The sequence below is a fragment of the Camelus dromedarius genome, chromosome 14 (assembly GCF_036321535.1).
Source record: "Camelus dromedarius isolate mCamDro1 chromosome 14, mCamDro1.pat, whole genome shotgun sequence".
NCBI lineage: Eukaryota > Metazoa > Chordata > Mammalia > Artiodactyla > Camelidae > Camelus > Camelus dromedarius.
The window spans coordinates 54,451,556-54,512,694 of NC_087449.1; the positions used below are offsets into that span (position 1 = coordinate 54,451,556).

The window sequence follows — 61,139 nt, forward strand, 5'->3', positions numbered from 1 at the left end:
TCCTTCTGGGACCCCTATTATGCGAAGATTGGGACGCTTTATATTATCCCATAGGTCCCTTATGCTATTTTCATTATTTTTTATTTGCTTCTCTTGTAGTTCTTCTGAATGGGTGCTTTCTATTGCCCTGTCTTCTAGATCACTAATTCGTTCCTCTGCATTATCTAGTCAGCTTTGCACAGCTATTAGATCATTCCTCATCTCTGTCAATGAGTTTACCCATTCTACTTGGCTCTTCTTTATAGTTTCAATTTCATTTTTGACATATTTTATATCTCTAAACACTATCTCTTTTAATTCTTTCAGCAATTCGATCACTCCTTTTTTGAAATCTTGATCTAGTAGGCTATCGATGTCTATTTCGTTGATCTTTCTTTCAGGGGATTTCTCTTGTTCTTTTAATTGGGAAAGGTTTTTCTGCTTCTTCATCTTGCTCATACCTCTTTGGCACTGTGGTTTATGGAGTATCAGTTGTTTATTTTGGTCCTTAAGGATTTTATCTATCTGATGTCTATTTAGGAATAGAACTTAGGAAAAAAAGAAAAAAAAATAAGAGAGAGAGAGAAAGAATTTTAAAAGAAGGGAGAAAGAGGGTTTGAAAACAGTGTATAATGAATAATAGAAGAGTGAGTTGAAGCAGAGTATTAATCGGGTTGAGACGTCCTTTTGAAACCTTTACAAAAAAGAGGGGGGGGGGAGATGAACAGATGTATTTGAAACCTGTGTCTAATCAATAGCAGGACATCAAAACCCAAGAGAAATAGAAATGAATTAAGAAGTAAAGATTAAGAGAGTAATAGAAAATAGAACAGGTAAAAACAGATTTTAAAAAAAAGGGGGGGGGGGTGTCGGTGTTCTCCTGGAGTCTGTGTGCTTTTAATGTGAAGTCTTTCTGTCTTCGTCCTGTTTTGGAAGCTCAGCTTGCTGTTTTCAGAGGCCCTCCGTTGGCGCCCTCTTCTGTGCTGCTCCCAGCACCTGTCGGCAAGCAGATCGCGCCTCCTCCTAACACTGGGTCAGGTGCAGCTCTCTGCTGTGGGCGGGCGGGTCGCTGCCCCTCCGGATGCCGCAGTCAGATGTTGCAGACTGGCCGGGTAGGAGGGCGGGTCGTGCCCCCACCCAGCACCTCGGTCAGGGGCTGTGTTCCTGCCCGAAAGGCGGGGGCCGCTCTCGCTCTACCTGCGCCGCCGCCGGTAGTTCCGCTCTCTGTGCGGCTGCGCACTCCGCCCTGGTCGGCGCTCTGCAGGTGGGCTCGGGGAAGACCGAGGAACAGCCCTGTCCCTGCTCCGAGCCAAAACCCAGCTCCTTGTTTGTCTTTGTGGAGCAAGTTCTCTGAGGGACCAGGATGGAAGGATCCTATCTGCCCCGGGCTGCAGGCCAGTCTCCGTCTGGCCTTTGAGGCTGCTAAGCCCTTCGGTGCGGATGCAGGTTTTGCCCCCGCCCCCGCCTGAGTGCTAAGCGCGGAGGATATGGCGGCTGTGCCTGAGCCCCGCCTCTCTTCCTCCGAAAACTTTCCGCGGGTTTTCAGGGATGGGGGTGTGCACCCTTCCCCCGAGAGCACATCAACCTTGCTGTTTTATGGAGGGCCCAGGTTGTTCTGCCCTGTGCACCCACAGCCACGGCGCGCAGCCCCTTGCGTTCTCCCGGGGCTGCCTCCGTGCAGCCACTTACGTCCTCCGCCCGGCTTGTGCAGCCTGGCCGTGCCCGCCGCTGCCGGCCCGCGTCTCAGGCTGGGTGTCGGGGGGACGCTCTGTGTCCGTTTAACTTAGTTCTGTTAGTCAAGGGCTGCTCTGTACAGATCCGAGCCTCGGAGGCTCCCCCTCCGTCCCGCTGGCCTCTCAGTTGGAGAGGGGAGACCCAGCGAGCGAGCGAGCGCCAGTCCTCCTTTGCCGCTCCCTCCCCGCGGGACCCGTCCCTCGCTGCTTTGCCTTTTGTTCTTTCTTTTTTCCTTTTCTCCTACCAGATTTTTGGCGTCTTTATCTTTTGAAGAGGGCGATGTTCTGTCGGAGTTCCACAGGTGCTCTGGTTGGCTGAGTGGGTCTGTAGTTGTGGGTCTTGGTGTATCTGTGGGAGAGGGTGACCTGCGAGCATCCTTCTACTCCGCCATCTTCCAGAAATCCTCCAGAATGTTTTCTATAGCAGCTGTACCTTCTTACATCCCCATTAGCTCAGTTCCTTAACCTCTCTGAACCTCAGTTTCCCATCGGCAAAGCATCAGTATTGATACTTACCTTATAGATTGGCTGTAAAAATTAGATGAGAAAAAGTAGAGAAAGTAGTTAGCACATAGTAGGTGCTCAACAAGTGGAATCATTATCATTAGAAAACCTGTAAGATTCTGAGCCTGTTCCTTCTGGTTCCCTTCAAGCTGACTGGGCTTCTATGCCAAGTTACCTCCATTTGTTTACCTACTTCTTGAATTTCCCTTAAATTAACTTTACTGTGGAGCAAAATTCCCGCTGCCTGTTCTCTCTCTGTCTCTCTGTGTCACACACACACACCCACCCACACACACACACACACACACCCCCACACCCACACACACACACCCACCCACACCCACACACACCCACACACACACACCCCTTATTTAATAAAGGACTAAGCCCAAGCTAAATGGAAAGGTAAAATTGCTCCCACCCTGCAACATGTACGTTAGAGCTGGAATCAATTACTACGGTGGTTCACAAAGTGTGGAACCCAAACTGGCAGCACTTGGGAACTTATTAAAATACAAATCCTCAGGCCCCACCCTCCAGAAGTCTGTGGTTTAACAAATCCTCCAGGTGATTCTAATGCACCGGAAGATTCCCAAATTGTGGATGAGAAAACAGACCCAGAGAAAGGATGTAACTTGCTTATGGCCATAGAATGATGAAGACTGGAAGCTTTGGAATAACGTGGTTCTGGATGCAATTCCAGCTTCCCTGTTTCCAACTGTGTGACCTTGGGCATGTCCCTTAGCCTACCTTTACTTCAGTATCTGTCTTAGTCAATTCAGGCTGCTATAACAGAATACCATGGACTGGATGGTTTAAAACACATTCATTTCTCAGAGTTCTGGAGGCTGGAAAGTCCAAGATCAGCCAATTCTGTTCCTGCTGAGAGCTCTCTTCCTAGCTTGAAAACGGCAGGCATCTCCTTGTATCCTCACATGGCCGAGGGAAAAATGAACACTCTTGTGTCTCTTCTTTTAAGGGTACTAATCCCATTCATGAAGGCTCAACCCTCAGGAACATATTTCCTCCCAAAGAGCCCATCTCAAAAGGCCATCACTTTAGGGGTTAGGATTTCCACATATGAGTTTTGAGTATACTCGTCTATAAAATGGGAACAGTGTGCACCTGCTACCAGGTTCGTTAAAGGCAGAACAAGGGCTGGAGCTCAGGCCGCCTGATTTCCAGGCTGGTGCTGTTGCCCCCAGGAAACTGGCTGTCAACATTACACCATCCGACAGGAAGGACCCAGGGACCTTAACATTTGAAAGGTGCACATGGAGAGGAGGGCTTTGTTTTATTCTTTGAAGCTCCCAAAAGAAATGCTAGATGATTGGGGAAAGTTACAAGGAGGTAGATCAATTTAAGGGAGAGTCCCTAACTGGAACAGTTCAGAAACAGAACTGGCCACCCCAAAGGGCAGTGAGAGTTCATCACTGGATGAGTCCAAGCAGCATATGGATGCCTATCTTTGCAGGGTAGGAAGTTGGCACGGATGTTCTCTGAGGTCTCCTCATATGTAACCCTTTGTAGTGGATATGTGGTGTTTGTCTCCTGGGCATTTATTCTTAGGGGAGCTGCCCTTCCTCCACTCCACATGGTTGGAGGGGCTGTCAATTAGGGTGCTCCATTCACCCCTCCCACCCCAGGGGAGGGCATACTACCCAGACTAGCCAATTAAGACTATCCCATCCTCCCTGACCACATCCATTGGTGCAGGGAATGGCATGTGACCCAAGCCAAGACAATCAGAATCTTTTTCTGCCAGGGCCCTCCCAAAGTCACACCCATTCTTGAATTTCCCAGTCTCTAGTGAGCCTGCAGAATTACTTTTTGACTTAAGCCAGTTTGGGGTTTCTGTCCCTATCATTAATAAAAATTTGAGTAATATTACCATATAAAAAGGGGCTTTCCTATTCTTGTACTGGGCCTGTCTCCCCCCAAGCATGGCATTAAAACAACAGCAAGAAAAACAACAATCAAAACAACAATAGTTTCAAACCATTTAATATCTTTAGCCTCTTGAAAAAAAAATTGCCAAAAGAGATTCTACAGAACGAAAAGTTTTAAAATCCATTTTCTCCACCTCTCTCTTCAGCTTACAGTCACAACACTGGCTCCTAAACTTGCTTCTTTCTTCTCTCCAAGCTCCAGCTGGCTCTTAGCTGTTTCTTCCTCACCTGCTTTTTCCAGTGTTATCCATCCAAACTTGTGGGCCCTTTGTAGACACAAGAGAGAGATGGGGAGGCTGTGACTCCTCATACAGTGATGTGGTTTTATACACATTATTCTCAGGGTTGATGGAGGAGGCATGATTGTAAAATCTCGTCTCTGGAGGGAGGCATGACTATGAAGTCATACTTTCAGAAGAGATACTGAGGTCTTTAAAGTATGAGTCATAGGCCAAGTTCAGCTCAGTAAAATTTAGTGAGTGGCTACCGTGTGCCAGCTAAGAGTCAGGAGTGGGGCTGAGTTGTCTCGGGCATCTGGAATTGGGTTGGTTGAGCCCCAGACATCAAGATTCTGTTACTCACTCTTCATTGATTTCTTCCTGTGTGCCACTCCCTGAGGATATATCCAGGAGGAAAAATATTAAAGGCACAAAAATGATTTCTATGAAATGGTGATTAAGAACTGCTGAAGGAGACATTTGTGGGGACTGGGAGCTGTCAATGAAAATCAACAAACAATAATGAGAATAGAAAAGAGTTTTATTTATATGTTCAAGAATGTCATAGCAGCATTTTAGGTAATAAAAACTAAAAATGTTAAAAAAAAAAAAAAAAAAAAAAAGAAAGAAAGAAAGAAAAACGTTTTATTTGAGTGAAATGGAAGACTAGCCCGGAAGCCCATTTCCCAGGTTACGCTGAGGAACTGCTCTGGAGAAGCATGTTTTCCAGCACAGTTTTTTATCTTGTCAGAACAAAGAACATTAAACAGGTCAGGGATACAAGATTAAAAAAAAAAAAAGACCAGCACATACACGTACAACTGGTAGAGTCCAGCCTTGGCACCTGGGATGGGAATCTTACCATCAAAGCAGTACCAGTACTGGTGTTCCAGGAAGAGAGTCATTTAATCTTTATTTTTAATGTGAGCATTGTTTACTTCTGATCAATGTGCCCTTTTCTTTAATATAGCCACAAACAGGCTATATTAGTTAGCATAAAATTCAAGTTAACTCATGTGTAAGCCAGAATGACTTCCCTAGAACTCAATCTGTGAAAATTTCCTTTACCAGAACAAATCAAGGTCAGAGGTTAAGGAGGTTTCCCTGAGAAAGTGACTCATGAGCTGAGATGGGAAGCAAGAGTAGGGGTTGGCTGGAAGACTAAAAGACTAGGGGGGAAAGAAGCCTGGGAAGGGATTCCTGGGCACACTGTGTGAAAAGATATGAGAGAGAAAGAGAGAGAGACCAGGAGGACTCCCTGTGTGCCTGGAGCATCGGGAACTGGAGGGAGCTTCATAAGGTAGGTGGAGGCCTGTTGTCAAAGCCTTTGAGAGATCATGAGCCTCATGCTGTGGACCAGAGATTTCAACACAAGCCTCACCTACCATTGAGAGCTTGGGATGTGGTTTGTCCTAAATATGGAAAAGCTCAATTTTGGTTCTTCTACCCTGTGTTGTCTGAAGCAGGCTCATGCAAGTTCAGGAGAGCTGACTGTGTGCATTTCTTCCCAACTCTTGTGTTCAGTGACCTCAACTTGAAACTGACTATGGTGGAAGTATTTATACCACAGAAATTGGCAAATGCTACCAAGCAGGGCCTTCCCCTGACCTAAGAGACCCTGTTGTTAAACATTTACCAGCACCACTGCTTCCACTTAATAATCTGATCCAAAGAGGAGGCTGACATTCCAGCACTGGTGAGAATTTAGTGCTATGATCTTTGCAAACCAGGAAGTGATCTAGACTTGGGTATTTTGCTTTTGTCTGCCTTTAACCATCTGGAGGCTGAATAGCAGAAGTTTTGAACCCACAGGCGTGGAGGACAGCCAGACTGAGGTCCAAGTCCCAAACCTGTCACTAATTACCTGTGTGACCTTCGGCAAGCAATGCTACCTCTCAGAGTTTCATCTCTTAAGAGATAATACTCAATTCAATGGGTTGTTGTATGTCTCAGATACTATAATATATAAACTGTAATGCCTGTTGCATAACAAAGACTCAAATAAATATTAACAGTACTGAATGCTGTTTTAGATAAAGAGGTCTCAATAGAGATAAACCCATTTTATTCCAGAAGGACTTATCAGTATTTGACACACCGGAAATAAACTGAAGCAGCACACTGAGGAGCCACATAGAGGCTAGGTCATGGTAACTGGCTGAGATTTTTCTGACCTACATCCATGATGACATCTTTTAAGGTTTTAAGGGATGCAACTTGCTTGACTTTTGTGGTGACAAAATATCCTTTTGTATTGATGCAACAAGGTGTTGAGACACACAGTTTCCTAACTTGAAATTATGGGGTGGAGGGAAAGGGAACAAGAGAAAGCAAGCATGTGGCAGATTTTGTCAGAAAGAACATGTGCCAGTGGACATAGAAAACAAACTGTGGTTACCAGGGGGGAAAGTGGAGGAGGGATAGATTAGGAGTTTGGGATTAACAGATACACATCACTATATATAAAAGATAAACAACAAGGACCTACTGTATAGCACAGAAAACTATGTAATGAGCCAAAATGGAAAAGAATCTGAATATATATGTGTATCTAAATGTGTAACGTATGGATAACTGAATCACTCTGCTGTACACACGAAACTAACATTGTAAATCAACTACACTTCAATAAAAATAACAATTAAAAAAAAAAAAACAGGTGCCAGATTCAGACGAGCCAAACGTGTGGAACAGGAGGCAAATGAATACACTTTTGTCCATGTCCTCCCTCCCCGCCACCCTCCTCCCCCAGCCAAACTGCTCCCAGTTCAGTGGGCTTCTGGGTCTGAAAGAGCTGCAGTTCATCAGATAAAGTCACAGTTTCAGAGATTTCAGAGATACTTAGTGTGCCTCCCACGTGAGACCTCTTTCATCTTCCTTGCCTTTGAGGTTTGCAGATGGCCTCTGTGAGCCCCTGTTAAGAAGTAGTGACTGAGCTAAAAGCATGATGCATATCCTAGAAACATCCTGAAATTTCTGAACATCTGTGCCCAGGGCCAAACACAGGGCAACCAAGTCCTTATGAAAATGCATTCTTTCTCCCAAGAACTGCTGGGATCCAAGCTGGAAGCCAGTATCTACCATGGAAGTGAGCCCCAGGACTCTCTCTGCGACGGGCCTGGTCCTAGTTCACAGGCTCCATCACAAGGGAATAACGATCACCCAACCCATCCCTGAGGCCAGAGAGTGAACAAAGCAGTTACCCAGAGGCGATGTGACCATGGAGTCAGACAGGTCTGGGAGTGAATCCAGAATCTAGCACTTGCATAAGCTCTCTGGAGTCTCAGAATGGCAGTTTCTTCATCTGAAAAGAGGAAGCAATACCTCCTTTGAGAGTTGTGGAAGGACAGAAAATAACATATTTAATAAAGGAGAGCTATGATTATATTTAGAATAAAAGTGACTTCTTGTTGGAAAAGCAATACATATTAATTTGGCATTAACTCAACTGAATTTACGATGAATTTAATTACTTAAATTTAGAAATTAAACATGAACAGAAAGAACAAAACCTAAAAAAAAAAAAAAAAACCCTCACCACCCAGGGACAACCACTAATATACTGGTGTATATCCCTCCCTTCAGGCACATGGTTTTAATGGGCCCATCTTTTGGTACTTGATTTTCTGCTTACTGAGTGTATTGGAAACATCCCTGAAGTCATTACATATGCTTCGGCAACATCTTTTTTAATGACCGTAGACTAGTCTGTGGTGAGATTGGATCTGATATTTGGGAACTATTACTGTTCAGGTGACCGGTAACACATCACAGGTTTTGGGGTCGGGGGACCGGTTTTCCCTGGAACAAGCCCATGAAGCTCTGGAGGCTGCCACTCTCCGCGTGAAGGATGCAGAGAAAAACAGCACAGACCCACCGGATTCTCGCGGGGATTAAAGTAGATGATGAGCAGAAAGTGCTTGGCTTAGAACTCGGCTGGAATCCAGCCACTGGTGTCTGAGGCTATGTTGAAACTGGCCCTGAACTTGACTCTTAGACCTGTTAAAAGTCCCTGTGTCGGCATTTCTAACTGTGGTTATTAATAATAAAGTTTTCCTCCCCTCCTCTCCCTCCACACACGGATTTACTGAGATTTCCTCCAGGACTGGGAAGAACGAAACGAAGTAGAGGCACTGAGGAGCTACGGTGGGCGTTTGAGCGGAGGCAAAGCCGGTGCAGGGCGCCGGGCGCCGGCTGCCCCAGGGGAAGCCCCGGAGGAGTCCTGGCCAGGGAGCGGCTGGTCCGCGGCTCGGCCTCCGATTGGCTGTCGGCCGAGTCACCTGTCCTGGGGGCGCCAGGAGGCAGGAGGCTGGAGGCAGGTGGCGGGACCTGGCCCCGCCTGAGGGCCGCGGGAGGGCCGGCATGAAGGGGGCCTGGCGGTGGGCCCCGCTGCTCCTGGGCCTGCTGCAGTCCACTTCAGGTAAGGGCGCGGCGCGGGCCGCGGGGTGGGCGCGGGGCCGCGGGGCGCTCCAGCCAGGATGCACCCACCTTCGGACCCAGAACTCCGGGGAGGGAGGGCCGCGGGGCCGCAGTCTGTGCGCAGTGACTGGTGTTGGGTGCTGCGAATCGGCCGGTGCCCATCCACCACCAGGTTTCTTCTTCCAAGAACTGAACAGACCTGGGTCTTTGAAATTCCTTTCCGGGAATAAACTGATTCAGTTTCCTAATGCCAGTTCAGCTTCAGGTGAACAGGAAAAGAGACGGTGGCAGTTCAAAAGTCAGCTGCATTTATATAAAGTGCTTCTTAAAGTTTCCTAAAAGCGCTGTCCCCTGCGTTAATACCATACTTGACCCTCCCCAGTTAGGAGAAGTCAGGCAGAAGTGCCCTTCCTCCCCTTCCCTCGGCTGGGGGTTTCAGAAGTTCCCTGGGTCCCGAGGATTAGGCGCTCCAGCTCAGCCTGTGCCCTGCTGTTCTAACAAGCCTCATTTCTGCTGAGCCTCACTGGTAAATAAGTTGACAGGGTACAGAATACCTTGGGAAAGGACCCAACCTCCAAGCCCCAACCAATCCAGGGGGAAAGTCGGCCCCAGAATGCTCCAGGATCTCTCCCTAGTCTTAGACTAGTAATTTAAGAGCTAGAAGGCCCCTGGGAAATAATCTAATACTAATGTTAAAAGCCAACTTTTCTTTGAGCGTCTTTGCCCTGGGCACCCCATTATTCTAGTTATGTATCACAACCCAGCCTTCCTATGAGGTAGATATTATATTCTCCCTGTTCAGTTGGGGAAACTGAGGCTCAGAGTAGTTAAGGGAATTTCCCAGGAGAGAAGGCATTGGTGAGACACGCAGAACACAGAAGCCAGGCTGAAGCCAGCATGGCCAGCTTTGGCTGTGGAGCGGGCAGCTGACTCAGGGCGGCCCGTTCACCCAGGCCAGCTCAGGGATGCCCAGCCCCTGGTGCCTTCACAGCAGCAAGTGTTACTGCAGCTGATGAGGGACAGTGTACCTGTGCGGGGGGAGGGGAGGCAGGGGTTCTCTGTCCCCCTTTCTCGCTGCCAACCTCAATGGTTTTCCTGTCTGGACCTAGCTGTACTTACAACAGAGGGATATTTAATGTACTCGACACAAACTGTGGGGTGAAGGTTTAGGGTGAAGCACAGCTGGGTTCAGTTTTACATCCTGGCTCCCACACACACTGGTTGTGAAGCCTCAGCAAATTATTTACCGTCTGTCTCTGAGCCTGGTGCCCTCCATGGAAGGGGAATGATGCTTATCCCATACGATGGTTTGTCCTGGGGATTGAATGAGATTTTGTGTGTAAAGTGTCACCCTGGTGCTTGGCACCGTTCGAAGGCTCAAGAGACAGTAACTACTCTAGTTGCTGTTTCTCCACGGTGGCCAAGCTCAGATTTGAGGCCTGTCCTTCCCAAAGGATGGTTTATAAGCCACTTGTAGACAGATTTTGGCCTCCTGCCTGCCACCTGCTAGACAGTCTAGAAGCTGGGAGCACTGTCAGCATTAACATCCTGGTGATCCATTTCCAGCTGGAGCACACAGCTGGGTGGGGAGGAAGCAGGCACCATAATTGAGTCTTAAAGGTCAGGGGTGGGGAGCCAAACTGAGAGCCATCAGCAAACCAGCCCCTCCCTCCCTGATACTGTCTGTCACCTGTATGGATTTCCATCATAGCCCATGTGACACTTCGAGACACTGAATTCTCTGTAGGCCCATGAGTTTCTAAAGGACAGGAATGGAGTTGTAGTCCACTTTGTGACCTCTGGCAAGACAGTGACCAATAGATGTCCTTGACCAATAGTGATCCATAGATGTTGGAAGAATCGGGCTGAACAGGCCCCATGAGAACCTGGGGGAGGAAGTGTGATTTCAGTTCTGATCTACGCCTTATTAGCTGAGAGGACCTCAGTTTCCTCATCTGTAATGTGATGTTCATAGATAGTACCTGCCTCCTAGGGAGGTGGGGAGAATTGAGAGAGAAAATGCAGGTAACGTGCTTCGCAGAGTGCCTGGCACGTAGCTTGGACACAGTGCACATTAGCAGCTGTTATTATCAGCATCAGCATCACCACTACGTCTGAAAGATGTCAGGGAACATTCCCTGGAGGAAGTGACGTTTGAATCAAGTCTGTACAAGATGAGATAGTGAATACCAGGCAGGCAAAGACACCTGGGTTCAAAGGCACACAAAAGAATGCAGTGGTTTGAGAAGGGCAACAAGCAAGATTGGCTGCAGCCTGGTGAGTCAGTGGGGGAGGTGTCAGGAAGAGGTTGACAAGGTGGCCCAGCCAGGCCAAGCTGGGCAGGGCCTTACGTACCTTGACAAGGAACATGGACTTTATTCTGAGGACACGGGGAAGGCAGAAACTGGGCAGTTGTGTAATCAGATGCATATTTCCAAAGATGAGGGTTAGCGGTGAGAAGGAGGAGGTGCCAAAGAAGGAAATAGGGGCCAGTTAGAGGTGGTGAGGGAAAGAGTCACTGAGACAGTGACATCTAAGCAGAGATGTGAAGGAGTGAGCTAGATGGATATCCAGGGAGAGAGCAGTCTAGGCAGAGGAAACAGTCCAGAAATGGGAGCGAGCCCAGCAAGCTCTGGGAACAGGAACCGGCCAGCGTGGCTGGAGCAGACGGAGCAAGGGGAGTCGTGGGTGGGATTGGGTAGGGTCTTGTGGGTGATTGGAAAGCCTTTGGATTTTATGTTGAGTGAAATAGAACCATTAGAAGTTTAAAGCAGAAGAGTGACATTATCTGACTTTCATTTTAACCCTTGCTGCTATGTGGAGAATGGATTGTGGGGACAAGGTTGGAATCAGGGAGACCAGTTAGGAGGCCTTTGAAATAGTCCAGGTTATCACAATATCCATGCATTCACTCAACGGATTTTTGCTGTGCACCTACTACGTGCTAGGGACCATTGCAGGCAGGCTCTGGGGACACAGCTGAAAACAAGACAGAGCCTCTGCTCCTTGAGACCCTCAGGGATGTTCCCTCCTGGAGTCCAGGGATCTATTAGATGGTTCCTGTTCTGCGGCATTCTGCCGGAACACTCAGGGACCAGAGTGGGCCGGTCCTCTCATGACTCAGATGGGCCACTGAGGAAGGGGAAGGGGCTGCAGTACAGCCGGTCAGTGGCACAGCCGTGACTGGAATCCTGACCCTCTGGTTTCCAGCCTACATCATGTCCCCTATGCTTCAGCCACACCAGGAAACTCCTGGTCCTTAAACTCAGCAAGCACCTGACTGTCTGCCATGCGGCTCCTCAGCTTGGAATGGCCCATGTCAAGACCAGTCAGGAGCTGCAGGCTTCGTGACCTCTTTCTCCCCCGCAGGGAAGCCTGTTCTGGCCCCTCCGCAGAACGTGACGCTGCTCTCCCGGAACTTCAGTGTCTACCTGACGTGGCTCCCTGGGCCTGGCAACCCCCAGGACGTGACCTATTTTGTGGCCTATCAAAGGTGGAGAGGTGCCTCTGGGTTGGTGGGTGGGGAGACTGAGGAGGTGGGCAGGGGCTGGAGGGACTTCTCTGGAATAGCTGCATCCAGTGTGAGCAGCTCTCACTGGTTCCCTGTGTCCTACGGGAGCCAGCACAGGACACGTAGTGGGAGAGGGAGTTTGATAAAGGTCTGGAGATGGGGATGATGTTGAATGGAAAATAGTGAATGCACAGGTGATGGGCCTGCCAAGGATGGGGTGGATCTTTGAGAAAAGTCAGAGCAGGACTTGGATGGAGCTGCGAGGGCCCAATGGTGGAATTCTCTAAGGCCCGGATGGGGTGCTCAGCATTCCAGGGGATATGGGAGGCAAGTGTATCTCTTGCAGAGCTGTGGTAGGCGTCGCTCGCTGATCACCCTTTTTCCTACGGAGCCTGCACAGAGCCCTGGGTCCTTCTCAGCTTGGCAGCCCAGGCAGCCATTGCTGATCCAGAAGAATCTGAAAATGAAAGCAGATTGGCCATCTTTGCCCACAGTGGGAAGTCATCTAAAGAGCTTTCGTAAGAGAGTAAGCTGAGAAAAGCAAATAGGAGGATTAATCTAGACTTGGTAAGAAGGAGGAAGCAGGAGGGAAAAGGGACTGCCTGGTACTCGAGACCAACCCTGTGCCAGCCTCAGTACTGCGAGCCTTGCATGAATATTTCCCCTCTTCCTCCCAGTATCACCAGGCAGGCACTGCATTTCCCCCACTTTAGAGGTGAGGAAACTGAGCTCAGAGGTGCCATGACTTGCCCAAGGAAGCCAGTGATGGAATCAGAAGAAAAACCTAAGTCTGTTCTGACCCCAAAGCTTGTGCTCTTCCTGTTAATATACGGACTCTCCAAATGTAGCATCCAGATGTGAGTGTTGGGGGCCTGACTGGGCAGCGGACAGACTGTGAGAGAGCTGTCAAAAGAAAGTACAGTATAGAACTGTATCAGGAGGCAGAAAACATCTAACATGTCCAGTGTGTTTGCTGTTTGCACTGTGTCCATAACATGAAACGTATTTAATCTCACACCGCCCCGTGAGAAAGGGTTCGGTAACCCCACTCTGCAGTTGAGGGGATTGAAGCACCAAGAGTGTGTTTTGCTCATTCACAGCTGAGAATAGTGGAGATGGGATAAACTGACTAAAGAGTCGAAAGCCCAACCTCTGGATCTTTATGATAGTTTCCTTCCCCTTTATACTTTTTCAACACCAGTGAGGATTCCAAAGCAGTGATATTCTAATTGTATTATTTTTCCATTTATCGGTTGGAATTATTTTATAAAGAGATGCTTCCTCTCATGTAGTATTTGATATTCAACGGTACTATTCAAATAAGCAAGATAGAATAAACACTTGGTTTTTTTTTTTTCCTTTAATATACCAGTTTTCAAAAAAGTGAGTTGGTTCCCTCTTGTGTCCCAAAATTGATTGACTTCTTTTTTTCTCTTGTATTTCTCTCTTTTTTTTTTTTTAATGGACGTACTGAGGATTTAACCCAGGACCTCGTGCATACTAAGCATGCTCCCTATCACGGAGCTACACCCAGCCCCTGACTTGTCGTTTTATTATCATTATGATCTCAAGTACTTATACCCGATGGTTTCAATTCACTGCAATGTATTCTACTCATTGAACCTTGAATTGTCTCATCTTTGGTCAGTGAAAGTCTCTTCATGTTGGCTCCTGGGTCCTTTTAACTTGACCCTAGTAAGTCTTGCTATCTTTATTGCTATCTGTTATGAAGACATGTTCCAGATTCATTTGCATGATTCCTGACCTAAAACCCGAAACCAGCCGTTCTTCCATTTGGTGGGAAGTGGTTTTAAAGAACATAGTCTGTGTGCTACCTGTGCTGATCACTACTTAGCCATTGCTTTTACATCTTTTCAGGGAACAGAGTTGGGGTGATGTATATAATAATCCCATCTCTGTTCTTGGCTTCTACCGAGATGACTGATTAAATCTGGGAGCTTCACCCATGATCTCTTTATAAAATCATTTTCCAGCCACAACCTTGGTATTCTCTCCAAAACATGCTCTCTCATGTTTTGTAATAGGTATAGGCTGAGAATTTTCCAGATCTTCAAGTTCTTTTTCCTTTTTATTTAAGAATTCCTTCTATTTGTCTCTCCTCTCTCGTTTTATTGTAAGCAGTAGAGAGAAACCAGGTCACATCTTTAACACACTACTCAGAAATCTCCTCAGCTAAGTATCCAAGTTCATCGCTTTTCACTTCTAATTTTCCATGACACTCTAAAGTATAATCAGCGAAGTTCTTTGTACTTTATAACAAGGATCATTCTTCCAGTTTCCAGTAAGATGCTCCTCCTTTCCATATGAGATCGCCCTGGAATCACCTTTAACATGTATATTCCTACCAACAGTCATTTCAAGGTAATTCTAGCTTTTTATAACATAAACCTCAAAAGTCTTTCAGCCTCTACCCATTAGCCAGCTGCAAAGCCACTAACTTATTTTTAGATATTTGTTACAGTAGCACCCCACTATGGTACTAAAATCTGTATTCGTTTGCTAGGGCTGCCGTAACGAAATACCACACATTGGGGTCTTAAACAACAGAAATGTATTTCTCACCATTCCAGAGGCTGGAAGTCCAAGATCAAGGTGTCAGCAGGTTTGCTGTCTCCTGAGGCCTCTCATAGGAGATGGTCGTCTTCCCTCTGTGTTCTCTCCCGGTCTTTTGTTTGTGTGAGAGCATCCCTGGTGCCCTTTCCTCTTCTTATAACACCAGTGCTATTGGCTGAGGGCTCCCCACTGTTGTGACCGCATTTAATCTTAATTACTTCTTTGAAGGCCCTATCTCCAAATACAGTCACATTGAGGGGTTAGGGGCTCAGCATACGAATTAAAGGGGTGCACAACTTAGTAATACTGATAAACTGGATTTCGCCAAATTTAAAACTTTTATTCTCAAAAAAAGAGCCTGAAGAAAATGAAAAAGCCAGCCACTGAGAAAAAAATATATTCACAGTATTTACACTTGTATATAAGACTTGTATCCAAAATAGATTAAGAACCCCTACATCTTAATAATAAGAAGACAGGGCAGGGGGTGGGAAGGGACAGACTTGGATTTCAAAATCTATAGATACTGACAGGCATATGCAGAACAGGCAAACAAGATTATACTGTATAGCACAGGGAAATATATACAAGATCTTGTGGTAGCTCACAGAGAAAAAAATGTGACAATGAATATATTATGTATGTTCATGTATAACTGAAAAATTGTGCTCTACACTGGAATTTGACACAGCATTGTAAAATGACTGTAACTCAATTAAAAAAAAGTTTAAAAAAATTAGAAGATAAATCACCCAAAAAGATTTGAATAGTCATTTCACAAAAGAAGATATACAAATGGACAATAAGCATATGAAAATATGTTCACCATTATCAGTCACTAGGGAAATGCAGAGTAAAGCTACAATGAAATACTGCTACACGCTCACTAGAATGGTTAAAATTAAAAGGTCTGACAATACTAAGTGTAGACAAATGTGTGGAGTAACTCTCATGCAATTGGCCCTTCATATTCAGGGGTTCTGCATCCATGGACTCAACCAACCATGGGTCAAAAAAAAATATTTGTTTTAATCCAGAAAGTTCCAAAATGCCAAATGTGAGTTTGCCACACAAAGACAACTATTTATGTAGCATTTACATTGTATTTACAACTATTTATATAACATTTTAGTATTATAAGTAATCTAGAGATGATTTAAAGTATATAGGAGAATGTGAATAGGTTATATGCAAATACTAGACCATTTTATATACGAGAATTTAACATCCACAGATTTCAATACCAAAAAGGGGGTCCTAGAGCCAGTCCCCCATGGATACTGACTATACATGGTTGGTGGGAACTACAGTGGTACAGTCAGTTTGGAGAACAGCTTAACAGTTTCTTGTAAAGTTACATATTCATGGGGGAAGGATAAATTAGGAGTTTGGGATTAACATAGACACAGTACTATATATAAAATAGATAAACAACAAGGACCTACTGTATAACACAGGGAACTGTATTCAATATCTTTTAATAACCTAAAAAGAAAAAGTTACACATTTAGTTACCAAGTTTCCCAGATTCAACCCCTAGATCTTTAGTCAAGAGATATGAAAACATATGTCCGTACAAAGACTTGTACATGAACTTTCATAGCAGCTTAATTCATAATAGCCCTGTTGTGGACTGAATTGTGTCCCCTCTATAGTCACTCACGTGCTGAAGCCCTAGCACTCATGTGACTGAATTAGGAGATAGGGCCTTTAAAGTGGTATTAAGATTAAATGTGGTGCTAAGGGTGGAGCCCTGATGCAGTAGGACTGGTCTCTATGAGAGGGGAAGGAACACCAGGGATGCTCTTGCACAGGAAAAAAGGCCATGTAAGAACACAGTAAGGAGGTGACCATCTCCTGAGAGAGGCCTCAGGAGACAGCAAACCTGCTAACTCCACGATCTTGGACTTCCAGCCTCCAGAATGGTGAGAAATACATTTTCCATTGCTTCAGCCCCCTAGTCTGGCATTTTGTCACGGCAGCCCTGGCAGACTAACACAACAGGTTTCTTTTCTTTTGTAGTAAAGGCTCTTGTTGTCCTAAGAACTACTTGCCTGACTCGAGGTCACAAAGATCCCCTTCTGTGCTTTCTTCTGGAAGTTGTCTAATTTCAGCATGTATGTTTCAGTTCTCTTTTATTGTGAAAACTTTCTCTCTTTTCATTTTCTGTTTCTTTTAAGGCATTATCTGTTGTTTTGATTTGCTCTACGTTTCTTCTAATTGATTCCTCATTTCTGAAATGTGGTTGTTTTCTTTTTTTAATCTGATTCTTTCCCTTGTTCTGTTACCTTCTTTCTGGGTTTCTCTGATTCTGGTTTGTGTTGTTCTTTCATGTCTTGTATCATTTTAAAATGTCCTTTAGCCCAGTTGGAAGTAGCAGTTCACAGATTTGATCTGTTTGTGGATGTGTTTTTAGCATGCGTTTTCTGACTGCTTCATTCAGTCAATTGCTTAGCTTATTAATTTCTATTCTTCCTTATTTTCTGTTATAAATATTTATAGCTATACGTGTCCCTCTAAGTATTACTGAACTGCACCTCAAATCTTTATTTGCATTATTTTCATCATCATTCAGTTTTAGAGACTTCCCTAATTCTTTCTTTGATCCATGAGTCATTTTAAAACACTTAAAAATGTTCAAACTTTCTTTAGTTCTCTTTTTTTGTTAATGATTTTTAACTGGATTATTTGCAGTCAGAGGGAGTAGTTTGAGAGATACTGATTCTTTGAAATTTCTTGAGAATTGCTTTATATTTGTTAATATCTGTTAATATTTTGTCTATAGTATCTGTGTGGCTAAACCCATTTTTTGTTTTTTCTGTTTATGTCCATTAGATCAACTCTGATAATTATGTAGTTCATTTTTTAACATATTGACTAATTTTTTTTGTTTGTTTAACTGTCAATTACTGAGTGAGGTGTATTAAAAATTTCTCATTGTAATTGTGGATTTTCTAATCCTTCCTGTAGTTTTGTGTTTTTTGGCTGAATAGAGTTTGAAGCTACTTAGCAGGCAGGTATAAGTTAGAATTTTTATATCTTCCTGGTAAGTGGAACCATTTACTGTTGTGTACTGATTCTTTTCATCTTTAGTAATGCTTTGAATTTTGAAGTCTCTATTTTGTCTCATATTACCAGTTCCTTTTTTTGTTAAAGTTCACATGCTCTAACACCAGCAAGAAACAAAACGGGGGAATTCTTCCCTCAAATCTGTTCTCTTTGCCTACGCACATCTCAGCCTTTTCCTTTCGCCCATTGCTCAGTCTCAAAGCCCAGGAAGAGTCCCCAGTTCTCCTTTGCCTCACATTCCACATCCAATCCATCAGCAAGTCTTATCAGCTTTGCCTCCAAAATATACCCTCCATCCAACCTCATCTTGCCATCTCTACCACCATTCTCTCTTGGAGTACTGCTGCGCCTCCTAGCTGGCTTATCAGAGTGATACTTTAAAAACATAAACTGGATAACCTCAGTCCCTCTATTCAGAACCTTCTGGCGGCTTCCTATCACACTTGGAATAAAATCCCAACTCCTTACCAAGATGGCGAGACCCTGCCTGCTCTGCCCACCCCCTCCACCCTCAGCTCCAGTCTGTCCATCTTCTGCCTCCTTGTCCACTGGCCACCCTGGCCTTGCTTTTTTCTGGACGGATCAAGCCTCTTCCCATCGCAGGGCTTTTACTTTTGCTGTCCTTCCCCCAGGCCTTTTCCTGGCTCCTTCTCGTCATCGCAGCCTCAGCTTCAACACTCCCTTCCTGGCCTTTCCTGAGCTGCCTTTGGAAAGCAGTCACCCCACGTTACCCTGTTATCACTGCACTTACCAGCCCCTGGATCTATCTTGTTGACATGATGATTGTCTCACATCCCCTCCCACCAGCATGGAAATTCCTAAGGGCAGGACTTTATCTGTCATGTATCACTAATTCCCCAAGAACATGCCCGGCAAGCAGGTCCCATCTCTGGATCTCAGTGTTCTCAGGAGGTTGGAGTCATGAACCCGTGTGTTCCCCTCTGACATCTGCACAGCACCCAGCATGGTGCCCGACATACAGCAGGTGGTCCATAAGTGCCTGAACAAATACACATGTGGAAAATGGTTACTAGTCTTAACAACAGCAGCCACCACAATGGCCCTGTGGGGAGGCGTGACAGATGAGGAGACGGACGCTTAGGGTGGTGACTTTGTAAGGTTCCAGAGCTCATGAGGGGCAGAGCCAGGATTCCCACCCTCATCTGTCACCACAGGCCCTGAGCTCCTAACTGGATTGTTCTCATTCTGTTTCAGCCAGTGATTGGCTAGCTGAACAGATGAGTGGATGGAGGGTCAGGTGGGACAGAGGGACGAGTGATCACATGTTCTCCAAGTTTCCTCACACCAAGAGGGTGACTCCATGTCCTGCTCTCTCCTGTCTCCTCCCTCAGCTCTGCAACCCCCAAACGGTGGCGAAGAGTGGATAAGTGTGCAGGGATCAAAGAGCTGGTGTGTTCTCTGATGTGCCTGGAAAAACAGGACCTGTGCAACAAGTTCAAGGGGCGCGTGCAAGCGGTTTCTCCCAGCACCCGGTCCCCCTGGGTGGAGTCGAATTCCATAGATTACCTTTTTGAAGGTAGGTGAGGGACCTGTGGGAGGCTCTCTGTCCAGGAGCTGGGCTCAGTGCGGCTGCTGTCCTAGTCACCTGTCTCCCACCTCCCCAAAGCAGTGGGCAGCCCGCCATGGGCCCTGGCAGCCCGACTTCATGGCAGGGAGTGAGAGGAGGTGACCAGCACCAGCAATTCAGTGTGTGCCTCCTGCTAATGTGGTCCGTTACCTTTTATTGAGCACAACCTTGGTCGTGAACTACACAAGGCGCTTTATGTGCTCATACCTACTTTTTTATGTTCAGTCTCTCTCTTTGAGAAATAAAAAAAAAATGTAATTTCTGTACATTGTAGAAATTTGTGGGGAAAAGAAGACGAAATAGAAAAGATACATTCACTATGCTTATGGCATCAGAAGTCACCAGTGTTCACACTGAGCCAGGAGAGCACTTTTTTTCCCACGATATATTTTATTTCTAATCTTCACAAGAAGCCTGTGAGGTTTGTTTTCATCAACCCGTTTTTTTAAAAATAAGCAAAACAAAACTCATCGAGGTTAAGGAACTTGCCAGCTAGTAAGTGGTGGAGATGGGCGTGAAATGGCTCTTTCTGATCATAGACAAGGCACTGGATCAGGTCAAGAGTGAGATGGGGTGGTAAGAAGGGAAGGATAAATACTCAGACAATCGCTGGGCAGAGGGTATAGCCCCGTAGTACAGCACATGCTCAGCAGGCACGAGATCCTGGGTTCAGTCCCCAGTACCTCCACTAAAAAAAAAAAAAAAAAAAAAAATACTCAGACAATAGCCTCATGGAGCTGAGATCTGTAACTTGTTGTCCAGGCTGCTGAGGACAAAATAGGGCTTGAAGGAAGGGGAAGAAGGAATTGAAATAAGGATGGGGCAGGAAAGAATGGCAGAGAAGAAAGAAGGGATGATTTGGATGGGAGGAAGCTGACTGGGTAGATGGATAGAAAGAGGAAAAGGATGGATGGGGAAGCAGAAAGGAAGTATGGAGAGGATGGAAGGGGAGTGATGATGAGATGAGTGGGAAGGAAGGAGACTAGATGGAGGGATAAATGCTTACAAGGTAAGAAGCAAGTATGGATGGAGAGGTGGAGGATAGGAATGAAAGCAGATGATGGATCAGTGAGTAGAGAGCATAGAAGGAAGGCTGGCTGCCTGGGAAGGAAAGGAAGGGTGAGAGGGGAGGAGAGGCAAAGGATAAAGGAAAAACAAGATGGAAAGAGGTCTGGAAAGAAAAGAATGTATGGATGGGAAGCATGGAGGAGTAGAAACAAAAACATAGGCTGATTGGCTAGATAAAAGGAAGGAAGAAAGTATAAATGAATAGGAAGAAAGGGTGGATAGGAAGGAAGGGATGTCGGTTGGAAAGAAAGGAAGGCAGGATGATTAAGAAGAAGGAAGGACCATTGAGAAATATGAGTGAATGGGAAGGGAAAGGATGGATAGATGGATGTAAAGGAAAAGAAAGAAGGGAAGGCAGGCAGAAAGACTGTCTGGCTGGAAGGATGATGGATGAACCACTGCAGTGGTTGCATGGATAGGAATAAGAACTAGAACAGTAGGGAAAGATGCAGAGACCAGGTTACTTTTTTTTTATTAATTCTTTTTACCTTCTCCTCCTTGAAGCTCTTCTGATTCCCCTACAGCACACTTCAAGTCCCAGTGACCTTTCTTCTGCTGCCCTCAAATGTGGCCCTGGTCACTTTCTTTCCTGAATTTCAGTAGTTTGCATATTTCATTTTCCCCTAATTTCTTCCAACTCCTGGAGGTCAAGGCTTGTGGAGGCCTCATCTCCCATTCCTTTCAGCTCCCTGCCCAGGGCTGAATACATATCAGTGTCCAGTAGATATTTCCTGAACACATAAGTAGTGGTATCTAGGGGAAGCCACATGTTTTCCCTGAGCAGAAATGCAGGGTAGGGATGACCAGTGTGGTCAGAGCTCATGCAGGCTGGTAATCAGGGAGGGCTGTATGGAAAAAGTGGCATTTCAGCTGGACCTTGAACAGTGGTGTATTAATTTTCTCTTATTGCTTTATTCCTTGCCTCCTGCATCTTCAAACCATCAGTCACACCTAGATGACCTTGAACAGACTGTCAGTAGAAATATGGACATTAAAGACTGCCAGTGAGGGCTCACAAGGAAGTGAGTAGCATCCTAGAGAAAACCTAAATCTCCTTCAAGAATACTTAAATCACCCTGAACAGACTGTTAGTAGAATTATGGATGTTAAAGGCACTGCCTCAAAGAAGGAAGTGAGGAATGTGTTGTTGAAAATTTGAGGAAGGAAGAAGTTGACACAACACTGTAAACTGACTATAACTTAATTGAAAAAAAAAAAAAGAAAGAAAATTTGAGGAACGAGAATGCCTCTTACATACTGGCAAAAAGATTAGCAGAATTGTCCTGCAGGTTTATGGAAAGCAGAACTTGTAAATGGTGAATTTGGATATTTAATCAAGGTGATTTCCAAGTAAAATACTGGTCTATTCTTGGTAATTATAGCAAAACACAAGGAGAAAGAGAGAGAGAAATTGAAAACAGAGCCTAAACAAAAAGGAACCAGGACTTTAAAATTTGGGAAATTCTCAACCTATCCGGATGGCCAGAGAGATTAAAATGAAAAAATTGCTTCCAAGAGTGTGAAGGAGAGAAGTAGCCAAGTGGGTGGTTGTACAGCCATTTACTAAGACCCCAGAAAGATCAAAAATGTTCAGTCAAAAAATGGCTCTTTGAAGCGGATTTAAGGGTGTGACTCAGTTTCCCTCAGTCAAATCGAGGGGCCTCTTGAAAGCTAACGTGGCACCCCTCAACCAGCTCGGCAAAAGCCAAAAATCGAGAGGGGCTTATTTCAGAACAATTTGTGGAACTAGCGTCTGTCTAATGGAGTGGGTCCCCATGACATCCACAGGAGACCCATGAAATTCTTGAGAATTTTATATCAGCAGAAACACTGCCAGCTTGGACGAAAAGGGACAGAGAGAATATGAAATGAAAGAAGGCTGTTACCCATCCCCCCGTCCCAGTTTTCACTGGAAAGAAGCAGACTGGTAAAACGACCTAGCTTGCAAGTAGCTGCTACCTTCCATGAAAAGGAAGGATGATTCAGAGGGTGGGACCAAGAGCCCAGAGAGCAGTGCTGAGAGCCAAGAAGTACTTCCCAGACCTTAACACCTAATGGAGTTCACCTGGCAACATTTCAAAACTGCTTTCGCCCAGTGATTCCTTTTTACCTTCTATTTCTCCCTGTTTGAACCAGAATGTCTAAAACGATTATCCTGTGCCTTTGCCACCATCTCATGTTGGGAGCAGATAACGTGTACTTTCTTTTCACTGGCCCACAAGTGGATGGCAGTTGTGCCCCAGGAGTCACACTGAATGGATTGTACCCAGAGTCTCACCTGAACCTGGTGTAGATACTTCAGGTGATGGGATTTTGGAATTTGAGTTGATGCTGTAATGGGATGAGACCTTGGGGGACCTTGGGATGGGGTGAATGGATGTTGCAGTTGGGAGGGACATGAATCTGGGGGAGTCCGGACCATGATAGGCAGAATGACTCCCCTAAAGATGTTCATGCCCTAATCCCTGGAACCTCTGAATATGTTAGGTGTTTCTATTACATGGCAAAAGGATTTTAATTAAGTTTATGGACCTTAAAATAGCGAGATTATCTTGGATTATCTAAATGGGCCCAGTCTAATCCCATGAACCCTTAAAAGCAGAGAACTCACTCCAGCTGGAAGCAGAAGAGATGTTGAAGAAGGGAAAGTCAGAGAGATTTGAAGTGAGAAGGATTCAGCCATGGTGTTCCTCACTGGAAGATGAGGGGCAATGTGATTGGAAATGTAGATGCTTTCAGGAGCTGAGAGAGGCTCCCAGCCAACAACCAGCATGGAAACAGACCTCTGCCTGACAACCACAAGGAACTGAATTCTGTGAACAACCTGAATGAGCCTGGAAGTGAATTCTTCCCCAGACGTTCCAGTAAGAGTCCAGGCCAGCTGACACCTTGATTTCCAACCTGTGAGACTAAGAGTTGAGGACCCCATCGAGCCGACCCAGACTCTGATCTACAGAACTGTGAGATAATAAATCTGTGTTGTTTTAACCCACGTGTTATGGCAGCAATAGAAAACTTACACAAATGAGCAGGATTCTGCCAGATCAATGATGTGTGAAGGGCCGCCAGGTGGAAGGGACGGCAGGAGTCACTGTCTCTGGGCTGGGTGAGAAGCAGGCCTGCCTGGGGGCAGGCGGATGGATGCTCTGTGGCCCCAGATGGTACTGACAGGTCCTTTCTGTTTCTGTCAGTGGAGCCGGCCCCGCCTGTCCTGGTACTCACCCAGACAGAGGAGATCCTGAGTGTCAATGCCACATACCAGCTACCCCACTGTGTGCCCCCACCGGATCTGAACTATGAGGTGGATTTCTGGAAGGAGGGGACCAGGAACAAGGTGAGAAGCCCCTTTCACACCCCCAGGCTGGGTTCCCTTCCTTACTTCCCAGCAAACCCCAGTGCTCCTCACCCTCCCAGCCTATTCCCTGAATGCCTCCTCCAGGAAGCCTTCCCCACATACCTCTCACTCCTGACAGTCACCCGCTGACTTTGCACAGTGTGACTGGCCTGTGCCCCACCTCTGCCCCTCTCCACCCCACCTCTGCCCCTCTCCACCTGAGAGGCCAAGTTCAGGGCATCTTGCCCCTGCACATAACAGGTAGTAATAGCACAGTGGTTTTCTATCTTTTTCTTTTACTTATGAAAACTTCTTTTTTAAAAAATAAAATCTGATTGAAGTATGATGGGCTCCAGAAGACCTACTTGCCAAGCCACCAGATTCATCAGAAAAACACTAGAATACGCTAATAAGTTCTGGGAAGACAACCGGAAGTACCCAGAGATGATCGCAAATAACTGGGGTATTTCCAATTTCAGACTTGTTCTGTGTATGCATGTGCACATGTCTGTATATATTTATTTGTGGCAGGGGTTGGCAAACTTTTTCTGTAATTGGCCAGATAGTAAATATTTCTGGCTTTGCGGGCCATACAGTCTGTCACATGTATTCAACTCCATCTGTAACATGAAAGGAGCCCTAAGTAAGTAAGTAGGTGAACAGGCGTAGCTGTGTTCCAGTAAAACTCTCTTTTCAAAAACAGGTGGGGCTGTAGTCTACTGACCCCTGTTCTTATTCATTCCTTCTTTTACTGAACCAAGGCTCACACACCTGACTTCCTGCACACTCTGGCTCCCAGGGATGTAGATCTTCATCTGATGTGGTCCCTGCCTTTAAGAACCTCACAGATACTTTCAAACACTCCAGTAGAAATATAATGCAAGCCACAATGTGTAATTTTAAATGTTACACATTAAAGGAAGTAAAAGGAAGCAGGGGAATTTAATTTTCAAAATGGATTTTATTTCATCCAATAGAACATTATCATCTCAACATATAATTCCCTGTAAAAATTATTGATCTGTTTTACATTCATTTTTCACTTAGTCTTTGAAAGCCAGTGCATATTTTACACTTAGAGCACATCTCGATTTGTCCCAGCCGCCCTTCAAGTGCTCAGTAACCACATGTGGACAGTGGCTACTCTGCTGGACAGGCAGCCCTAGAGTTCTCTGTGTCGGTAGTGGCTGAATGACCACTCCCACCTCCCCTGCAATTGATGGGGAGGACCTGAGGGTAGGAAGCCTGAGGAATCTGCCCCTGAAAGTGAGGACCAGAGGGCCCTGGTGGGGTGTGCATGGGACTGACCCTGAGTAGCACGGCTACTTTTGACCCCAGACCATCTCTACGTCAAGACTCAGTGGAAGAGAGTTGGGAAGTTCTCCCTTAATGTTTAAACCTGAATGCAAGAAAAGAAGATGTGGGAATCACAGCTGTGTCCCGCCTGCCAACCCCACCCTGTCCTGGTTGTACAGGGCAGTCCCCACAGCAGGTCTACCCACCTCTGCTTCTCTCTCCGAACAGACCCGATTTCCAGTCACTCCCCATGGCCAGCCAGTCCAGATTCCCCTCCAGCCAGCCACCAGCGGACACCACTGCCTCAGCGCCAGAACCATCTACACCTTTGGTGACCCTAAATACAGCGAGTTCTCCGAGCCTACTTGCTTCTTCCTGGAGGCCCCAGGTGAGTGCAGAGTGGTACAGAAGTGGGGACTTCTCCACAGGCCCTTAGGATCCTCATAATATGGTAGTGAAGACCACAAGTCTAGAAACAGACTCACCTCAATTAAAATCCCAGCTCGCCCCACTTGCTGTGTGTCTTTGAGCAGCTTACATAACCTCTCTGAACCTTGGCTTCCACAGTATATAGGATGGGTTCTTTCTTATGAGTATTAAATAGGATAATGTATGTGAAGCCCTCAGCACATATGCAGTTGATAGATAGGACCCCCTGTTTCTCCAGTTGTTATTATTTTTTTCTTCCTAGGCTCCAACTGGGCATTCCTGGTGCTCCTACCACTTCTGCTGCCACTGCTGGTGGTGGTTGCCACAGGGTGTGTGATCTGGAAGAGCTTCAAGGGGAACCCCTGGTTTCAGCGTGCAAAGATGCCACAGGCCCTGGTATGGCAAATCTGGGGGTGTGCAACAGAGAAGGAGGGTTGTTGAAGAGTAAGGAAGTGAAGCTAGACTTAGAGGTAGTTCAGATAGAATATTGAGATGGTCCTGACTGTAAAACATCTATCTTCCTGTCTAAATTTTCACCATTAGTAATTCATTCCTTTGGCACCAAATTAAAATAGTAAATATGCCTGGGAGGGACACATGCCTTAAGTCCCTTTTTAAAATAACTTCATCTCTGCTAAGGATTTGTTAGGTGCTGAGAGCAGAGCCCCCAGCCTTGGGACTCAGGAGAGATACCCAGAGGGGAGGCGAGGAGGATGGCACCAAAAGGGGACATCTTAAAAGGGTCCCAGCACTTATTTCATAATCTAACCGAGGGTGAGTCTTGCCTCGGCAGACCCTGGAACTTCCTCGCCAGTCTGCTAGCTCACTCACTTAGAACCTGGGAGCCAGCTGGGACAGGGGATGCCTGGGGAGGTCGGAGGTGTCAGACTTGTTCACATGAAGGCCAGGAAAGGGAGGCTGGGCCATAGGAGGCTCAGTGGGCCCTCAGGTCAAGTGGAAGCTTTAAGGATGGACTCTGAGTGTCCCTGCCACACGAGAGTGTTTGCAACATTCCCGGCTCCGGGACCTGCAGGGAACTCCCACTCACTGCAGGACCACCTCTGTGTTAGATGCGTCTGCATCTTGCCCTATCCCTCCACCTTCCCATTATGTGAAAAGTCACCAGCTCGACCTCTGCAGTGGGCACCTGCAACCTGGGGCTTTCTCTGGCCTCTGGGGTCCACTCTGCCCCTGCACACGACAGGCTGCAAGTGCCGGGGAATTCACGCCGCCATAGTGCTTCCACTCCTCACCCAACAGTGCTCTGAGGCGCACATGCTGCAGTGGCTCCGAGTCCCCAGCAGGGCTAAGCTCCAGCTGCCCTAGGGGGTCACTTGCCTGATTACACCCACTATCGGCTGCTCTCCCTTGCTGCCACTTCCTGGGATTGCTTCCCAAAGAAACTACTTACATTTGTCTCGGGGGCTATTTCCAGGGGAGCCCAAATCAGAACAGCCATGCTTCAGGAAAGGCTGAATTTTCTTCTCTCCCTTCCCCAAATTAGGATTTCTCTGGACACAGACACCCCGAGGCAACATTTCAACCCAGTGGCCCAGAGTGCCTGCATGACTTGATCCTCTGTCCCCAGAAGGACCTGACTGGAAGAGTCAGGCTGACCCCTAGAGTCAGGGCCCCTGCCACCGTCCAGGCAAGATCAGAGAAGGACAGTGCCAAGGAGGAGCAGGACCACAAGGAGGACACGGACAAGGAGGACACAGACGACGATGTCAGCTTCCAGCCCTACATCGAAACGCCCCTCTTCTTGGGTGGGGAGCACCAGATTCCAGGACACACTGGACCTCCTCTGGTCCAGGTCGAAGTCTCCTCTGCTTGTGATTCCTCAGACAGAAGCTGGGCCAGTACTGCAGGCTCCTCCCCTTGGGACGAGGCTGGGTCCTCTGGCTATTTGACCAAGAAGGGGCCAGGCCAAGGGCCTCTCCCATCATCTGAGTTCCCTGAGGATTCGAGCTCCCTGGAAGAGCCCCTGAAAGACGACCTCTCCTCCTGGGCGAGCTGGGGCTTATCATCAGGGCTGAATCTGGTCCCCAGAGAGCCCCTAGTTTCTCTTCGGACACTGACCTTCTGCTGGGACAGCAGCCCTGAGGAAGAGGAGGAGGAGGAAGATGAGGAGGAAGAAGATGGAAGGGAATCAGAAAGCGAGGACAGCCGAGCCAGCACCTGGGCAGCTGAGAGCCTCCGGAGGGCCAAGACCAGAGGTCAGACACTGGGGCATTACTTGGCCAGGTGAGCTGCCCCTGGCTTCTTGGTGCTGCCAAGCTTCCTGGGGACTCAAGAAGCCCCCTAGACTTGAAAGCCTGAGAGCATCATCGCTGGGGCAGCAGGGAGTTCTTGCAGCCCTTTGGGGAACCCAGCTGGAGGCTGTCTGCTAGGTTAAGCAGCCAGAAGCCCCCTTGTCCTGTGACCTGCCAGCTTTGGGCTGATTGCCAAGAAGTGTAGAGCTGAGGATGGGCTGAAGTCAGAGGTTGGTTGGGTGTCAGATCACCCCCACTGTCCCGGGGGTGACAAGCCAGTTGGAAAAATCATCCCTGGACAACATGAAGCAGGTGAGGTCAGGCCACAGTGGACGCTGAAGGCTGATACCATAAGGGCCCATCTGGATTTGGAGGAGGGGAGGAAATCTGGAGGCACACCTGGTATAGCAGAGTCTTACACCCTTCTCCAGCACCCACTGGGCTCCCTCCTCCCTGAGTCTCAGCATCCTGATTTATGAGCCCCCTACGGTGGGCCTCGGTGAAGAAAAACCCAGTTGGCTGAGGGTGTTGGAGAGGATGTGGGAGGGCGTCATCATTCAAATCCCAGTCCTGAGTCACATGTTGCACAGTTTTTGATATCAGACAGACCTGGGTCCAAATCCCAGCGCTGCCCTTTACTGGTTGTGTGGCCTTGGGGGAGACACCTTCCTTCTCTACCTGAGTTTCCATGTTTGCAGGTACCACCTGGGGCAAGGGGAGGGTTTCCACAGAGATGTGTGTAGCGCCATGCCTGCCACACCACTGGCACATGTCACCTGGTGGCTGGTAGGTCTCTCCATCCACCCAGGCTCTGAGGGGACCACCTGTGACCCTAAACTCAGAGCGACTGGAAGCGTCCACCTGTCAGCTTCTCACTTCTGGTCTGCCTCCTGCCCTCGCTGCCCCCGCCTCCTGGTCAGGACACTGAACTCTCAGAGCCAGAGCCCAGCCAAGGGGGACCCTGGTCCCTCTCCCTTTTCCCAGCAAAGCAAGAACTAACGGTCCACCTTCCAGGGCGTCTGATTAACTCGTGAGGCTGGGCCTGTGATCCCCATCTTAGCACTGTAGACCCTTCGGTTGAACATTGTGTTTGTCAAGGAGTCCCATTTCCCCTTCCAGGAGTGAGAAACCAGTGTCTCCTGGAAACAAGTGACTGTCCTTCCCTGGGGGTCGTGATCGATGTTCTCAAACAACTGCTTTGTTAACCTACACCCAACAGTATGTGGATGAGCATAGCTGAATTTTCACCCACTAGACCAAGCTTTCTGTGAGCTTTGTGACCAGGGATCGGAACAGTCAGTCCTTGGCTCCATGACCTGGGGTCTGCCGCTTAACCTGCCAGGACTTAACGCTTTTCCATTTGTGTAAAAAGCATCTTCATAGCCATTTTAGCCACAGGGCTGTGTTGTTTTGAAGCCAACATGAGGATACAGCATAAAGGGAAAGATCTGGAAAAGCTTCTCCAGGGCATTTGGTCTAGCGGTTCCCAAGCAGTGCTCTCAAAAAGGCCCCAGGCTTCACGGGAGGAGTCTCAATTTAGGGGGGAGCCATGGGCTGTCGGATGCCCCCGGTTCACCCAGAGCAGCCTCGCTGTGGCCTGACTCCCCAGCGGCCTCCCCCGTGACGTTGTGCTTAGGAGTTCCCACTGCTAAAGAAAAAGTGAGCAAACCCCTTTTGAAACTGAACACCTGCCTTTTGTTTCAAATGAAGGAGCTGAAATGCTGACTTACTGCGTATGTCCCTAAAGGTGAGATCTTTGGTCTCACCAGCTGGGCCAGCCCCTGTCCCCTCGGCCATGTCAACACAGTGCCGAGTTCTCAGCAAGGATTTCCAAGGGGCACTAGGCTGGCAAAGGGCCTTCACCACCGCTGGGACTCAGGCACATGACAGCACACGCCCGTGCATACACTTTGCGTTTCTGCAAGGGTTGTTCCACATACATCACTGAGGGCAGAAGAGGAAGAACAAACTGAAACCATGGAGCTGGAGAAGGCTGTGGCTCAGGGCCAGTTTCCAGGAAAATGCCCTTACCCAGACCAAGCCTAATGTCCTTTCTGGAACCAGCCAAGTTGCTTCAAGGAGGTAATTCCAAATAACTAACAGCTATCAGCTCTATTGTCTTCGGCTTGTGTGAAGGAACCACCTTATCTCTATTTGGAAACCTTGTGAGGTTTTTTAAAGCATTTTTCCAAAGTTTAATTTCTCACATAGGCGGGGCTTTCTATTAATTCTAAATTCCAGCTTCTTTATAGTCATTAAGTTATAAATAAAAAACTGTGGGAAACATTAGGAAAGAGCATGCCAATCAGTAGAATCATTTGTCAGGTGTGCTCAGCACTTAACTGTTTACAAAGCCCTTTCCCGTCCCCAGCAGCCAGGAACTAGCGCCAGCTCCAGGGCCACGCTTGAAGGGCATCAGGGGAGAGCGGGTGACACCCTAGATGAAAGCCACATTACAGTTCCTCAGGGTACTGAGAAGCCTGCATATTGTTCTTGGATATTTATATTTATTTCTAATTTTATTTTATGTTTATACCATATTTAAATAATTTTCTAATGCTTGTTGGAACCTACCTTAAACCATTTTTAATAAAGAGCTCTATTTTTAGAGAAAAAAAAAAAAGGCAGAATTGAATGGAAAAGTGTGTGCTCTCGTTTCTCAAAGGCTTCTCACCACTCATCTCACTGTTAAGACTAGAAGGCTCTTGGGTTGGGTCCCCAAAAGCGGACCCAGAAACAATTGCGGGGTACAAAGCAGCACAGCGATTCCAGAAAGTATTGCTAGGAAAGTGGGACGAGAGGGAGGGGAGGCAGCCAGTCCGGGGGCATAATCAAACAGGTCATCGCTCTGGGCCACTGGGACTCAGTCCTCCTGGGGAGCTTTGGGAGTTCAGCGTTGGACCCTCCAGATTTGTTCCCGCGCCAGGGGCGGGAGCTGGGAATTTATCCCATCAGGCCTGTGTAGAAGGCCACTCCCTCCCACAGAGTCGCAGGTACCAGCAGTTGGAATCCATCAAGCTGAGTGCAGGAGAAAGGTGCTGCAGTGAGGCCAGAGCTGAACCTCACCCCTGGCAGCTCACCCTTTTGCAACAGAGGTCTATGGAAGGATACAGAACATTCTATGCAGAGGCCTTGCAAACCCAAACTCATTCTAGTAGCTCTCTACCCCCAAGGGTCTCCCAGTTCCCACTGATTCTCCCATGGGGTAACTGCTGGTGATCTAAAATAAAATAAAACAGCCAGGTATTTTACCAGCAAAATCAGTTTACTCGGGAACAGCAAAAACTACAATTCGGAACATTCACTCTATGGTGAACCACAGGCAAGTCCAGAGAAGAGGAAATGAGTTCTTTCAGAGGGGAAATGAGGTTTGGGAGTGGCTATTATAAACCAAGAGTCCATTGGAGGAAACCGGGAGTTCGAAGTGTAGTGGCTTTTCATTGGCTGGGTTATGACAGTGTCTCATTGGCTAGGCTGTTGCCAGGCAAGGAGAAATTTTTTCCTCCTGCTGGATAATAAGGTAGTAACCCTATTCCTGTTGGAGATGCAAAGGTATGTCTCTAACTGTTGAGTCTGCAATTGACAGCTAGAGGGCATGAGAGCTCCCCTTCTCTCCTCCCAACTCCAGCTTAAATGAGGTTTCTGTTTATTAATTTTCACACTGCCCAGCACTGTGCTTGCAGACTGTCATCATTTACTGGTTGGTGCCAGGGCAAGCTCCATACCCAAGATGAGCTGATCTAACAAGTCCCTTTCTCTGGAATCCCACCTGCTATAACACTATTTCCCACCCCAAGGACCAGGAAAGTCCAGGATACAGACAAGACAAGAATGGGGCCTCCATGTGAGCTGCCAGGATGAGAAATGATAAACTCCTGACCCAGTCCATTCGAGGCCCCCCTGCAGCCCTGTCCTTGGCTTCCCTGCATCCTAGTTTTAAGCCAACTCCCAGGGCATTCTATTACTTGTAACCCAGTATCCTTGCCAGCTCACATTGAGTGCATATTGCAGCTTATGGTCAGGTTGGGGCATCTGCCCTCTCGAATGGATGTTCAGTAGGTCCTTTTCAGAGAGGTGGGCAGAACTTCCTTTCCAGGTGATCCCCAACTGTCTCCCACCCTGCCCTTTGATGCCAGGTCACCTTTTGAGCTCCTCTTGGCCTGTTTTCTGCCACCTTCTGGACAGTGGTGGGATGGTAGGGCTGCCAGATGGCATAGGTTCTTAGAACAGTGCTCAGGGTATGTCTGACGGTGGGCAGCACTGAGGTAATGGAGAACTCCTTTAGGGAAGGGACTGTTTCCCTCCTGGTACCAGCATCTGGCACAGGATGGAAACTTGGTATTGAATAAATGAATGAAGGAATGAATGGATAGATGGATGGATGAGTGAATTGATGTATGAACTGGAGTCAGTAAGGGGCTGGCTGGGGCTGACTTACACATAAAGTAGCCAGAGATCTTGCATTAGATACCATCCCAGATCCCAAATCCTGTTGCATGTGGTTGGCTGCCCTCTCTCAACCCAGCATCTGCTTGGGGGCGGGGAATCAGTGCTGCTCAGTAAGTGAAATGGCGAGGGAGGGGTCCGAAGTGGGAGACAAACTGACCCTTCATCCTCTAACTGTAACACGTTGTTTTCTGTATGACTTAGCACTTGGTCAATGACTGCTTGCTTACAGCTTCCTTGAGCTCGTTCCTGTGTACACAAAATTGGGCTAAAGTGATGACCGTGTCGGGGTTTAAAAAAAAAAACAGACCAGAAGTTATAGCTATATCTAAATGAGTGAGTCAGTTCCATGAGTCAATTACTCAAGAAATACTGGTTGGCGCCAGGACCTAGTCCAGCCCAGGGAGCCCCACCCCTTGGCATGCGATGATATAGATGCAGAAGTGTGACTGCCTTTTATAAACTATCAAGGGTCTTTTCCCCCCTTACGGCCTAAGTGGGTAAGGAGGAGGTGGGGATCCCAAGGTAAGAATGCCTCAGAGTAGCCCATCCTGGTGAAAAAAACTATCAGCAGGTGGTAGGAGGCCCTCTTCCAGGAGTCTATGCCTCCAGGGTGAGTCTCATCCATTCTTGCACGACATATGCGACCCCGCTCCAAGCCTTGGCTTCTCTGGGCACTAAATGGATGTCCTGGAAGCCAGATTCCAACAGGGGCTCAGAATCCCCCACTCTAACTCCCATCTCTGAGTTCCAGGCCCTTTCAGGGAACGCCCCTCCTCCAAATAGCTCTCAACCAGCCTCAAAGGCTAAACTGCACAATGCAATGCCCTTAGTTCTCCCATCCCTGGAATCTGGTCTCAGAAAACTACCACCAACTCAAACTTCTAAGGGCACACTTATCACTGTCCTCCTTGCCACCTCCTGCCACCTCCATACCTACACACCCAGGAGGCTGGGTTTTTGCAAAGGTTTTGAAGGGACCTTACTTAGTCCTTGGTTTCTCATTTTGTAACAGAGGAGACTCACTGTATGAGGTCTTCTCCTCGGAAACTGTCCAGAGACATCAGCTTGTTTAATCCCGCCAGCAACACTGAGGAGTAGAGATTGTTACTTCACTTTTATAGATGAGAAAACTGAGGGTGAGAGATTAAGCCACCTGCACACTGCAGGCAAGTGGCTCTGCTAGGATTCGAACCCAGGTCTTCACGCCCAAAGCCAGTAATCTGTGCATTTCCTGGCTCCCAGGGTATACATAAAACTGTTTCCCCAATCCTGGCAAGAGACGTAGGGTCTTCTTAATGTTTTTATAAGGAAGCATGATCGTATAAGCATGCAATAAGCTTCTGGGCCTCCTTACCCTGAGAGAGACCTGAAATTTGAAGCAGAGTCAATGAATGTTGAGCTGAATTTGTGCTGGTGTCACTGACAACAGCCATGCAGGGATTTCCAGGATGTCAGGAGAGGTTTCCAACCCCAAAACGACATAGAAGCAGAGGCCATTTGAGCTCCAAGGGCCCTTAGAGGACTTCCAGACCCAGCTTCCTCTACAGACAGATAAACTGAGGCTCTGAGAAGGACCAAGACCCTGCAAAGTTCACCTGGAGTCAGACACAGGGTTCGGGCCAGACCCAGGCTCCCAGCCTGGACCATCCAAGTCAATGTCCCTGACTGACACAGCCAGGCTTGGAGTCAGATGGACTCCAGAATAAATCTGACTCTCAGGTTTTTCTTTAAGAAAAGGCTCTGGCCCGAGTTGTCAGAGCCTCATTCCTTGCTCCTCCTATCCTCAAAAGGCCAGGGACCCCCCTCAGGCTCTCTCACTGCTGAGTCATCGGCCAGGAAACAGCCCTCTGCCCTCCCCCAAAGCACACCCCACTGCCTTCAGATGTTCTTGCTTCTGTAGAACAGGTTCTGGCATCCCTGGGTGCTGAGAGAAGGGACAGGAGCAGGTCACACTCCTGAGTATTTGTCATTTTAGGACAAATACAGCCTAGGGATGTTCCACAGCCAGGACTGATGCCCTGGCCAGCTCCCTCCAGCACACTCATTCATTCAGAAAATATTACTGGGTACCCGCTCTGTGTCAGTTTGTGCTGGATGCTGAGATCTCAAAGAGAGCAAGTTACATGCTTTGTCCCCCAAAGTGGGAAATGAAGAATGTGGTGAGATACATACTGGGATGGGGGAGAGACAGCAGGCCACGGGAGCACAGAGCTGGGGCTCTTCACCCACCCGGGTGCGCTCACCCAGGGAAGGCTTCCTGGAGGAAGTGAGTTAGAGAAGTGATCTGAAGAAGGAATAGGAATTAGGGGGGAAGGGGGTGGAAATGGTGTTCTGGGCAGCGGGTACAGCTTGTACAAAGGCTCAGAGGCAAGACAGTGCAAGGTGTGTTGGAAAAAATTTATCAGAGCGAAAACAAGTACATTTTCCTGGCAGTCTGCACTGGAGAATGAGCAAGGTCAATCTTCTGCCATAAAGATCAGTTCCATGGTCAGGGTTGGACAGCTGCTCTGTGTTCAACCACATGGAGGTGCAGAGAAAAGCAAGGGGTGCTCTTTGCACGCAGAACATGTCCTCCTCACTGGGGAGACAAAACAATTGAATTTTGGGGAGCAGAGCATGAGGTTATCTAGGGGACATCTACTTATGGTCACAGCTTCTCACTGAATACCCCCAGTAACCAAGAGCAGCCCATCCTGAAGTCAGCCACGTTTTTGTAGAGAGAGCTGTTTCCTTAAATCAAAAGAAATCTGCCTCCTTAATATGCTCCCCCAACCCCCATGGTTTTTTTGTTTAGAGGTAATGGCATAAAAGGGGGCTCAACCCTTCTCCCTCCAACAGCCCCTCCAATATTTGGAAGATGGTGCCGATACCTCATCTTGCCCCCAACCCAGGTCTCTCCTTTCCCGTGGTAAACGTGAGCACAGCTGAGGAATAATACTGGGTGATGCCAAAGGCACTGCAGACCAGAGCTCCAGGAGGACTTGTTAGAGCAAATCTGTGGTGGGCTGCAGTCGTCCTGAACTTCTTACAGGAGGAGAAACCATCCCAGCCGGCTTGGAAGAAGAGGGACTTTGGCGGAGGGAGAAGAAATAGTATTCCCAGAGATGGTACAGCCCAGACAAAGGCACGTCTTCAGCATCAGCTTGTTTTATTCAGTGATCTTACTTTTCCCTAATTGAAAATAATCCATTTGCTATAAGAACTTCAGGAAATGCAGATAAGCAAAGGAAGGAAAGTAAACATACCTGTAATTCTACTACCACCCAGAGATAACGCCATGAGTATTTTCACATATATCCCTCAGGACTTTTTTTTCTCTACGTGTGTATGTGTTTTAATGACACTTGTACTGTACGTAGTTTGCGTCAGGCTTCTTTGCATTTGACAGAATATGATGAATCTTTATCAGGCCACAAAACAGTTTTCTCTAGCATTATTTTGAAGGTTGCATTCATCTTGCACTGAGTGGACATTATGCATTTAACCAAACCCCTATTGTCAGACAAGGATGCTGTTCTCTCTCTTTCTCTCTCTTTTTTTTTAACTGTTAGAAATGATGTCTGGATGTTCCCAAGTTCTTTAACAATCCAGGTGTCTTCCTTCTCATTAATAGTCCCATAATCATAGTCCCTCATAACCAGAGGGAGTCTTGTTCTTTTACCAGGTACCTTCCTCCAGGTGCTTCTGAGAGTGCCCCAGGAAGACCCCACGTTCCACGGATCTGTGGAGCTGCAGCTTGTCCTCCCACCCAGCCAGCCCAGATTGCTCCAGCGACTGCTCCTCTCCCTGTGGTCCCTTCTTGGTATTTTGTAACTGTTTCTCTGGCCATGATCTCCCCACACCCCGTTGTCCCTAAAGTCATTAAAGGCCCTGTATCCATCATGGTCCATTCGGGAGCACAGAAACCCCTGAAGTTTTTCAAATCCAGGGACTTTTATACAAGGGAGTTGGTTACTCAGGTGATGGAAGAGCTGAGAAGCCAGTCAGGGCCTGGGGAGCAGCCTCGAGATTCACCAGGAAGTGGCTCCATCCTTTGAGCTAAAGGGAAAAATGGGAGGAGATGTTGTTATCAGAACTCAGGGCACCTGACAGAAAGATGGTGGCGGCTGCCTGGCGGGAGGGAGCTGGAGCTCCAGAGGAGACACAGCCATTGTGCAGGGTCCACTCAAGGCAGAGAAAGACGGGGAGAAATACCCTGGCGTCTCTCCTCCTGCTCAGCAGTCTTCCTCCAGTGCCTCCCACTGGCTGAACCTATCAGGAAGCAGTTGACGAAGGAGCCTGGGAAATGTAGTTTCCTGCAAGTAACAGGAAAGGACTGGCACCAGCCATACCTTAATTTCCCCAAAGCACAGCTCAAATTTGACTTTACCAGAGACTCAGAGCTGACAGAAAACAATTACAACACAGAAAAGAAAAGCTGAAATACAGGTCCCTGGATATCACAGCCTATTACATCCTAAAGCCAGGTCCCTTAGGAGCCTGCTCTCCTGCTAGAGGCCTCAGCCTGCTGTGCTGTGACTGGGGCCAGCCAGACCCTCCCCAGGGGCAGAGATCTCTGATCATGTCCACCCTCACCAGAGTCGAGGCCCCTTCAACTCAACTTTCTCTGAGGCCGGGCGAGAAGGGGAAAATCATTTCCTAAATGCTCATCCCCGTGGATTTCCTATTATTCCTGTAGATACAGTTCTACAAGGCAGGACCGCTTGGGTGAGCAGGTCAGATCCTCACTGTCCCAAACCAAAGGCCCATTCATGATTTTCCCCCCATCTCTAGCACAGTAGAAAGAGTCACTGAAATTTCAGATCCATTTTTTTTCCTAATGTTTTGCAGGTCCTAGACCCCAAAGGTTCGATGTGGGAGTGTCTCACCCAGCGGCCTCTGTAGGAGGAAAGCGATCCCCAAGCCCACCACCCAGCATGGCCAACCTACTTCAGTGTGGGGCACAAGGAGGGGCAGCAGACACCCTCTGTCTGCTCCGGCCAGAACAAAGCCAAGCAGTCTAGCTTCTCCTCTGCCACAAGGAACATTCTGGAATATATTTTCTGCTTCTTCACCTGCTCCAGTTGTTTCCCTTGGGTGAATCTCTAAAAACGGAATACTTGGAGCAAAAGGTATTGTGGGTTGCAGGCTTCTGATACATAGAGCCAGATTGCTCTCTGATAAGGCTGTACATCATGGATTATTTTTGCCTTTTCTGCCTCTCGGCTCCCTAATAAAGCATTGAAGAGCCTTGGGGTGAGTCAGCCACCAGACCAGATAAACAAGCCGGCCTGTCACCACTGCTGCTTTCTGCAACTAAGAAGGGAACTCCCTTGGATCCTGCCCAGGACCTGGAATTCCGAAGCACACCGGCCAGGCACCTTTGTACCCAGCTCCCCACTGCTCGGGTCCCACCTTCCCCTCCTTTCCCCGCCCCGTGCCTGGGTGGAGCCAGCTGCCAAGGCGCCAAAGCTTCCCAGTCCTCCCTCTGTGCTCAGCCCAGACTGGAGGCCAAAAGAGGGCTCTGTGCCCAGCCCCGATGAGGACCCTACTGACCATCCTGGCTGCGGGATCCCTGGTCGGTAAGTCCCTGTCGCCTGGTGGTCAGAACGCCCCCTGACCCCAGGAGCCTATGATCAGAATCACCTCCCCAGGAACCCCATCCAGCCCCAGCACTACCAGTTTCAGTTTCTTCTCTGCTGGTCCAAACTGGGTGCCGGGTTTCCCTGGTGAAGTAGATGCCAGCTCAGGTTGCTGGGGAGCACAAGGGGGTCCCTCAGACCCTGGGTTCTTCCAGAGACTAAACTGAACCTGAAGACTGGGGGATGCAGCCACCTGTCTGAGAGTGCTGGGAACCCCCACCCCAGTGGATGGAGAATTAGCCTAAGGGAGATGGACATCCTTTGACCATTCAGATCATTCTGGTAGAAGTAGTACCTCTGTCCCTCTGCTTCTGGCTGGCACTGTCCTGACGTAGGGAGGCGAGGGAGTGTCAAGATGGCAAAGCTTGGTTCTAGCCATTGCCTGGAAGAGACTTTCCAGTCCTTTGTGCTAGATTTGAAAGAGCACTTTCCCAGAATGGCCAGGTCTGTTGCATCAGTAGGTCTTAAAACACCAGCGCTCTTTTGAAAATGGGACTAAAGGACATATTGAATTGAATATGTCCTTTTCAAATTGAATAAAGTGGGCTTTTTTGATGTGTCATTATGGAGAACTTTCAGACTGATGTTTGAAGTCCTAGATTGTCTCTCTGCTCCCTGAGATGTTTAATAAAAATCAGGGGACTTTCTTAGGAAGTGAAAGCAGAGTCCTGACGACAGAAGGAGGAGGGCTGCAAGGCCCCTTCTAGCTCAAGTGCAGGATGAAGGCCATAAAGGGCCAGAGCTTCCCAGCCCCATCTGTGGCTGTGCCCTGTGATGCTGCCTGCATCCTCAGCACTTCCAGCTGCCGCCCGGGCCCTCGGTCTGTCCTCCCCCTGGCCTCAAATAGGGCAGCCCCAGCACCCTGGACTCATGATGAGCCAGGGAGACTTGATGCATTCCCCCAGGAGATCCCAAGATATGGCCCTTTGGACCCTCCACCCACTCTAGTTGGAAGTCTTAGAGGCTGTCAGCCCCTTACAAAGGGGCCCCGGGGTAACCAGCCCTTAGGAGATTGTTAAGAGTGGGTAGGAGGAGACGCAGGTCCCTTCACTCCTAGCATTCTTAGGCTGATTCCAGAGCATGTTGAATTGTTTTTGTTTGTCCTTAGCTTCCCAACTGGGTGATATAAAATTGTTTTTCCAAGCAAATGCGAAAACTTCCTTTGATCAGGCCTACCAGTCTGTCAGTCTGTAGATAATACACGTCTCCCCAGGATTTCACAATGTAGACTTTCACCCAGGAAGTGCAGAAACCACGCAGTCTGAAGAATTGGTGATGAATTTGAGGAGGAAGAGGCAGGAGCAGGCAAGAGGAGAGGGAAGATCTCGTTAGCCCTCGACACCCTCTAAAAGAGGGGGGCCAGCCAAGGTCCACCTACTCCACATCAAGAAGCCAACTTCAGTTCCCTCCTGAAAAGTGGTGCCAAACTCTGCCCAACCTGGGCCTTTTATCTCCCAAGCATGTGCCAGCCTCAGCCACCAGGCTCCTCCAAACCCATGTAGGACACCCAGGACACTGACCCCCCCCAGCAACCTTCCCACTGCAGACCCTAACCAAGTCCACCCCCAGATCACCCTGGCCCATCTCAGATCCCACCCTCTCTCTGGCCTTACCTGAACCTCACCACCTCACCCAAAGCCACCATTCAGTTCTGACCTCAAGGAGATTTCTTCCCTCAACTTAAGGCCAGCCCTGAATCCAGGCCCCCTCCCTCCAGAACAGACCCCAGTTCTGCCCAGACTCAGATCCAAACAAGATATCAGCCACACTTTGGGGCTGGGCAGTGAGAACCCCCTAGTCCCCTTGGCCCCATTCTGGAGGCTCCAGGAAGCCTGGAGCACAAAGATTTCTGCAGCTACAGGGCCTGACCAACCCAGATTCAAAGAGGAACATGGCCTTAGATTTAGCCAGTGGATGCACAGCGGGGCCAGGCTGTCCTAATACTGATGGGGATACTTCCCCAGCCCCACAGATGCCTCCGAAGCCCATGGACCCTTCTTGCAGAAATACTATATGTGGACTCGGAGTGGAAGACTCAATAGCTGTCCACTCCCTCACACTCTGGACCTGCTGGTGGTCACGGTCACACTGGGGTGGGGTGGAGGCAACACACACATCACATCAAAGATGCCTGTACACACAAGGCCTCAAGGTCTTGACTGGGTCTGCACCTGTTGATTTCCCACCCTAGCCAGCCAGGCCCTCTGAGCACGTTCAGGGCCAGCTGCCAGCTCTGGCCGCCTGCACTCTCTTCCTTCCCACAGACCAAGCTTGGAGGCCTGAGAAAAGAGATTTACAGTGAAAATTGCTTCAGGGGCAGTGGCCCCTCCTGGGTCCTCTTCCTGGGGCTCTGGCCTTTGCTGCCCCTTCCTTGCTCCATTGTATCCACCCCCTGAGCAGTCTAGCACTGTGATGACTATTGCAGGCTGCCTCTCTGAGCCTCGGTTTTTCTCATCCATAAAATGGGGGTAACGATAGTAGCTGCGTCATCAGGTTGTCAGGAGAATTGAATGACGAGACTGAGCCCAATGCCTGGCACTTGCTGTGCATGTCGCAGTATCAGCTGCTGCTGTTGTCATTACTGCTTATCTTTAGGTCAGTCCAATTATTCTCATTTTAGAGATGAAGAAATTGAAGTTCTAGTTGTTTAAACAGCCTCCCCAGATATGGTCAGGCTGCCCATATGTGGTCTCAGTCAGCATCCTCTCTGTATAAAAGCCATGTGGCTGCAGAAGTTGCCTTTGCCCTCCTCCGAAGGCGTGTGGTGGGTGAGCAGGGGTCGGTTTGATCAGCAGAGAGGCAGGAATTCACAATCATCTTCTCCACCCTTGTCTGAAATTACTGACTCTGGGCAAGTTACTTCTTAGACATTCAATGTTTAGTTGACTATCTAAAGTATTTCGATGGTGAGGACACTCACTTCAGGTGGGTTTGAGAAATAAATGAGAAAACAACAGCAAGTGTTGGCAAGGATGTGGAATAATCGCACCACTCGAGTGTTGTTGGAGGGAATGCGAGATGGTGCAGCCTCTTTGGAAAACAATGTGGCACACAGTTAGGCAGCTCTCAAAAAGTTGAACATCGAATCACCATAGGACCCAGCAATCCCACTGCTGTATACCCCAGAGAACTGAAAACACACGTCCACTTAAAAACTTGTACACAAATGTTCACAGCAGTGTTATACAAGGGGACAGGGATAAACTGGTAGTTCAGGATTTGCAGATACACACTACTATATATAAAATAGATCAACAAAAAGGTCCTACTGTATAGCACAGGGAAATATGTTCATTACCTTGTAATAGCCTATAATGAAAAAGAATATGAAAAGGAATATATATATATATATATATATATAAAACTGAATCACTATACTGTACACCAGAAATTAATACAACATTGTAAGTTGACTATACCTCAATAAAAAAAATAGCCAAAAAGTGGAAACAACCTAAATGTCCATCAGCTGAGGATAGGATGAACAAAATGTGGCCTATCCACACAACGGAATATTATTCAGCCATAAGAAGGAAATAAGCACTAATTCATGCTACAATATGGATGAGCTTTGAGAACATTACCCTAAGTGAAAGAAGCCGGACACAAAAGGCCATATATTGCATGACTACATGTATAGGAAATGTCCAAATAGGCAAATCCATAGACTCAGAAAGCAGAGTATTGGTGGCCTGGGGCTGGGAGGAGGGGATGGATAGGGATGAGGAGCGACTGCTAATGGATACAAGGATTTTTGGGGGGGTGATGAAAACATTCTGGAACTAGATAGTGGTAATAGTTGCACAACTTGGTGAATATACTGGGAAACCACTGAATTGTTTGCTTTAAAGTGGTGAATGTTATGCACTGTGAATCATAGCTCAATAAAAAGGGGAAACAGAAATGAAGGGGAGTGGCGCTGGTCATTTAGCGCAGTCTCGGTGCGTGGGTGCTGCCTCTCGCGCCCTCAGTGGACAGCTCGTTAGAGGCCTGGGGCAGAGGGCAGGGGGTCTCTGTGTCCATCTGCTCACCCTGCCCCCACATCCTACAGCTCACAACACTGAGGACACCTCTAATCTCCTTCAGCACGTGAAATTCCAGTCCAGCAACTTTGAGAACATCCTGACGTGGGACAGCAGGCTGGAGAGTTCCGCAGACACCGTCTACAGCGTCCAGTATAAGACGTAGGCTTCCTGGCAACATGACCTCTTTTGACTCTGCTCTGAAACCAAAAACGATCCCTCTTCTTCCCTATTTCCCCACACCCCTCCTCTATCCAGGCGGGTGTTACACGGCAGCCCTCCCCCAGATAAAGCTGAGCTCCTTTATGTTTCTTTTGCAGAGGGAGGTTAAAGTAGTGGTTACAAGTGTGGACTCTGGGGTCAGACTGCGCAGGCTTGCGTTCAGGCTCTCACTTTATAACCCTGGGCAGTTGGGTAACCTCACCAAGCCTCAGTGTCCCCATCCATGACGTAAAGGCAGCCACAGTACCTTCTTCATAGGGTTGTTAGGTGGGTTCAAGACAATAATCATTGGCAGTTGTGCCTGGCAAAGAGTCGGCTCCCAATGGTTGTTTTATTATTCTGGTGAGACTAGGCCAACAAAAAGCCGAGCCCACCCCCTACTCCGTTCCTGCTCTCCCTTCCCAAGCAGGGGAGGAGGGTGGCAGGTGCTCAGGTGTCTGCAAACCTGGGTTCTGTTCCTGGTCCTGCCCCTTCATCCTGTGGCAAGCCACTTGCCCTCTCCAAGCCCCAGTTCCCTCATGTGTAAATGCGGCTAACAGTGCCCAGAACGCAGACTCAGACTGGGTTCAAATCCTGGCTCCCCACTTGTGTGCTTCAAACACCTGGGCAAATTTTACTTCTTTAAGCCTCAGCTCCCTTACTTGAAAAGGAGAGAGAGTAACGCATGAACCTCACGGCATTGTTGTAAGGACTAACAGATCACCCGCGTAAAGGGCCAGGGACACGTGCTAAGTAAATATTAGATAACGTTATCACTGTTAATAAACCACAGGCCTGGTGCCAAGCCTGTTCATTAAAGGTGTGCTCCGGCCCCTGCCTTGTCTGCAGCTACGGAGAGGGAGAGTGGCTGGTGAAGGAGGGCTGCCAACAGATCACCAGGAAATCCTGCAACCTGACCATGGAGACAGGCAACCTCACGGAGTTCTACTACGCCCAGGTCACGGCCATCGACGGGGAAGGCCAGTCAGCCACCAAGATGACCGACCGGTTCAACTCACTGCAGCACAGTGAGTGGGAGCCCCCTGGTGCCCGGGACAAGGGGCAGGAGAAGGATGGCCTCTTCCCCTCCAGAGTGAGTGGAGGGTCCAGAAGGGCTCAGCCTCCCAGGGGCAGTTAGGGAGGTGGCTTTTAGGGAAGGTACCCCGACTAGACAGCATCTCCAGCGCAGTTGTTCATCTTTCTCCGTCTCCACCCCGACCTCCCTATTCAGACCACCTTCATCTCGCCTCTTGACTACAACCATGGCCTCCTAACTTGGTCCCCCTACTCTTCCCTCGACTCTTCCTCAATCCTCAGTCTTGGTCTCCGCTTCAACATCATTTCCTGAGCAAGCATCCCTACTCCCAGCCCCAACAACCCCTTTTCACGAGGTCACTGCCTCTTGTTCTCCATCACAATAAACCATTCACTGTCTTCAGAGCTCAGATGCCAATCTGCAATTACTGTGTTTGCTTGCATATGTATCATCTGCCTGCCCCACTGAAACATAAGCTCCGTGAAGATGTGTGAGAGCTTGGAATCCACTGTATTCCCAGCCCCTTAGCATAGCGCCAGGCACATGGGAGATGGTCAATATGTATGATGAAGGAAAAAAATGAATGTATGGATGCATGCATGCATGCATGCATGAGTTACCAAACTCCCCACACAAGTTAAAGCAGGTGATGATGTGCACTGACTGACTTAACCGCCACATGGTTTTTTAAGAAAATAAAAAATAAAATTAAGCAAATTATTTTATATTTTTCCTTGGCTTGTTCAGTTAATGGATGTTTATTGTACAAAATTTGGAAAACATAGAAATACACAAAGAAAAATAAAATAGGCCCCAATAACTTGAACACTTAAACATAACCACAGTTACTAGAGCTTTTACAAAAAAGTATCTACTCTTCTGTAATCTGGTTGGTTGCTTGCTTTTCATGTAATAGGATCATGAACATTTGCTAATGTCATTAAATATTTTTCCACAACATGATGTTTCACGGCTGCAAAAATAATCCATTCTATGGAGGACTCTAACCTCCCTAATTCCCTTCTTGAGGACATTTAACTCAGTTTTCCAATTTTATAAACAGCACTGAAGCAAACATTCTTCTAGTCAGATGCTTTTAATCTTGGAGGTCAATTGACCCTTGAGGGCTTTTTATAAATTAGCTTCAGGGAGAATGAGGCTCCTGAATCCCTGAAATTGAGTGCGAGATTTTTGTATATGTACATTTTGGGGGGAAAGAGCCAGAGCATTCATCAAATTCCCAAAGGGGTCTAGAAACCAGTAAAGGTCATGTGGTTATTTAGAAAATTCCATCTTGAGAGAGACCGAAGTCTGAGGCCTGGCCTTTGAGGCTGAATCAATAATATTGGGCACTGCAAACATTATTCAGGATATGTAGTTGAGCCATCAGTCCCCAAAGCTGTCATTGCCGGTAGACTAGGGGTTAGGGTGCTCCCGGAAGACTCTAGGTGGGGATGCGTGGAGGCTGGGGCAAGGGTGTGATCAACCTGGGGGGCCAGGGCCCCTCTCCCTGGGCCCTTCCCACTCATCCTTGGTAACTCCTTTGCCAGCCTTACACCCTACACCAGTTGCGTGCAGAATTTTTCTCTTCTCACCTGTTTGTCTGGCTGGTGCCTTTAGAAGCATAAGCTGGGTTTGGGGTAGGAAGGGAGGGAAAGCAGTCATTTCCCTTGGGCCAAGGCAGCCTCTCAGCCACTTCTGGCTGATTCCAACTTTTTCATTTCTTTTTTCTCTTCCTTCTCCCAGCTATCATCAAACCACCCGATGTGACCTGTATCCCCAAGGTGAGATCCATCCAGATGATTGTCCATCCCACCTACACGCCCATCCATGCAAAGAATGGCCACCGGCTAACCCTGGAGGACATCTTCCAGGACCTCTTCTACCGCTTAGAGCTGCACATCAACGACACCTACCAAATGGTAAATAAATGGTAAATATATCTGCCACCATGGTCCTTCCCTGACTCAGAAACCCACTTTCCTCTCTGCATTGCATTAAGTAGAAGGAGATGTGCTATATAAATCAGCCTCCCTCTTGTAGAGTCACATATACAATAACATGCTAAAGCTCTGTCAAGTCCTGCAAAGCCAAGACTCAGTTTCAATATGTTTAATACAACTTCTCTCACATTTACTTGATCAGACAATTCCTTTTATTTTGCATTATATATATATATATATATATATATATATATATATATATATATATATATATATATTTTTTTTTTTTTTTTTTTTTCCCCTCCCTTGGCTGTTGCCTTCTAACATCCTGGGGAAAATTTTCTGTTAACATCCTCAGGTGTCCACTTTGGAAAATGCTGGAACCAATTTCTACTGTTGTAACTCTTTTTGCTGGTTCTTCACTTTTTGTAGGAACTGGATACCGGTAGTGTCTTAAGATCAGTAATGAAAGGTGGAAGGCAAGGACGTAAATTGTCAAATGATCTACAAGTTGTTTCTTTTTTGTATTCAGAAAATAGAGTGTTCCCCGCCCCGCCCCCCAGCATGTGCCACTGATCCATTGTTCCATTGAATTCCTGCATTCAAGGGGCTTATAATCTAATGGATGGGGAGAGAATTAAAACAAGAATTCAAACAGCTATAGGCAGAGGAAAATAAGGGTATTGTGTGGGACAGAGCAGAGCCAGGAGGGGAGAGAGATGTCAGTTCAGAGGTTTCTGGAAAGACCTCTAAGAACAGAACTTCCTGGTGCCAATACCAATTCCTGGGTGTGTCAGGGGATATATACTCATATGTCATTTAATCTTCACCACAACCCTATGAGGTAGGTGTTATTATCTCCATTTTCTGAATGAGAAAACAGAGGCTCAGAGAGTTTAAGTCACTTGCTCAAGATTGTTCAGCAAGTAATGGCATAATCAAGATTCAAATCCAGCTCTGCTCCAAGCCCAGATTCCCCACCCCCACCCCATGTCCCCACACTGGCCTACACTGCCCCACTGTGATCAGAGAGAGAATATTGTTGGAAAGCACAAAACTGCCTATTTGGGCTGGAGCACAGGGACATACAGAACAGTTTCTCAAAATACAGTCCCAAACCAACAGCAGCAAAATCTCTTGCAGCATTTGTTTAAAATGCAGGTTCTGGGGCCCCCCTTATAATCTGCTTCATCAAATTCTAGAGTTGCATCTTTAGGATCTGAATTTTAGTGAGCAGCCCAGTGCTTCTTACCCACCCTGAAGTTTGAGAAATACTGGTGGAGAGGAGCAATGGGAGATGAACCCTAGAAGACAGGCTGGGGCCATGCTCTAGAGGTTTGGATGGTGGCTGGAGGAATCTTTATTTATTTCAGTGGTCACGGTGGGGTGGGGGGAGCAATTAGAGATTACTGAGCCGGGAGAGACCTAATCACAGCTAATTTTTGGTAAATATTTGGGGCTTTACTGAATATTTTATTGTTATTGGTTTACAATTTAATTCAATTGATGGTCAGAGAACATACTCTGTATGATTTCAGTCCTTTTAAATTTATGGAGACCTGTTTATGGCCCAGCATATGGCCTCTCCTGGTGAATGTTCCATGTGCACTTGAAAAGAATATGTATTTTGCAGGTGTTTGGTGGAGTGCTCTATAAATATCAATTAGATAAAGGTGGCTAATAGTGCTACTCAGATCTTCTATGTCTTTCCTGATTCGAGGGAGGTCGATTGTTCTTTTAATTGATCAGAGTGTTACAATCTCCAGCTTTGACTATGGCTTTGTTTTCCCTTTTAATTCTGTGCATATTTGAAACTCTATTATCAGACAAATACACATACACCTTTATGGCTGTTACAGCCTCCTGGTGAATTGACCCTTTTATGGTTATGAAATGTCCCTTTTTATCTCTAGTAATACTCTTTTTATTGAACTCTACCTTATCTGATGTTAATATAGTGACCCCAGCCTTCTTATACTTAGAATTTTCATGGTGTATCTTTTTACACCCATTTATTTTTCAACCTATCTATGCCTTTATATTTGAAGTATATCTTGCAGACAGCATTCTGACAATCTTTCCCTTTTTAAAAAATGGAGATATAATTCACATACCACAAAATTCACCCCTTTAAAGTGTAGAATTCAGTGGTTTTCAGTATAGTCAAAAATTGTCCAACCATCACCACTAATTCTGTCTTTCTATTGATCTCATTTCAAGTTCTCTGACTCTTTCCAACATCTCCAACCTGTTGGTAAGACATTCAGTGACATTTTTTATTTTAGATATTGTATTTTTCTGTTCTAAAGTCTCTAATTTTTATACTTTCTATATGCTACTAAGAATTCCTAGTCATTCATTCATTCTAAGCACATTTTCCTTCACTTCCTTGAGCAGAGTTATCCTAACCACTTTAAAATCATTATCTTTTAATTCAAAAATTTTAGTCATCTTGGGGTAGGTTACCATTGACTGTCTTTTCTCCTGAATATGGGTTACATTTTCTCTTTATATGTCTAAAAATTTTGGAATGTATCCTGGACACTGTGAACGATATGTTGAAAGGACTCTGGACTCTGTTCTATTCCTCCAAAGGGTATTGATTTTGTGTATGTGTGTGTGTTTGTTTGTCTTAGTAGGCGGTTAACTTGACTGAGCTTCAGAGTTCAAAATCTCAGTTCAGTAAAGTTCAGTTGAAACTTTTCCTGGGCTGCTGGGAGTCTACCCCATTCATGCAGCCTTTAGGCACCAGCCAGGAATTTATGCAGAATTCAAGCCTCCCTCTCTATAAACCTCTCTTACCTGTGGTTTCTACCCTACTTTCCAACTTTTATAATTGCCCTGTGTCTGTCTTCGGATTACTCAAACCAGTAAGATTACAGGGTTTTTATCTAGTTCTTAGCCACCCCACGTGGTATAAATAGGGGCCTGCCTTCAGGCTAAAAGACTTTTAAAAAGAGGGAGAAATTCATTCAGTGCCATTCCTTTCCTCCCTTCTCCAGTATCTGCCTGCTTTTTACTTACTTTCCGATGCTTGTAGGTGATTTTTATTTTGACCAGAGTTGATAGTTGTTATTTTAAGGAAGTTTGGTCCAACAGAAGCTATAAATTTCTGGGAGCAGAGTGCAGGGAGATCACTGTGGAAATGAAAGCAATCAAGGTGAGAAGTCAGAGGGCAGTTGCAATGGTATAGGCTGGAAATGATAAGGGCCTGAACCAGGATGGAGGCAGTAAAAAATTGAGGAAAGGAGGGTCTTGGGGCCTTGACAACCCTACTGGAGTTGTATCACCTGATATTTATTGGGTGTAATTTCAACCACATGAGTGTCACAAAACAATAAGTTGTTAAATCCATTTATGCACATCTTCACTCCCTTCAAAAGAAAAACTACCAAATAATCCTAAACCTTAGCCTCTGTGTGCCTAGAAAAGAGAAGGCATTGCTGAAACACAAAGAACCAAAGAAGAAAATTCTTAGCTTTTGAACTCCCAAGAATACAGCTCCTGGATCTTTAAAGAAAAGTTTATGGATTCTTTCAGGACAATTAGATACATGGGGTATGAAACAGGGTTTGTCAAAAATGGCTTTAAGTTTTGGGCCTTGGATATTAAAACAAGAAAGATATTTTTAACAGAATTAGGGGATCAAATGCAGGTGCGAGTTTGGGGTTAGGCATGGGCAGGACCCAGAGGTTGGAGATCAGAATGGTTGGACATGTTGAGTTAGAGATGCCCACAGACTGCTGTCTAGCAGGGATCTGGCAGTGTGCATCAGAAACCCCATAGCTCTTACTGAGATCAGTTTGGGAGTTATCACATTGGTGATCACAGGGGTCAGGGGTCCAGAAAAGATCACTAAGTGAGAAAATAGTGGAGAGAGAAGGAAAAAAAAGTGGATAAAGAGCGAATCTTGCAGAACAACAACACTAAGGGCCTGAAACCAATTACAGCAATCAGAGAGGTAGGAGGAGAACCAGAATGATGGAATGAGGCAGCCAAGAGGGGAGTTCAAGGTCAAAGAGTTTAGTGACATACAGGAGGGCAAGACCTGACAAGCAGCTCCAGCAGACAGATCAGCAGAAGCAAAGGAGCAAGGGCTTATTTCAGAAGCAAAGTGTTTGCAGGAGCGACAGTCATTCCACGTTGCCAAGTGGGCTGTAGGGAGAAATGAGTGAACAAGGGATCATGGACCAGGCTTTTATCCTTTAGTATGAGCCGGGCCATCAAAGGATATTGAGTACAGGAGCATTGTAAGTGTATTAATCTTTTAGAAAGATCACTGTGGCACTAGGACAAATATGGAAGTGGACAGGAACAAAACCAGAGACAGGTGAATAGTAAGGAGGCCACTGCAAGAGTCCAGATTGAAGATATTGAGGCCCAGTTAGGGTAGACACAATGAGGACTCAAGACAAGGATAGATATTCAAAGGGTTTTTGATATTTGATAAAGAAGAAGGAGGCAGAAGTTAACTAGAAGAAGGAAGAATAGTGGTGGTGATGGTGATATCATGATGGTGGTAGTGGTGGTGGTGGTGATATCGTGATGGTGGTAGTGATGGTGGTGGTGGTGGTGATGGTGGTGATGGTGATATCGTGATGGCGGTAGTGATGGTGATGATGATGATGGTGGTGGTAGTGATGGTGGTGGTGATGGTGGTGGTGATGGTGGTGGTGGCGGTGATGGTGGTAGTAATGGTGGTGGTGATGGTGATATCATGATGGTGGTGGTGATGGTGGTGGTGGTAGTGATGGTGGTGGTGATGGTGGTATTGATGGTGGTGGTAGTGATGGTGGTGATGGTGGTGGTGATGGTGGTGGTGGTGGTGCTGATGCTGGTGCAGCTAGTATTTATAGAGTGCTTACTATGTACCAGACACTGTTCCAAGGGAAAGTACATGAAGCTTGCAACTAACTGGATTTGGGGAGAAAGCAGAAGGTAGAGGAATGGGAATGGAGCACTGCAGACTGATCTACCGGTTTATGGTTTGGGCAGCTGGTGGGATTGTTTTATTAAGTGCAGTAACCTAGCCAGAGGTGTAAGCGGGCTCACTTGGGCTCCATATGGAGGTTGGTGTATAAGAGACGTTACTCTGGGTTCTCTGTCAAATTCAGCACCTCGGAGGGAAGCAGAGAGAATTTGAGTTCTTTGGCCTGACCCCTGACACAGAGTACCTTGGGACCATTATGATTTTGGTTCCAACCTGGTCCAAGGAGAGTGCCCCCTACATGTGCCGAGTGAAGACGCTGCCAGGTAAGTTCAGCTGAATCCAGAGGGTGGTTGGGACTCCTGAATTCAAACCTCACTGTGCTTTCCTCCCTGTAACCATGGTGAGGCTTGGCAGTGTCCTAAACAACTACAGAAGGGTTATTAGTGTATTATTAGAGTCAATCTTTGTTTATCCATAAACGAGTTAGCTGGTGGGTTATTATAACAAATGTTTGACTCCACCCTCCAGCGTATGTCTGAATTTCCTCTCTCCAGCAAGTTGTGTGTGTACCTTGGCAAAGCAAATTCACCTTAATATTAACTCAAGTGAGATATCCTGGGAAATAATCTGCAGATGGGAGAACGGAGAAGATAAAAAGATCCCTCAATACCTTCCAGAGTCAAATAAAAATTACAGTGATTATAATAGCATTTCTCCGGTGCCAACCGGGGACCAAGGCAATAGGAAACACAGTCTTCATGAGCAATCAATGAAGCATCTCCATTCCACTGTAGAAACTGAGGTTCAGAGTGATTAAGTAACTTTCCCAAGATAGCGCAGGTGAGGAGAGAGAGAACTAGGCCGAGTTCCGGAGAACATGTTCTCATCACTGCGCTACTATAGAAACAGTTGTTAGTCATTGGCTCAGTGAGACGGTGTCCCATGCTCCCTTCCTCCAGCACTTTGAAACTCGACTCTCATCATAAGCATCATGATATTTTTACTAGTGTTTATTTTCACAGAGATAGAAATGTTCTAATGCTCAAAGCTGCAAATTTAGAGGATGAAAATGATAGCATTGGATTGGATGGATTTGGGGAAACAGTCTCCAACTTAGTCATCATGTTTAGGTTGGTGATGTCAGTAGGTGATTTCTCTTCTGAGGAATAGAGGCGAGGCGGTTGCTGGAGGCTGGGCCCGAGGATATAACTGCAGCTTGGTAGAATCCTCATTGGGTAGGTTTCAGTCCTCAGCTTTGTTTGGAAACTCAACTCGCCAGTTTCCTCAAGAGCCCACAAGAGACTGATTTCTCCACCCGAGTCCCAGCGCATGTGTTTCCATGGGAAGCTCTGCCTGGTGGAGCGGCCAGCACTGGCCACTTGTATGGGGCATGCCCTTCCCGGGGAAATGGCCACATGCAAAGACCAGAATAGAACTTGGCAAGAGTAGAGCTAGAAAAAGGAAACCAGCTCTACAGGCACTGGGCTGGGAGTGCATATGTGATCTGTGACCCTCTCCCCTGACCATGCTAGACAGAGCTCATCCATTCCTGCCCCCCCCCAAACTTATTGCTTATTGACAATGTGCAGACCACTCCACTCGTATCATGCTGTTGGCTTGTCCTTACCTGATCTAGCCCAAGATATGATACCATTTTTTTCTAAGATTAGCTATTTTTATATGAATCATATTTCTTGGTGGCTATTTCTTGGTGACACATAGAAAACGCCATATCCTTTATAATCAAGTATATTAATGACAATTCCTTTCATTTTTAAGTACCTGTTCTATTGTCAAACACTATGTTAAAGGCTTTACATATATTATCCCATTGAATCTTTATAACAATAAGATGCAAGTTGGGTAACATAATTCCCATTTTATAGAGGAGGAACTCTGGCTCAGAGAGGTTAAGCAACTTGCCGGTGACCACACAGCTAGTCAGTGAACCTGAAGCCTGGGCTCTAACCACCACTTTGCAATTGTGTTTACAGCCCATCCCTTATTCCTCTCACTTCCACCTCAGAATGAAATGTCCTGCCCTTGACCCTGTATCCTGGGGTCTGTCTTATCCCCAGAGCCCAGAATCCCTCCTTTATCTGCCTCGTGGTGGAGCATCTTCCTAGCATCTTGACACTGGAAAGGGCTCTAGGGGTCACCTCACCCCATATCCTAATTTTACTGATGAGGCATCATTGTGTAGTGGCTGTGAGGATGAGCTTTGGCATTGTATATGTTAATTCTGGCTTCTCCACTGAGTAGCTGTGTGACCTTGTTCAATTCAATTAACCTCTCTGAGACTCAGCTTCATTATCTGTAAGAAGGGCCCTGGCCCTCTGTTTGGTGGAATGGGATGACATTGGTAGAGTACCCCATGCAGTGCGGGGCATATAGTAAGAGTTCAGTCATTCCTGATGATTGAATAAATGGTAGACCAAAGAGAGTCACGCAGAAGAGAGAAGGCTCAGCATATCAGTGGCTGAGCCAGACCTCTAATACCCCACATTCCAGTTTGTTTCTATTATTTCTTCCTGCTTTACCATGAGTGAAATGGCAGGAAAATATTCCAAGTTCTTGTCCTGTCCTGGAACAGGGAGCAGTGGTTTTTCCAGTGACATTAGGCATGTCATGTAGAGACATTTGGGTCGTGTCTTCTCCCTGGAACAGCGATGGGAGTATCATGTGACAGGGGACAGGGTATCCCTAAAGTGGGAAGCCCACCCAGGGAGGCCTGAGCCACAAGGGCTGGGGGAGGAGCAAGGAGTGAGCTAGGAGCAAAGGCGCCAGCGATTCCCAGGGTTTATGGCCATTGCCAAGGTCATTGGCAACTGGTGATCAACTCCCCAAGCTGAAGCCACACAGGGGCCAGGAATAGAAGGAGGGTGACTTTGAGAGTTAAGACCCTTGGGTAAAACAAATCGCCAGTTTCAACAAAAACTCCAGCTACCTCTTCCTTCCCAAGCCCCTGGCCAGTCCCACTTGGGTCGGCAACAGGAAGCGTGTCATGCCAAGAACTGGCTGCATCTACTCACCCCAGAGATGCAGGACCATAGGGAGGAGGCTCGGCACTGAAGCCCTGAGCCATCCTCTCCTTCCCTTTTAGAAAGTGTAGCCCCTCCCCAGGCTCCCTCCTGAGTGAGGTCTTCCGGATACCCAGCTCACACCTGGGTAGAGAGGTAGTGAGGACGGGCCCCTCCCACTGTCCCATCTGCCTCCCATTTGCCTCTTTCCCCTGCCCCCAGCAGGAAGGCAGAACTGTCCTTAGACCCAGGCAAGGGTGGTCCTTGTCTGAGCCCCGCATTTTAGAAGGCCCCATCTGGCCCTGCTCTGGCCATGGCCCTCCCCACAAGATGAATAGTCCTTAGGTCCAAGTGGGCAGATCCCCCTGAGAACCTGTGACCCTGAATTTCCCTGTACAAATGGCCAGAGCCCACGTCCAGCCTAGGCAGACCCCTTCCTTGGGTCTTTCCCAAGGGAAGACACTGGATGTGCATGAGGCCTTGGCATTGTGGGCTGGAGCCAGGCTGAGTGAGGGGCTGTGGCGGGCTCTCCCTGCACCTCCACATCTCAGCACAGTACCCCAAGGAGTCCAAGAGTCAAAATTCAAACCTGGCCTCTCAGGCTGTTATGAAAGGTATGTTTGTCAAGGTGGGAGCATTTGCCTAACAATGTGAAAGCATGGTTTAGAAATTCTGCATATTTAGAGACATGGTGTGTGGCCCTCCATCTGTGTCCTCATCCCTGCCAGCACAGTGTTGGGGGTGGGAGAGGCCTTCCGGAGCCTGGCCCGAGAGGCAGGGGAGGGAGAGGCCGGAGTTCGCAGCAGCCTCACCCCTTCTGTTCTGGCCTCCTGCTCACCCAGATCGGACGTGGACCTACTCCTTCTCCGGCGCCTTCCTGTTCTCCATGGGCTTCCTGGTCGCAGGGCTCTGCTACCTGAGCTACAGATACGTCACCAAGCCGCCACCGCCTCCCAGCTCTCTGGTGAGCAGGCGCCCTGGGGCAGGAGGAGAGGTCAAGGGGAGGACACAGGCCCAGGGGAGGACCCCGGCTCTTCTTTCTCCCCTCCAAACTAAAGACCTGGCCAGCAGGTCAGGGTGTACTGGAGACAGGTGACCAGGAGGAGTAGGCATGGAATAGAAATCCCATGTGGCTTGAAAGCATCCAGGCCAGGCAGGTGACCAGGACCCGAGAGAGCCGGCCACTGCCAGGGACCAAGGAGAGGTGGGTACCGCGGAGAGCCTAGGGGCACACACCCCGTCCAAACGGGCAGCCCGGGTACTGCCACCTGGAAACGCAGGCCCAGTTTTGCCGCATCTTCACAAGCAAAGTCAGGATTTCAGATTGTAATTTGAAATCTCCCACTTTCCAAATCTTGGCAACTAATTTGTAAAAATTAGGCCCTAGCAAACTATACAAGTCCCCACAGCCTGAGTTCAGCCACCAGCGCTGCATCTTGGCCACAGCTGCAGAGCCCAGAGGCCCGGGGCTCCAGGAGCCGGCTCATGCCCCTTGCCCCTCCAAGAGCATTGTGCTCACTGTCAAAGCCCAAAGAGCCATTTCCTGTAAAACTCTCTGGGCCTCCCCCTGTCCCCCATTCATCCCCACCATGCCCCCTACATTAGGCCCTTAGGGACCCAGGAGCTGAAAAGCACTTGAACCACCACCTTGAAGGCACCCCCCTCCAATGCAACCCCAAATCTGAGTCAACTAGTTTCTGAGTATCCACCGCCTAGAGAGTCCACAGCCCAAATCTCTCTCCCCAGATAACCCAGACTTTAGAAGTGGCTCTCGGCTAACAGGCTGGGAGCTCCGACCCTTCACGGAGTCCCCAGCACTTAGCAAAATCTTTGGGAAGCAATGGGGATGTAGGGCTTATACATCTTGGAAAAACCCCCAGATGGTCTACCGCTTCCCCTCTGCTCCCCTCCCCGCCGTGGAGGACTGCGGCACTGCCGGGAGCTTAGAATGTGCTCTAATGGGTGGGCTGTTCCCCCTACACAGGATGTCCAGCGTGTACTCACCTTCCAGCCTCTGCGGTTCATCCAGGAGCACGTCCTGATCCCTGTCTTTGACCTCGGCGGCCCCAGCAGTCTGGCCCAGCCTGTCCGGTACTCCCAAGTCAAGGTCTCTGGGCCCAGGGAGTCCCCAGGAGCCCCACCACAGCCCAGCCTATCTGAGATCACCTACCTCGGGCAGCCGGACCTCTCCAGCCTCCAGCCCGCCAGAGGGCAAGCTCATCAGACTGTCCCCCCACTGTCCTATGCCCCACAGGCAGCCTCTGAGGGCAAGCCCCCATGCTATGCACCTCAGGTATCCTCTGAAGTTCAGCCCCCGCTCTACACTCCACAGGCCATTTCTGAGGTCCAGCCTCCTTCCTACACCCCTCAGGATGCTCCAGACAGTTGGCCCACTTCCTACGGGATATGCCTGCAAGGCTCTGGTAGCGACTCCCCACCTGTGACATTCTCCAGTCCCAAACAGCTCAGAACCAAAGGTCAGCCCCAGAAAGAGGCACTAGCTGGAAGCTGCATCTCCGGTGGCCTTTCTCTGCAGCAGGTAACCTCCTTGGCTCTGGAGGACCCTGAAGAAGCAAAACCCTTCCACCAGCATCTGGGGGTTCACATGGACAGAGTACCTGACTCTAACGTCATACACAGAGGGGAGCCAGGGACACCCAGGTACCTAAAGGGCCAGCTACCCCTCCTCTCCTCTGTCCAGATCGAGGGCCACCCCGTGTCCCTCCCATTGCACACTCCTTCCCCACCATGTTCCCCTACTAATGAGAGTCCAAGGCCCTGGGGCCTGCTGGAGTCCCTTGTGTGTCCCAGTGATGAGGGTCCAGTGTCGGAGACTGAGGTCAAGAGCCCAGGCCCTCAGGCCCCAGACCTGGAGCCGCCCACGGAGCTGGACTCTCTTTTCAGAGGCCTGGCCCTGACTGTGCAGTGGGAGTCCTGAACGGAGAACTGGGCAGGCCTGGGGCTTCCTCTTGCCGCCACCCGCCTCCATCCTCAGCCACCCCTCCCACACTCTGCTGCCCATCCCCAGGCACGTGCCCTTGAGGAACCAGCAGAAGGAGGACCCTGGGGCCCTGCTGTGGCCAAGCTCCCATGGCAGCAAAAGGGCATGAGAAGAACGCCAGCCAGAGGGGATACTGAAGTGTATCTTGTGCACATGAGTTTGTGCAAATAAGCGTGTGCACACCAAGCCCTGCAGGGCAGGATGGGACAGTCAGAGGACAGGAGTTAATGCAGGGAGACTTCCCAGGGATCCAGGGCCCCAGCTCCTACTATGCTGGACACAGAGCTCTCCAGGGGCCCACTTATCTGCACTCCATTCCTGGCTAGTTTCATCATCTAATTCAGCAGAATGAGGTCTCTGCCTCCTCGGTGATTCCCCGAAGAGGAAGAAAGGAGCCTGGGAAAGGATGCCTCATAGCAGATGGGGCAGAACCAGAACAACCTGCATGTCTGCCAAGACCAGGGGCAGCAGAATGGCAAGACTGCAGGGTGGGGTGCAGCCTGTGGCTCATCCCAACCCAGGCTACTGCCTAACATGGCACCATGTCAGCTTCATTCCCTGGCTGAGGCTTTACCCCACATAAAGCGCAGGTCCACCAGCAAGGGAGAACACATGACCCTTTACTGTTGGCAGGAGTTTCAGGCTCTATCCTGGGAGCAGGGTTTGAAAGAAATACGGGGCCATGTGGAGCCTGAAGGAGACACAATTATAAACTGTACTTACTTCACAGCTTTGGAAGCTCAGCCCTGGGTTCAGCCCATATGGGTTGAAATTCCAGCCTTACTACTTACCAGCTGTGTGACTTCAAGCAGATGAATCCCTGCTCAAAACCTCAGTTTCCTCATCTGTGTAATGGAGGTAACACCTACCTCACGGATGGTGAGGATGAAATTAAATCATGTCTATAAAGTATTTAATAGTGCTGGCACCTGGGCAGAGCCCAATAAACAGTAGCTATTTCCTGTTGTGATTTTTTTTTTTTTTAATCGGATGGTACAGGAATGACCCACTCCCTCAACTCAGGTTGGTTTTGGATCATTTTCCCATGGGCTCAGATTATCCTGATTTCCTCAGGATTGCTCCAGACCAAGCCGGAGGGATGGGACTGTCTAGGAGGGGGCGAGGGAAGGGCCTTCTGGAAATAGGGACCAGAAACAAATGGAATCTTCTCCCTGAGCTTATAGGTGGAAGCTGTTTGGGGCAGGTGGTGGCACTGTCGGAGGACTTGCTTTGCACGAAGCCCCCCAGGCCCGCCTCCCCAACAGCCCACCAGAGGCAGCACCGGGCTCCCCTGCCCTCCTGCCCTGTGTCTGCTCTGACATTAAGGCAGGGCCCTTGTCTGTGCGTTCAGCGTGTGCTGTCACATTCTTTGCAACGTTTGCCTCGCATGTGACCTCAGGGATGAGGGAACCGAGGCCCAGAGAAGAGAAGGGACTGCCCCATGGGCCTCCACCAAGGCTCTGACACAGGTGGAGCTCAAACCTAGCACTTTTTCTCCTCACCAAGGGAAGGAAATTTCCATACCAGTTTGGGTTCTCAAAAGATGAGATTCTTGGCGGCATAAGGAGGGGAGGACCCCAGTGGGGTCCCTGGGGGCCAGGCACCCCCATCACCCTCCTGCCCCAAAGCCCTGTCTGAACATTTCTGAGAAACAGGGTCACAGTCCAGTGGCCTCAGTGTGCCCCTTTCCGCAGTGTGCAATGTCCCCCTTCTCTGTGCCCAGTATGTCTGCCCCTCTCTTCCTAACCCCTCCCCTCCCTGCGACACAGCACCAGGTAGTGCTGTCCTTATCTGCTTGTAATTAATATTTAACATCGCTTCAGGGTCACTGACTTAGACCCAACACGTCCTTAGCGGAAGGGTGGGCCGCCCTCCTGAGCACCTGGGGGCCCATTTTCCTCCCAGCAGCTGCTAAGTTGGCCCTAATGGCTGCTCCCTTCCCGCACACTGCAAACAAGTCTGCTTCCTGTCACTTGGGGTGAACTTGGCCAAAGGTTCATCTTGTTTCGTAAAGGAAAGCAACTTAACAGCTGGACTGTTCTCACCAGGTAAGCGAGACGGGCTGTCACAAAGCTTTTTATTTATTTTTTTTTAATTAAAAGCCATAAACATCTCTTCCAACTCACAAGTCCACAGAGCTCTCTAAGGTCCTCAGGTGATAGACGTTCCTACCAGTCCATGACTCTGAGTCCTGTGACCCTCGCTGGACTGGCCCTGTCCCCACTAAAGGACAGACCCCAGGCTGCGTCCCTCCTCAGCTCTCCCAGACAGGCAGGCAGCCCAGGCTATGGATACGGCTGGAACCAGCTAGGAGGCAGGGTGTCCAAGGCCCCAGGGCTGGGCTAGGGCCTTGGCATTCCTGAGTGTCCTCGGCCTTGACCCCACTCCAGGACTTTCCACAGCCCAGCCCCACCCAGCCAGAGTCAGGTGAGTCTTGCGAGACGTCACCTGCCTCCAGGGCATACAGAGCCCAGCCTGGGGGTGGAAGACCAGCAGAGCAGCAGTGGCAGTACTGGGAGCAGTAAGAGGAGGAACTCAGCCATGCTGCTGGAGAGTTCCTGCACTTCATCACTCTTTCTTCTGTTAACCTTCCATGACAGGCTGCAATACTGGTATTTTCCAAAGGAGGAAAATACGGCCAAAGGGTTTCTTGCCCAAGTCGGTTTCCTAAACTTGCCTCACCGTGAGAATCCCCTGGAGAGCTCCCTAAAAATACAGCTTCCTCAACCCCAGCCCAGACCTGCTGCATCCGCAGCTCCTGGGGAATCTGGGTTTGTAATAAACTCCTTTGGTGAATCCTCTCAGGCAAGTGGCAAGACCCATACTCTTATTGCAGCAGTTTTCCTATCCATTGGCCTCATATCACTTCCCTAGAGCCACGCCCATCTGCCCCCTGATGGGGGTGGGCGAGCTGCACGTAGGGGTGGTATTTCAACCTGTGATGCCAGCAGACCCCTGGCCTCCCAAGCCCCCACCCCAGGAGCACACAGGGGTTGCCTGAGTTTTCACCCAGAGAATAGGGCCAATAGGACTAGGGGTCCCCCAGCGTCCCCGAGAGCCGAATCGCTCTGCTCCTCCCCAGTCTGAGTCTCAGCCTGGACAAGGAGGCCAGGTGTCACCACCAGGGCTTGTCCCCTATTGCTATCCACCTCCCCAACCCTGCCCCAGCTTACAGAAAGTAGGACAGAAACAATGAGCTGAGGCAGGAATGGCCAGAGTGATACAGTCAGCCCCTGCCTCACCTGCTGGCGCTGGTGCTGGTGGGACATAGCTCTGATACCCCAACTTGGCTGCTCAAGTCCAATTCCCTCTTCCCATTCTAAGGAGGAATGGGCATAAAGAAGGTGCATTTTGACCTCTTAGTACGAGAAGAACAGTAATTGGAATTAACTGAAGTATGAGAGTGACAAAGGGAGGGGAGACTGAAGCAGAGAGAAGGAGGGTAGTGGTGGAGGGGGAAAGCACTGGACCAGACAGTTCTCCACTTGGCCACCAGGTGGAGTCAGTAGTCAAAGACAGTTTGGTTGCTGCCTGAAAAAGTGGTGTGGAGGTTCAAGGTGGTTGGCAGGTGAAATAGGGTTCAAGAGACTGTCCTTCATATTCATAAGTCCAAAGAGAGAAATGAAAGGGAAAAGGAAAGGAGAGAAATAAGGAAACATTTTGAAAAGTACTAGCCATGAGCGAGGTAGTTTATCACGCACGTCACCCATTTTAACCACATTCGAATCTCACAAACATTCTGCAAGACAGGCATTCATTTATTCACTTTTAAACATGCATTGATCAAGGGCCCAGCTGTATGCCAGGCACTGCTCTTGGGGCTAAGGAGACAGTGAACAAAACAGGCGGACAAGTTCCCTCTCATCGTAGAGCCTACATACAATTTACAGACAAAGAAATGGAGCCCAGAAAGGAGGCCAAGTTCCCCCTGTTAGTGAGAACAGGTGCCAGAGGCTGGGATTTAAACTAAAGTTCATATAGCTCCAAGTCTAAACTCTACTCAACATAGCCTCATGTTAAGGCACATCAGGAAGAATTAGGGCATCCCTGGGGCTTGGTCAGGGGAGGGATACCTGGGAACTCCACACCCATTCTTTTTTGTTATATCACTAGTTTGTTTTATTTTTTAGAGTCCATATATAAGTGATATCATACAGTATTTGTCTTTCTCTGTCTGACATATTTCACTTAGTATAATACCCTCCAAGTCCGTCCATGTTGTTGAAAATGGTATTATTTCAATCTTTTTTATGGCTGAGTAGTATTCCATTGGCTATATCTCTATCTATCTATCTATCTATCTATCTATCTATATATATATATATATATATCTCACATTTTCTTTATCCACTCATCTGTCGATGAACATTTAGGTTGCTCCCATATCTTGGCAATTGTAAATAATTCTGCTACAAACATTGGGGTGCATGCATTTTTTTGAATTAATGTTTTTATTTTTTGAGGGTATATACCCAGGAGTGGAATTGCAGGGTCATATGGTATTTCTATTCCTAGTTTTTTGAGAAACCTTTGTATGTTTTTCCATAGCAGCTGCACCAATTTACATTCTTGTCAGTAGTGTATGAGGGTTCCTTTTTAGGAGACTGAGATTTTAACTGAAGAGCTCACTTGTGTGTTCCCTCTCTCTCTCCCTCATGAGTAGTCCCTGAGGCACTAGGAAGAATGACAGGCACAGTGTTGCTTGTCCCCTGGAGGGGAGGGTGGGCTGTATCTCTGGACTGGAGCTGGCACAGGCTTCCCCAAACCTGCTCATCCTCTGAGACCTGGCTCCCCTGTACCTTCCTGATCATCCCCTGTTGCCAGTCTCCCTGTCTAAATCAGAACTTCTCCAAGGTCAAGGGTCTTACATTTTCCATTCTGCATCAAGTGCCCACCAGGCCTGGCAGAGGGTAGGTTTGAATGAATGTGGGGGAAAGAATTGAGATGGGAGGCGGGAGCAAAGGTCAAGAAGAAAGTTCCCAGGGTGGCCACT

The 61,139-nt window shown here is 48.0% G+C and overlaps 2 protein-coding genes and 1 long non-coding RNA gene across 6 annotated transcripts; 2 read left to right on the forward strand and 1 right to left on the reverse strand.

Moving 5' to 3' along the window:
• Positions 1-4,204: 4,204 nt before the first annotated feature.
• LOC135322899 (uncharacterized) lies at positions 4,205-9,430 on the reverse strand. Its single transcript, XR_010383931.1, has 3 exons — positions 8,872-9,430; positions 7,587-7,687; positions 4,205-4,431 (listed from the first exon to the last, which is right to left on the reverse strand). It is a non-coding gene; the product is annotated as an uncharacterized LOC135322899 (long non-coding RNA).
• IFNLR1 (interferon lambda receptor 1) lies at positions 8,663-30,556 on the forward strand. 3 transcript variants are annotated; one of them, XM_010989801.3, is made up of 7 exons: positions 8,663-8,803; positions 12,172-12,295; positions 19,309-19,493; positions 23,804-23,946; positions 25,471-25,630; positions 25,934-26,067; positions 27,176-30,556. In XM_010989801.3, exons 1-7 carry the CDS (start codon positions 8,746-8,748, stop codon positions 27,917-27,919), a joined length of 1,548 nt encoding a protein of 515 aa, XP_010988103.2. In that variant the 5' UTR covers positions 8,663-8,745; the 3' UTR covers positions 27,920-30,556. The 3 variants fall into 3 exon arrangements, with proteins under 3 accessions (XP_010988103.2, XP_064349992.1, XP_031320211.1); XM_064493922.1 differs by lacking the exons at positions 8,663-8,803; positions 19,309-19,493 and adding an exon at positions 21,558-21,634 and having other exon boundaries at positions 12,193-12,295; XM_031464351.2 differs by lacking the exons at positions 8,663-8,803; positions 12,172-12,295 and adding an exon at positions 21,558-21,634 and having other exon boundaries at positions 19,388-19,493.
• Positions 30,557-37,220: 6,664 nt separating this feature from the next.
• IL22RA1 (interleukin 22 receptor subunit alpha 1) lies at positions 37,221-57,075 on the forward strand. Of its 2 annotated transcripts, XM_064493937.1 has the most exons (8): positions 37,221-37,483; positions 37,591-37,933; positions 42,045-42,177; positions 43,066-43,244; positions 44,999-45,174; positions 50,310-50,448; positions 53,988-54,109; positions 55,130-57,075. In XM_064493937.1, exons 2-8 carry the CDS (start codon positions 37,891-37,893, stop codon positions 56,081-56,083), a joined length of 1,746 nt encoding a protein of 581 aa, XP_064350007.1. In that variant the 5' UTR covers positions 37,221-37,483; positions 37,591-37,890; the 3' UTR covers positions 56,084-57,075. The 2 variants fall into 2 exon arrangements, with proteins under 2 accessions (XP_064350007.1, XP_010988104.1); XM_010989802.3 differs by lacking the exon at positions 37,221-37,483 and having other exon boundaries at positions 37,579-37,933.
• The last annotated feature ends 4,064 nt before the right edge of the window (positions 57,076-61,139 follow it).

Bases quoted from the DNA above. Each gene is read 5' to 3' on its own strand.
- IL22RA1 (XM_064493937.1), top strand. From the start codon at position 37,891: ATGAGGACCCTACTGACCATCCTGGCTGCGGGATCCCTGGTCG. The intron at 43,245-44,998 runs GTGAGTGGGAGC...TCCTTCTCCCAG, and splicing joins GTTCAACTCACTGCAGCACA to CTATCATCAAACCACCCGAT. The intron at 54,110-55,129 runs GTGAGCAGGCGC...CCCCCTACACAG, and splicing joins CACCGCCTCCCAGCTCTCTG to GATGTCCAGCGTGTACTCAC.
- IFNLR1 (XM_010989801.3), top strand. From the start codon at position 8,746: ATGAAGGGGGCCTGGCGGTGGGCCCCGCTGCTCCTGGGCCTGCTGCAG. The intron at 8,804-12,171 runs GTAAGGGCGCGG...TCTCCCCCGCAG, and splicing joins CCTGCTGCAGTCCACTTCAG to GGAAGCCTGTTCTGGCCCCT. The intron at 23,947-25,470 runs GTGAGAAGCCCC...CTCTCCGAACAG, and splicing joins AGGAGGGGACCAGGAACAAG to ACCCGATTTCCAGTCACTCC.